Genomic DNA, 70,833 nt, shown 5'->3' with positions numbered 1-70,833 from the left:
CGAACTTTACATCACACCAGCTGATGCTTGGCATTGCGCATGGTGATCTTAGGTTTGTGTGCATCTGCTCAGCCATGGAAACCCATTTCATGAAGCTCCCGACGAACAGTTTTTGTGCTGACGTTGCTTCCAGAGGTAGTAATGTCAGCCACACTCAGTAGTGAGTATTGCAACCGAGGACAGACGATTTTTACGAGCTACACGCTTCAGCGCTCGGTGGGCTTGTTCTGTGAGCGTGTGTGGTCTACCACCTCACGGCTGAGTCGTTGTTGCTCCTAGACATTTCCACTTCCCAATACAGCACTGACCGGGGCAGCTCTAGCAAGGCAGACATTTGATGAACTGACTTGTTGAGAAAGGTGTTGTCCTAGGATGGTGCCACGTTGAAAGTCACTGAGCTCTTCAGTAAGGCTGCTAATGTTTGTCTATGGAGATTGCATGGCTGTGTGCTCAATTTTATACACGTCGGCAACGGGCGTGGCTGAATCAGCCGAATCCACTAATTTGAAGGGGTGTTCACATACTTTTGCATTATAGTGTATATCAATTGTTTTTGCCAAATATGCTCAAGCTCAATCAATTTTTGTTGGGGATCATTGATGGACAGCAAAGATCAAGTCTTAGCTCTGATTTTTCAAACAGATTTATGTCAGCATCGAGACTGGACCTCTCAACACCCCTTGGGAAGCCTTTTATGTGTGTTTTTAGTCTTAAAATGCATGTAATTGTCCCACTGAAAAATAAAAGTATCCCAGTGTTAGAGCTTCAAAATATTTAGTTAGGTTTACAATAAGTTTTTCCTGGGGGTTGCCAATTTCATACTTATTTTGGTCTTGACAAAACTCCCCAGTCCCTGCCAGTGACAAACATTCCTATAACATGATGCTGCCACAATTCTTGAAAATGTAGAGGGTTTCACTCTGTGATGTGTTGGATTTGCTATGTTGTTTTCAACCTTTTGAACCTCTCTGGATGAACTATATAATTTTACATAAATGTAGTGATTAATAAATTGGTTAAAATAAATCAATAAAATGAACAATTCTGTGAACTGTCATGTGCAAGTTTTAAATTGACCCGATACCTGTTAGCAAAGATGTCAGCTAGAGATGACGTACAGGGATTTGTAGTTTTGCATGTCTACCGTGATACTAATTTGACATTTTGAATCGGAGAGTAACTAGAGCCGACTATATTGATTTTAGAAAGTTAATCCATTTGCCTCGGTTTGGCAGTCTCATCCAGATTTTCATGGCAATTGTAGTTCACATTATCAGCTAATTAGCATTTCATTTTTTTTTTGGGGGGTAAATACAGGCAAATATATTGATACAAGTCACATTGTCCTAGAGATATTTACATGGTTATCAAAAGCCTACATGAAACAGCCTTTATTTTAAGTGTTTCTAAAATAACCTATGGGAAAAATGAATGGTGGAAAAACAATTGGAACCATTTCCCTGTTTGACCACTACGTTTTATAGGTATGATTACACTTCTTCTTTGATGAAGTTTGCATCCAATGTTGATAGTGCATTACCACACCAGCTAGACTGGGTATGGAATAACAAAAAAAAACATTTTGGGAATGGGGAAAACAACGACATACAATATAAAACACGTCAACTAAGAAAATCCATCACACTTCTTCAATCACAGTCCACTCCAAAATGCATCCCTACACAGGCTCAGGGTCCTATGATGGGGGTACATTCACCAACAGCATTTATTTTACGGCCTCGGCTGTGAAATCACAAAGACCCAGAAAACGTTAAGTGGTATTCACAATGATTCCAATGATTCCAGAGTTCTCAGCTTGTGCTGTACAGTTTATGACTATTGCAATAAATAATACTAAATCCACCTTTTTAACATGTAGCATTTCATTATCCCTCGGTTGATGAGAAACCTTTACTGGTCGTGGTGGCTCTACTACAATTGCTTCTTCCCCGCAACTAATTTCTTCCAATCCTCCCACCGTCTCCATGTAGGAGACACGCTGGACACTCCTTAGCCACTCCAAGAATTCAGACGCATGTTCACCTCCACAGTTGCAGCATTTCCCCTAATCTGGCATACGATATTCTTCTCATCTGCACCCACTTGGCACATTACAAAATAGTTTACATTCCAACCCAACCTCACATTCAATTTGCGCATATATGTACAAATTGTATTTCAGAAGATTTCGTGCGTTTTTGTGCATTTTTGTGTGGTTCAATTCGTTTGAAAATACACGAATTTAACCAGTAGGTGACACACAAGCCTTTGCAACAACCATAGCCGCATAGCCTGTATTTCATTATTTATTTATTTATTTAACGTTATGAATATATATTTTTATTTATTTAATCCCTATTAAAACATTGATTGTGTGCCTATATGTACTGTTTTCGATTTTTCTGAACAGACTTTTCAGTAAAGAATGAATGTAAGCAATGCATGATGGCTAATGGTGTTTTATTCGGTTGTAGTTCAATGTATTTCTTACAAAAAACAAACGTGTAAACCATCTATTGACCAGAATGTACTGAAAATACAATAGCAGCCTTAACATTGTCCATCAATACAAAAAAATACAAAAATAAATCGTCGAACATTTTGGGAAACGTATGCAGTCATTGTCATCTTACATTTTGTTGGCCAACCAAAAATATTGTAATGACCTGACTAAATCATAACGGAACAATTGTCCAGACAGAGGGTTGAGTTTACGAATTGACGGTTTATTAACCCAACTTTACACAGGCTACTGTTTGGCCGTAGCCCACGCCAAATAAACGAAAGATACCCCACAAGGCAACCGTGCCCTTCTCTTGTGAAGGCCAGACGTAAGAGAGAGAACAAAGGCTAAACCTAGTCTTAACTTCCGATGCTCCATCCCCTTGCCCAACCCCCCTCCACGCCACTCCGCCAGGATGCCCGGCATCAGAACATTCCAGGCATTCCCATGATCAAACTGCAGATAGCAGGTTGATTGGCATGTCGGACCCCGCGAACACTGGGTACTGGTAAGTACAACACAACCACCTACTAGCCTAACACATAACACACAGTTTTCGGATCGCTACAATACCAAAACGTTAACCCGTAATAAGACTAGGGTGGAATTGTACTATGAGCTGGCTGAGTGTAAATACATGGCTCTGCGTGTAAGCACTTTTTCACTGGAAACTTTCTTCTGTTCAAATTACCGACAGTGCGAAATAGAGTTGTCTGAGGGCATCCGGTTTACCAAGAGCTTTGGTCTGCTAGTAACGCTTTATATTAGATTATTTATATAACACTAGACATCTTTCGTATTTCAACTTGGCTGCACCTACGGTTATGTGAACGTTAAATCAAGTGCAATACCTGCGTCGACCTGTGGCGAGCAGCAAAACACCGGAAAGATTCTAGCCTACCGGAAAGTTACAAGAAGAACAAGAATGGTTACATCATCCGGTCATGTGACATTTGTTGTTTATAGATTTTTCGCCCACGCCAGATGCCTAGACCCCGGACAGATAACAGGTAGGTCGCCAGTTCGTCCCTTGTTGTCAGAAATACAGCATGCGTACACATTTGTTTTGTGTTTGTTAAAGTGTTTTGTTTAAAAAACGTGTAAACCAGTGAGGAACGCTAGGTAACTAAGGTGAATAAAGAAAGTTGCATACACAACAGAATGTGTGGATGTTTTTGGATATCATTCTCACTTATTATTTTTGCCACCTATACATTAGGCTATATATTTCCCCTTTTCCTCTTTGCATCTTCAAAGAAATATACATTGCCACTCAATCTGTATTCATCTTGTGACTTCTCCTTGGAAGAAGGAGAGAGGGACCCTAGGAGGGATGTAAAGGAGTTGATGAAATCCTGTTAGGACCTCCTCTCGCCTGATTGTCTGTCTTAACTAGTCAATGATCTAAGTTGATCGAAACCTGTAGACACTGTAGCCTTTAAGGACTGGAGTTGCACACATGTCATAGAACAACATAAAAAAGAAAGTGACAGACTAATAATGCGTTGTTGGTAAATGGTGACAAACTGACTGATCTGCAAGTATTAATAGATATGTATTTGTTATGCAAATTGATTTGTAGATCAGTCAGTCTGCGTGTGGAGGAGGATGAAGACCTTTAGTTACGTGCAGGACATATTAAAACACTGACATGCAGCTTTTCTCAGATGAGAGGTTACTATGTGAAGGAATGTGTTAGGATTGGAAGTTGTCTCTATGTTTCTTTTGAGATGGTATGGCCTCTGAGGACCCCCAAGACCAACTGGATGAGGCTATTAAAAAGGCAGAACGCCTTGCTGAGGAGCTCAACCAAGAGAAGGACCCACAAGCCCAACTGGACGAGGCCATTAACGAGGCAAAAAGGCTGGCTGAGGAGCTCAACCCAGAGCGGGTAATGTAACAAGTCGTACATTACCGGTAATGTAACCCCCATAGCTCCCAGGCGTGCACAAATATTCTCAACACAACCCCAGCACCACAGCGTTATGATTTATCATTGCCTTTTGTTTGTCAAAGAAGACCCCACATGGCACAAATGTGAATTTAAACGTAGACTCCGTGATATGACCTGAACACGGGCATCAATGATATTGCCCATTGAGTATGAGGCACAAGGGTGCATTTGTTAACATCCTTGTGAACTTCTATACATGTTAGCTGTGTGAGTGAGCCAGAACGTGGGTCTACTGCAGGTGCCTTTCCTCAGCTGACAAATCACTTCACCTTATGTGAAAATAGAATTATTGCTTGTGCTCCATATGTGCACAAGCTTTTATTAGTGGGCCAGCCATGATAATTGAAATGCACTTTTTAGGAAAATAAGAAGAAAAAGACCAACAAGCCTCCAGGGATTAGGTTCAGATGGAGACAAAGGGATGAGAGAGGACAGATTGTTCCTCAAAACAGGAAGGCAACTACATCCACTTCTCTTGGTAAGTTTCATCCCGTCTAGGTGTTTCATTTTATTGGTCCCTGATCTGACCTTTTCCTTTCAAACATACTGTATCATAGCACATCAAACGTTTGTTGCCGTGCCATAGGCCGGTCTAGTACCATCTACCCAAAGCACCTAATACATTACATGCAGGTCTGATCCCACCTTTCCCTGTCTCTAACTGTTGTCTGTTTCTGATGAAAATACATATTTAATGGAAGGAGTGTCAGAACTCCAGAAAATCTTTTGAATTAAAATCCTTTTTATTACAATTTTTTTCAGCTCCAAGGGCCAGTATGTCAAGAGCCAGACTAGTGCAACATTTTGTGCCAGTCACTGAGGAGGAAGATTAATCTATACAATTCCTTGTTATTCAGTGGCCTTGTAATTAATTTATTGTATTTTTATTAAAGCTGTAATCGGTAGTTGAAACAATAACAAAGCACACTCCCCTCCCCTGTTTTGGTTAAAAGCTGAGTGATGGGGTTGGCCAAATGTAACCACTTTCAATTTATAGACAGAGCTATGGATGCAATAACTTACCATCAATGTTATTAAAATAATAGTTTTAACCATGTTTTAAGGCTATACAGTGTTTTTTTAAACATTTACTGTGTTTGCAAACATTGACTAAAACAAGCTTATAGTTTGGGTTACGACAGTTGGAATTAAACTCATGAGGCATTAACAAGTTATAATCTTCTAGAATCAATGGGTATATATCATTAATATAAGTCCAAAAATGGCTTTAGCAACTTCTGAATTCCCCTTTAAGTCTAATCCCTTTTTGCATATCTTATTTTAGAGACAAGGACCAGTGGATTGGAATCCACTCCAGTTTTAAACATTGAAGAAATAGGTATGTTTAAATTGTTTTACTTTCAAAATTGGGGTCATCTTGGTGTTACTGAATTATACTGCATCTTTATTTTGACAGTGATGCAACATTTTTAAATGTGGTTCTAGTCTCCAGAATTTCAGATTTGAGATCAAATGTTTGATATGAGGGTACAGTACAGAATGCCACCTTTTGTTTCAGGGTATTTTCAGACTTTTCTGATTTATCGTTTTGAAATGAAAGCACTTAGTTTTATTAGTCGTATGTTCAGGATACTGATGGTAACACCATCCAACGAAATGATTACTTGCAGGTAGCTTCTCGACAATGCAATTCAAAATGCTGGAGTTTTGAGACAAATTCAACATTTTAGCGTCACTGTCCAAATACTTCTGTAGGGGAGTGTAACAACATCCTGGCAGAGATTTTTCCTGCACATTTCCTTTAATATGAAGCAATCTGCCATTCCACATTATGGAATTAGTCTTAGTTGAATTCATTCAAATCCACTATTGGAATGTTTATGTTCCTTTTGCAACCACTGTCTGTAATTGTGAAAGCTGGAAGCATTTGCCTTTGAGGAGAGTTTACTCTGTAGTCAAAATGCACTGAGTCTACAAAATATTCCTAATATTGAGTTGCACTCCCTTTTGCCCTCAGAACAGCTTCAATTCGTCACGGTATGGACTCCAGAAGGTGTTGAAAGCATTCCACAGGGATGCTGGCCCATGTTGACTCAAATGCTTCCCACAGTTGTGTCAATTTGTCTGGATGTCCTTTGGGTTGTGGACCATTCTTGATATACAAAGGAAAATGTTGATCATGAAAAACCCAGCAGCGTTGCAGTTCTTGACACAAACCGTTGCACCTGGTACCTACTACCATACCCCCTTCAAAGGCACGTAAATATTTTGTCTTGCCCAGTCAACCTCTGAATGGCACACATACACAATCCATGTCTCAATTGTCTCAAGGCTTAAACATCCTCCTTTAATCTGTCTCCTTCCCTTTATCTACACTGAAGTGGATTTAACAGGTGACATCAATAAGGGATCATAGCTTTCACCTGGTCAGTTTGTCAGGGAAAGAGAATGTTTTGTACACTCAGTGTGTTTTTGCTGTTTTAAGAACATTCAGAATTTCTATTCAACGATAGGATCAAGTTCTATTGTTTGATATTCCAATTTAAACTTTAGTCAATATTTTGGTCTGCCCTGTAATTGAATTTACTGTGGAATCAAAGCTGGGATTTTTGGCTTGTCACACCATAGATTGTGCAGAGATATATTTGCTGTCACCTACTCACCTACTATGTGTGTTTTAATAGATTAATTATATCATATTCTTCATTTAATCCTTTCCCATTTTGTGTTTTCAAAAAAGCAATACTTCGTCAAGAGATTAACATCCTCCTAGCTGATTTAGAAGACCCTGAGTGTGCAAATCCTGCTGTGCCTGGTGCATGACACAGTTGGAGTGTGAGGAAGGAACTCTCACAGGATAGGTGGAGGGAGTCCAGGCCTGAGATTTTATATTCTCTGCTGGCTACAGAGCATGCTTCTTAAAAGATCTGTCAGTCATGCAATGTGAAAAGGGCTATTCTGCGATGTAGAGACTGTCTGCCGAAACAGCTTTACTGCGAAGACTGCGATGCCTCTAAACATGCAAAGTTCCCCCTGCACATCAGACAGTCCATGATCGAGGGATTATACACGCCCCTTCCTCCGACTACAGCCATATTGCTCCACAGTGATGGCAAATATGCACTTCATGAACAGGGTGTGTTTTATTTTATTTTTGCGGCTGAATGTATTATATCAAAGTTGAAATGTATTCTTGTTTATTGTTGTATATAAATATTGTCCCTAGATTGTTTCTTACCATTGGACGTACCAGAGGTGATATGTGGTTGCCTGACAAGCACCATCCATGTTGGCCTTGGGAAACATATAAACCTTTTAGGAATAAATGGCATGTGCAATATCTACAAGAACCAAACAGTGATTTAGCAATGCAATGTAAAACAACATTAATTCAGACTACATTTTTCCCTCAAGGTCGTTACAATGTCACAGTGCCTGTGCTGACCTGCACAACCTGTCTTAGCACCTGGACAGCAAACTTGGCAGATCTGATAAAGAATGGGCGCTGGCCTGCCACTGTCAACTGTGACACCATATACCAGGTAGATCTGTTCAGCTCTTTTGAGGAGCTGAAAGTGTCAGCCCCAGGAATGTCCCGTCTGGCGTTTATGCGGATTTTGGAGCAGCGAACTGACTTCTTTGGCAGGGTAACAATAAATTATACTCAGCTTTAACAATGTATGACATCAGGTTAACAATATGTTAAAGTTATGTTACACAAAGCGTTGTAACAAAATGTATTTCCTGTACTACAACTAGGTTAAAACTGCATGTCTCTTGCTACAGTATGTGTTAGCCTCCTGCACCACTGTCCTGCCATGCACCTTATCTGTGCCCCTCTTGCATCCAATATTTCCTGCTCTTTACAACATAAGTACTCATCCTACTTTGCATTGGCTTTCACCTGCTTTGCTGTCAACACTATGTACTGTCCCTGCTTTAACTCAAATCCAGTCAGCCATAGTGAATTATAGTATGTTTTGTTTATACTATTGTTGTAAGTTATTTCATATTTTCTATATGTATTTTTCCCTTACCAGAACGGAATGACCTTTGGGGACACTTTTCAAAAAAGCTTCTTTGAGTGGATGTACTGCCGCTCTGAAATTGATCAGGTCTGTGATATACAGTACTTTGACTGCCCAGCCTGTTCCCCCGGCATGCTTGCAGTGTCAGTGGACGGGAACAAGAAGCTGTATCGATTCAAAAAAGGGTATGTAAAACTATTCATAATTTATCAAATAACACCGTACTCTTATATCATTTTAACAATCCAAACAAGGTTTGCCTAATCTTTGTCCAGTGTGAACATTTTCAAATGCAGTTGAGTTAATTTTTTGCTTAAATGTTTTGAGTTTGTAATGAAATGAATTATCAACATTGTCAAATGTCCCACAATCAGTTACTGAGGTTGATTGCTATTTCATATGTCATATATTTAATGTATTTCACGTATCCTTTTAAGGACTGATGAGAAAGGATTCTTTGGCGTATTTTTCTGCAAGGATGAGGATGTGTCTGACTTTGAACTATGTCTATGAAAGACTAAACATGTACGATTCCTATGTATCCTCTAATCTGAGAAATAGGACTGGCCTCGGGCCATCTGACTCAAAGGCAGACTCATTATACACTATTCCAATAAAACATATCATTTTGGAGAGATGATAATCCTCTCTACAAGTCCAGGGTCGTTACACCACTCCCTTTGTTCAGAAATGCAACACATTTTGCAAGTGCTTGTTTTTTACAGTCAATCTCCAACTCCTGATCTCCATTTTAGCGAACACAGGGGGTAGGTCAGCGCCCTCAGCTAGATTTTAAAAACCTAACCATTGTCCTGTTAACACCCCCCGCCAAAAAAAAAAAAAGATATTTATACTCTTCTACTTCCTTGTCGAGGGTTATGGAAAAGGGCTATGTTGAGCATCCCAGTGGACAGCAGCTAAAGAGTCGTCAAGGATGACAACAAAATTGATGAAGAGGGACTCGGAAGTTGCCGTCTGCCGCCACGGAATACTTCTAAGGAGCATCAACATGATGCGTGGAGAGATATTTGCTGTTCTTGCAGAAGGAATTGTCTGGCAGCAGGAACATACAATTCATGTGTACGGATGTGATCTGCAAATTTTGGCCATCCTGTCCAAAGTTGCCCTTCATTGTCTAGAGCTCGCCACTCTTCTAGACATGAAACCACTTCTTTCCGTCAAGCATGCAAAGGCACATTGTTTGAAATGCGAGTTAAGTTTTTCTTTATTAAACTGTTCAAAGAGATTTTCCAGCTTCAGTCCTTTACAAGGCTTTCCATTTAGATGTTTGTTATTCACATAATTGCAATAGGAAGTCAATAATGTAAATTAAGATGAAGTAGTGAGGACGGAATCAGGAAGGAGCTTGCACAACTCTGGGGGAGGTAGTGGAACAAGAGAACAGCTTCAATCTGTTCCAAGCAAATGTCCAAAGGAGGTAAACAATTTGTTTAAGGTTGTTCTATTCAGCTATTCTATTTGGCTTTTCTAGCAAGAACAGACATGCTAACCATCCAGGCCGTGGGGTGGAACAGAAGGAAGAAAAACAACCTGCAGAGTATTGTCCAGAAGATACTTTAAGGTGTATTGTGTGGATGAATACATTTATTTTAGAAGTATTAGGCCCCCTTGAACTTTGCGACCTTTTGCCACATTTCAGGCTTCAAACATAAAGATATAAAACTGTATTTTTTGTGAAGAATCAACAACAAGTGGGACACAATCATGAAGTGGAACGACATTTATTGGATATTTCAAACTTTTTTAACAAATCAAAAACTTGAAAAATTGGGTGTGCAAAATTATTCAGCCCCCTTAAGTTAATACTTTGTTTCACCACCTTTTGCTGCGATTACAGCTGTAAGTCGCTTGGGGTATGTCTCTATCAGTTTTGCACATCGAGAGACTGAATTTTTTCCCCATTCCTCCTTGCAAAACAGCTCGAGCTCAGTGAGGTTGGATGGAGAGCATTTGTGAACAGCAGTTTTCAGTTCTTTCCACAGATTCTCGATTGGATTCAGGTCTGGACTTTGACTTGGCCATTCTAACACCTGGATATGTTTATTTTTGAACCATTCCATTGTAGATTTTGCTTTATGTTTTGGATCATTGTCTTGTTGGAAGACAAATCTCCGTCCCAGTCTCAGGTCTTTTGCAGACTCCATCAGGTTTTCTTCCAGAATGGTCCTGTATTTGGCTCCATCCATCTTCCCATCAATTTTAACCATCTTCCCTGTCCCTGCTGAAGAAAAGCAGGCCCAAACCATGATGCTGCCATCACCATGTTTGACAGTGGGGATGGTGTGTTCAGGGTGATGAGCTGTGTTGCTTTTACGCCAAACATGATGTTTTGCATTGTTGCCAAAAAGTTACATTTTGGTTTCATCTGACCAGAGCACCTTCTTCCACATGTTTGGTGTGTCTCCCAGGTGGCTTGTGGCAAACTTTAAATGACACTTTTTATGGATATCTTTAAGAAATGGCTTTCTTCTTGCCACTCTTCCATAAAGGCCAGATTTGTGCAATATACGACTGATTGTTGTCCTATGGACAGAGTCTCCCACCTCAGCTGTAGATCTCTGCAGTTCATCCAGAGTGATCATGGGCCTCTTGGCTGCATCTCTGATCAGTCTTCTCCTTGTATGAGCTGAAAGTTTAGAGGGATGGCCAGGTCTTGGTAGATTTGCAGTGGTCTGATACTCCTTCCATTTCAATATTATCACTTGCACAGTGCTCCTTGGGATGTTTAAAGCTTGGGAAATCTTTTTGTATCCAAATCCGGCTTTAACCTTCTTCACAACAGTATCTCGGACCTGCCTGGTGTGTTCCTTGTTCTTCATGATGCTTTTAACGGACCTCTGAGACTATCACAGTGCAGGTGCATTTATACGGAGACTTGATTACACACAGGTGGATTGTATTTATCATCATTAGTCATTTAGGTCAACATTGGATCATTCAGAGATCCTCACTGAACTTCTGGAGAGAGTTTGCTGCACTGAAAGTAAAGGGGCTGAACAATTTTGCACGCCCAATTTTTCAGTTTTTGATTTGTTAAAAAAGTTTGAAATATCCAATAAATGTCGTTCCACTTCATGATTGTGTCCCACTTGTTGATTCTTCACAAAAAAATACAGTTTTATATCTTTATGTTTGAAACCTGAAATGTGGCAAACGGTCGCAAAGTTCAAGGGGGCCGAATACTTTTGCAAGGCACTGTATATCTATGCATCTAATTCATTTAAAAAAAAATAATTATTCTGTTTTGTTTTTGTCATAATTCTCAGACAACAGCAAAAATCCAGGAGGAGACCCAGACTCTCAAACTTTAAGAGTGATTTGGGTGTAGGTGATGAGACTCTGTACAACTGGACAATGGAAGTTCAGCAATGGGCTAATACAGGTAAATGAATACAACAACAAAAAACAACCTAAATGTAACTCTCCTGGGCTGTCACCTTGACGTAGTGGAGAGGCCTGCGTACTCCAATGACCCTGAGAGCTAACCCTTGGAGGGTGTATTCAACCGGCAGGTGCAATCAAGCCGGACAGGTGGAAGGGTAGGAGGCAGACAAAACATTCCCTGGTCCTCCAGGTTGGGGCTCACTCACCCCCCACATAACAAATAATTTGTTACCGAAACCTTCACAGGCCCTATGTTCCTCCAAGAAGTGAGTGCAACTACTCACCATTGGAGATACGTTGTTCATTTATAGATTTATTGTTTCAGAGGAAACAAATGAGAACATGGATGGTCCTCAGGTACTACAGAATTGAAGTTCTGTTTCTTAGCATCAAACAAAGGAAACAGAACCTCTACCGTCAGACAGGTTTGTTACATTTCATGAATATTGAATTGCACTCACTTCACTTCTCTTTCATTTCAAAGCCAAGCAATGTAACAAATAATTCCATTCTCCTTTTTTTTGATAACAGGTAGATGCAAGAAAAGACACCTTCTGCACAGAAAGCTATTGGAAGAAAAAGCCAAATTGACAGCTGCCATAGGAGTACAACACCCCTGTACCAGATTCAGCAATACCATCTGCATCTGAGATCCTTTCCGCAGACCTTCATGCATGGCCTTGGGAGCTGCATGGACAAAGTAAGTAGTAAGTTATTGTGACACACAAACAATGTTTCTGTTTTGCTATCTGTGTTTGTTCAGTTGCTCAAACACAGACAGCACTGCCATTAAAGTTACAAATCCACATTGCATTCTTATGAATTTACAGCTGACCTACTCAAAGACAATAGCCTTTGACTGGGTGATGCTCCTGAGACTGCTGAAAGAGGAGGAGTTAACTATCCTAAAGGGAGTCAAGCAGCACTGGGAAAGCCTAAAGAGGGAATCGGAGAATGTGCTTTGCTTCAGACGTGACAGTTGACCTAAGCAGGAAAAGTAGGGGAACTTTCATTAATATGTACAATTGATGTTGGCACCCTGTAATTGCTATTGTATTTAAGGAATACTTAATTGTATTTACCCTACACATTACGATTGTTGGTGTTCGGCTGGCAATTGAATCAGGCGGAAGCTGGGAGCAGAGGTCTCTTCTCCATGCTTCAGAGGAGAAACCGCAGCCTCAGAAGACACCAGGACTGTGTCAAACTGATATACAGCAAAACTATGGGCCAAGACACCTCCCTCCTAGAAAATAACTTCATAGATGACCTCCTGGTAGAGGACCTAGATGACATCTATGACAGCATCCTCTGATGACGAGTAATCTATGACAGACTGAAGGTGTTTGTTTGGGTGGTTGCAGTTTGCACTGGGTGAAAAGTGATTCCATTTGTTTTGCATATGTGCTTTATCTGCCATCCTAAGGAAAAATAGAGGTGTATAAAGGTTCATGGCAGAAAACAAGTATGTATAGAAATGCTTATATAAACTGTTACATCGATGTTGACGCTTCTAGAAGTTCAAAAATAGACACTCAACAGTCTCTATGTGGCCTTTCAACCCCTATACCCATGACCCACATGGCCTTATAACCACACCTCTATTGCCATGGTCCTCGGCACATCATATTCCTGATAAGCAACAATGATGAAAATTAATTCTCATTGCATATTCAAAAAAAGCAGTTGTGGAATGATTTGGCATTCACTTTCACTAAATATTTTCCACTGACAACTAGCCTAGAGACCAAGCAGATAGACGTTCTGCCTCTATGCGCTAAACATGCTGCATGCCAATATGACTCAGAGGTAGGCCTATATCCAACATAAAAAATGCAGGTAAAGTAATATATTTAATAGCATTATATATACTGTATATATAATCCATATATATGTAAGCTATGTAGATATACACGCAGTCCTATGTATTATAATATATAGCCTAGCTGTGCCTAGCCTATAGGCCTATAGTAAACATGGATATGAATTGTCAAGGTAAGTCGGCCAAAATGCTACATTCTCATCACTTTTGATGATTCTTTTCTCATTACTGAGACATTCACTAAGTACTAAAGTTGATCAGCCCAATCCACTGCTCATAACTAATATATCAACATTGTACTATGTGCCTAGGCCTCTGGTCAAAAGTAGTGCACTTTCAAGGGAATAGGGTGGCATTTGGAAAGAAATAATCCAGTATCTTTATCCATTGAACTAACATTCTTCCAGTAGAAAGACAGAAGGAAACAAGTGACCTTTAAGTCTCAGATTTGCATTAATTTGTTCCAACCAGAATGTTGTAGCTTCACTATATTGGAAAAGGCCCTCGTAAAATAAAAACACGTATATGTTAACCTGTGCGCCTTTTCTAATAGTGCGCTGGCATTTTATTTCAGGACCACGGACAGCTACTGTTAGCTAGTGCGGCAGAAATGCAGGGTTTGCCGTGGCGAGTTCAGAATCACGGAAGTGGAGACTGGAGTGTGTCACTAACAACAAAAACGAAGACCACAAGATGATTTTTGCCTACTGTAAACATTGGCGTTTCAAATCTAATCTGAATCTGATTTTCAACCATCTGACCTACTACTGTCTGATTCATATAGCCTGAAATTAAACATATATATTTAATAACATAGTAAAATGAATCAATGCGAACATAAAATACAAAAATACTCAAACTTCTGACTACTTTAATACACATAAGTGAATTTATCACAATACTTTTGGTCCCCTGGCGGAGCTATGTACAAAACGTACTGGTTTTTCTAGATATGGATGAAAATACACTCAAATTAAAGCTGATAGTCTGCACTTTTACCTCATAGTCATTGTATAATTTCAAATACAAAGTTCTGGAGTACAGATCCAAAACAACAAAAAAATGTGTCACTGTTGCAATACTTTTGTAGCTCACTTTATATAAAGAATATCTAAATGCATATCCTCATGAAACTGATTGAGATCAAATGGTTGGCATGCTGATGCTCCATGAATGTTTCAATTGTAAACCATGGTGAATTTGGCCAACCATTTATGATTGACAGTGATACATGTGAAGGGAGAGTAAGGAATACATTTGTGCATAAAGTAGGTTAAACTGGAGAAATGCGGTCCTCGGCCTTGATCCAGTCATCGTCCCATTTCTTGCCACTGTAAGACAAGAAAGAAAACATGAGGAATGTCATGTTTTTAAGCAGAAATAGAAAATAAATAATTCAATATGTAATCGTGAGCAAGGGTTGCACCTATTACTTTCAAAGGGTTTTATGATTTTTGGTTAAACCTAGTGCTGCCTTCTCCTCTCAAATAATATTTCAACTACATAAAGTACCTTGCAGAAGTCTTCATAACCCTTGGATTTCGCCACATTTTGTGTTACAACATTGGATTGAAATTGATTTAATTTATCTTTTTTTGTCACCAAGCAAATCAAAATGGTGTACTCTAATGTCAAAGTGGAAGAACATTTAGATTTTTTTATAAAGGCATGCCTAAATTAGTTCACAAGTTAAATTTGGCTTAACAAATCACATAATGTTATATGGACTCAATAGGGGTTAACATTATTTTTGAATAACTACCCATACCACTGTACTCCATACATAGAAAATCTGTAAGGTCCCTCAGTCAGGTATTGAATTTCAAGCAGCAAGGACCAGGGAGTTTTTTGAAAGCCTCATAAAGAAGGGCAGTGATTGGTAGATGGGTAACAATAACAAATCAGACATTGCATATCTCTTTAAGCATGATCAAGTTAATAATTATGGTGTGGATTATGTATTAAATCACCCAGACACAAAGATAGTCATCCTTCTGAACTGAGCTGCAGGACATGAATGCAACTGCTCAGGGGTGTTACCATGATGCCATTGGTGATTTTACAGTTAGAAGCTGTCATGGTAGAAAAACTGAGGATGGATCAACATCATTGTAGTAACGCCACAATAGTGACTTTAATTACAGTGAAAGGAAGACTACAACTATACAGAAGAGAAAAAACATCTAATCATGCATCTTGTATGCAATAAGGCACTTGAGTTAGTACTGAAAAAAACTGCAAAGGAATATACTTTTTGGCCTAAATGCAAAGCCTGTTTTCCACCAGACATTGGGAGAGGAAACAACCTTTCAGCAGGATAATAACCTACAACACAATGACAAATATACACTGGAGTTGCTTACCAAGAAGACAGTGAATGTTCCTGAGTTTCCAAGTTCAAGTTTGGACTTAAATCTGATTGGAAATCTATTGCAAGACTTTGAAATGGTTGTCTAGACATAATCCCCAACATATTGACAGAGCTTGAAGAATTATAAAATAATAATGGCCTAATTTTGCACAATCCTGGTGTGTTAAGCTCTAAAAATACTTACCCAAGAAGACGCACAGCTGTAATCACTGTCAAAGGCGTTTCCAAGGGGTCTGACTACTTTTGCAAGGCACCGTAACATCCAATACCAAGGTACAGCCAAAATCATATGTATTTGGAGGGTGAAGCTAAAATGTGAAATTTGGATCTATACTCCAGAATTTTGTATTTTAAATACAAGGTTTCATGTACTATAACTTTAATACACATTAAGTGAATTTGTCCAAATACTTATGGCTTCCTCAAATTGGGGGGACTATATACATAGTGATTTCCTTTCTAAATTGTGAAAAGGTGACTTGTACAATCGCCTCATATGAAACATTTGATCTCAAATCCAAAATGCTCTAGTTTAGAGTCAAAGTGTACATTTTAGCATCACTGTCTAAATACATATGGTGTTGGTTGTACAGTACATCCTCAATTCATGCTAGATTAGTTGAAGTAACATACCATCCAGAGCATGGCTTCCACCTCACTTTCTGCTCCTGACCCTTTATTATGAAACAAATAGAAATGTCTGTTTTGTTTTAAAGCTGCACTATGCAGAAATGGCTCCACAATGTCATGGTAGCTAATATCAGCTGTTTGAAGCTGTTGTACAAAACCAAAGTAACAAAACTTAAGTACAGGAAGCATAGAAATAACGCAAACTGTAGAACAGATCTACTGCTTCTTAGACTTGCTTTCAAGTAAAATGATGATCTGTAACTAACATTTCTATGTGAATTTGGTCGGGCCACCCAGAAAGTTACATATTGCCACTAACTACAAGGTCTATGCACTGCAAGTTAACTACAATTGGTGTTGCACTAGGATTAGCCTGTAAATACAGTCACAGGAATTTCAATGTTCTGCCGATTTACCTCCTTTGAAGTTCTATTGGCAAGAATCTTGAAAATCGGTTGCCCCGGATGCACTGGACACTCAAACAATAAATGCATTTATTTATTTAATTACCACCCACCAGAACATGAATAAAGTTAACGGGACAATCTTTTGCATTATTCATTTTCCATCTATGCTTAGCCTTATACTACACTCTTAAAAATGGTTATTTGGCTGTCACCATAGGAGAACCCTTTTTGGTTCCAGGTAGAACCCTTTTGGTTCCATGTAAAACCCAATAGATTTCTACCTAGAACCAAAAAGGGTTCTCCTTTGGGGACAGCTAAAGAACACTTTTGGCACCCTTCTTTCTAAGAGTGTACTGTATGCCTGCCTCTTGAAAAGTAGGGGACCATCAATCACAAATTGTTTTATACATTTATTAAAAACATAATTTAAATTGACATCATTAACATTTATGAATAAATCCAAAATGCTCTAACATTAACATTTATGAACATTTATGATACTAATTTACCCTTTTGCATGTAGTCATATTTCCTCTTCCTTGGTCGGGGTAGGCTGGGATTGGATGGGGTTGACGGTGTCATGCTCAGCAAGTTTGAGGGTTTTTTGAGGGTGACAGGACTTTCTCCCCGTCTTCTTTGGTTTGGGTGTAGCTGGTCTCCTGTGCGGTGGGGGTTATTTGGGGTTTAACCTGGTTGGGGATCCGGGTGGAGCTGGTCTCCTGGGTGGTGGGGGATATTGGGGTTCAACCTGGTTGAGGATGGGGGTGTGGTCTCCTGGGTGGTGGGGGATATCGGGGTTCAGCCTGGTTGAGGATGGGGGTGTAGCTGGTCTCCTGGGTGGTGGGGGATAGCGGGGCTTCAACCTGCATGAGGATGAGGGTGTAGCTGGTCTCCTGGGGGGCAACTGTATCAGACAGCTATTTGGGCAGCAACAGGAGGAGAGTTGCAGGGTTGTAGTGTGGGGGCATGGGTGTTGATTGCCACTTTGAAATAGAACATATTAAGGAAATGGGACAGACAAGTGGGCAACAGTTTCCAATTGGCAGAGGTGAGCATGTATATTTAAGCAAAAGGCCGGAGGAGGTGTGGTATATGGCATATATGGCAATATACCACGGCTAAGGGCTGTTCTTATGCATGATGCAATGTGGAGTGCCTGGATACAGCCCTTAGTCGTGGAATATTGGACATATACCACAAACCCCCGAGGTGACTTATTGCTATTATAAACTGGTTACCAATATAATTAGAGCAGTAAAAATAAATGTTTTGTCATACGGTCTAATATACCAAGGCTTTCAGACAATCAGCATTCAGGGCTGGAACCACCCAGTTTATAAATAAACTTCTACACAGGATATGTGAAAAGAATGTGTTGAAATGTTGCTTGCCTGAACTAACTCCTCTACTTTAATAATAACAATAATTATACATGAAACATACATAGCTTTACAATTGTAGAAACTAACAAACAATCAATAATCTAACTAAACAACAGCAGACTAAACAAAAGGAAGAAAAATATTCAACAAAATACTTTGGCGCAAATTCTTTGTGTGAGTATGTGAGTGAGACAGCAGGTGAGTGAGCGAGCAGGTGTTGCGCATGTGTGCGAGTGTGTGAAACAGAAGAGGTGTGTGTGGGAATGGTGGAGGGGGAGGTAAGGGTAGGCCATGGTGAAGAGGTGGGTTTTTAGACATTCTGAAAGATGATGATGGACACAGAGTCATGGATGGCTGGGGGGAGGGAGTTCCAGAGTCTAGGAGCAACCCTGGAGAAGGCCCTGTCACTAAAACTCTGGAGCTTGGACCTGGGCATGACAAGGTGGCCGACTGTGGTTGAGCAGAGAGTTCATGAGGGCTGGTAGGTGAGAAGAAGGTCAGAGGTCAGGGGTAGCAAGGTGGGGGAGAGCTTTTTAGGTCTGGAGGATCTTGTAATTAATGCGGTGGGAGCCAGCGGAGTTCACAGACAATGGGGGTGATATGCTGACAGGATGATTTAGTGTGGGTTATAAGATGGGCTGCTGAGTTTTGAACCATTTTGAGCTTATCGAGGGAGTTTGTGTTAGTGCCGGGGAGTAGTGAGTTGCAATAGTCTATTCGGGAGAAGAAGAAAGCATGGATGAGAGTTTCGGGCCGGCAGGACAGGAGAGGGAGGGGCTGATTTTGGCGAATTTGCCTAAGTGGAATCATTTGTTTTTTACAGTCTGACAGATGTGGTGGTTGAGGGATAGACAAAAATACATATGTCTGTCCAAATACCTTTCACAATTGCCTCATACAACCTTTGGATTGCTTCTGATTCATCATACCACTGTGAGGACACAGTGCAGTTGACGAGAAAATGTTATCCTTCCTTCTTCCTCTTGCTGAGGAGTAGCAGGGGGTACCTTGTGGAACCTATGTACCTGGAATCATTAATGACAAGATAACTTCCAGAAACAGTAGCCTAGTGGTTAGAGCGTTGGACTAGTTACCGGAAGGTTGCAAGTTCAAATCCCCGAGCTGACAAGGTACAAATCTGTCGTTCTGCCCCTGAACAGGCAGTTAACCCACTGTTCCTAGGCAGTCATTGAAAATAATAATTTTTCATAACTGACTTGCCTAGTTAAATAAAGGTAAAATAAAATTAAAAAGGCAGAAATCTTTTTAGAGGAAAACATAATAAAGCTTCCCAGCTTGTTTGCTACATTAACCAAGATTGCATATCTTCCATGTTTCATTGTCTTATTTGCCCATTCATCTGTTGCCTTCATTTTTGGGGGCTCTAACTTGACCTTTAGCCTTTGATGCTACTCCTATTGATGTGTTACAACTAGGACACAGCTTAAGGTTGGAGCCATTCTGCATGAAAGGTGGATATGAAAGTGTCAGAAAGAATAGCCCTATACACATAACTTCGACTGATGGAATGCACCAGGGAGGTCCACTCTGGCATGAGGCTTGAATTGACAAGGAGAACAAGAGATAAAAAACTATACTAACAATAGCAATTAATAAAGAGAGTTTGGACAACTAAGGAGCTGACGTTGAATTCGCATTAAACATCAAGCCCTGACCCTTCTCAAACCCACTAAAGAAGTGCTGTGTGTGTTTGAAGGTGACATGGGTTTCAATGACTCAATCATATGGGTCAGATCTGATAATGGACCTCGCCTAGTAATAAAACTAAGCCTGAGGCTTTAACATGCCACACTGTAACGTAATGTCTCATACTAACTGTTGACTACTATTGTAACCTAGATGTAGGCTACCTGCCATAGCCTCAGGTGCATAGGGCAATGAGTGTCGTTAGTTGACAGATGAAACAATACCTGGGTCAGTGGGATTTGGTTACTTATTTTAAGATGCTATTTTTGAATAGTCTCCTCCAATTGGTTTGCATTTTTAAACTACAACCTGGTTTGTTTTTGAAAACACAAGAAATTGGAAGAAAGCTGAATTAAAAGAGAAGGTTTCCACTTAATTAAAATGCAGGATACTTAATTTAAAACATGTAACTGAGCATTAAAATGTACTTCATTTGTAAGTGGATTACATCCCAAAAATTACAGGTGGTGTACAAAAATGTAAAGAATGTGAATGATGGATAACAAGATGACCATTAGATAGATAGATAGATACACATTCATTGTGGATGGGAGTATTTCTGTCTGGTGGTCCCAATTCATCCATTGTTTGGAATTGTTTTCTCCACAAGATCTAAAACTGTCATTAGAAAGGCTTTGCAAAGGCAAATTGAACTAGCTCTATTTAGTTAGGGGTGTCAAACTCATTCCACAGCGGGCCGAGTGTCTGCGGGTTTTGTTTTTTCCATTTCAATGAACACCTGGACAACCTAACCAGGTGAGGGGAGTTCCTTAGTCATTTATGACCTCCATTTATCAATCAAGGGTGGAGCAAAAACCTGCAGACACTCGGACGTCCTATGGTAGGAGTTTGACACGTGGATTAAAGTAATTAACCACTCAAACTAGTTTAATCAGGTATTCAGATGTTGCCCAGAACAAAACCCTGCGCCCACCATGAAACTCCATAGACTGTAACCTAGCTCGCTAGCTGAAACAGTTCGAGTAGGCCTATAGCTAAGATTTTGATTGAAAACATTGACAGATCAGTGAAAATGCATAGTGGTTTGAGAAATGTCGTAAAAAGCAATAAATCAATCTCAATAACATTACATACTAGCGATTACAACCACATTGTTTAATTGCATACTCCACTTACCGGGAAAGAGAATGGTCGCATGGGAGGACCGGGTGTACGTTCCATGTTGCCTTCTTTGTTGAAGTCATGATGCGCATGTGTGTTGTAGGTCAAATTACACCGATTCGGCACAGAATAAGAATATACATTCAAACTGCCTGCAAAAGCGTTTCTTAGATTAATTTGATATTATTATATAAACGGAACACAAAGTAATCTCCCCTGCAGCCGATTGTGTTGACGAGCTGGAACGTGCTCCGCATTACATTGGATTGAAGTTGCCTATGTACAGTACTGATCTTGGGTCAGTTTTCCGTTATTTTCTCGTACGACTTGGGGAGAGAAAGCAACATCACCCACAAGGGCCAACATGTGGTTTCTGACTGCAATGAGCGCAACACCCACACATATTAAGTGAAATCAAGCATATAAAACAGTATTTGCCATTGATAATGTATTTAAATGTTCCCTGGTAAAGATCCCAAAGAGTGCCATTACTTGGAGTAATCTCTGAACGGTTTCAAAATACCTACCTGTTGAATATCATCTTGTCTGCAGCAAATAAATGTATCGGAATAGCGGAGTGGAAGATTAAATACATTTCTTTCAATGGAACAATCACCCATAAAATCAATCTAAAGACAGATGTAGGCTAAACATTGGAACCGCTCCAATATTATTGTGTAGACATGACTTATTAGTCTTAAAGCAATCAAACATTTAATGTTATATTTAATTTTTTGCATTTATTTCCTTATTTCCTTATTACTTTAGTTTCTTAATTCTATAGTTATATTGTTTGTTGTATAGCCTGTATCTCAGACGACCAGAACCTTAATAATAATCCCCATGCTTACGTCAAAAACAATAATTATACTAGTTGACTGCACGGACACATAGTAGGATACTGACACTCACTCCGCGGTGGTTGTGAATGGGTATGAGGGCTGGACACGCCGCGACCCAGACCCTACTGTTGTCTATTACGCAATTACACATACTAATGCCTCGTTCAGGGGCTATCGGAGTTCTCGGAAATCCCTAGTTCCAACTGGGAGGTTTCACTTGAAAGACCCTCCAAATAGGAATTACAAGTGGGAAGTGAGAAAATGATGTGGCCTATCTTATTGGTTTAAGAATTGTTCCGACTTCAAAAGCACTTGAACACAATCATGTCGGAGTTACAACTTCCCATTTTCCACGAGAATGTGACGCCAGCATAATACTGCATTCCAGTGCTAATACTAGGAAACTGACATTTCTGACTTGCTAACTGGTTGAACGCGTTACAGTACCCTAAGTATATAACATGACCGTAATAATCATAATGGAAAGGCCTTGGAAGTGCCATAAGTGTAAGCCAACATAATTAATTATTTTACATTAACCTGTTTAACATGTAATAAATGCATTGTGAAGAAAATTGTGTAATTTAGGCTCCACGAAATATGAAATGGGTTATTTATAAAATCGTGTACTGTTGCCTACATGACAAAAAGGCCTTCTGATTACAAGTGCACCAGTATCCCAAGGTATTACGCGAATTCAAGAATAGAAAACAGCATTGGCATTAATAAAACAATTTTCCCCACGAATTAAGTCGCACGTAAATGTGCGTCTTTTCTCAATAATTCTGTTCAGCAAGTCTAAAACAGTACATATAGGCATACAACGACACATTTTAAAACATGGTTAAACAAAGACAACCTTTCTGTATATTCTTAACGTTGAATTAGCCATTAAGAAGAACAAAAATGAAATATAAACTATCGCGTCTATATGGTTGTTGCTAAGGCTTGTGCTAAGGTGTGTGGCCTACTTGTTAAATGTGTCTTTTCGCATGATTTAAGAAGCACATAAATTCGTGTTTTTTTTTCATTAATTAAGCCACACAAAAACGCACGAAATTTGCTGAAATGCATTATGTACATATATGCACGAATTTAATGTGACACTGAAGGGGCTTGTGCACAAAAGCGCATGAATCCTAACGTTACATGCGAAGGGAGAGACTCTTCATCAAAGAACAGTAGCATGGATGAAGTGAATGGATGGATGAATCTTCGTCCACCTTACAGGTCAGTCAACATGCACCACGCACTCCATCGATGTCTTCAGTTATATCTCTGCCTTTATTTCTTGCGCCATTCTATAAAAAAAAAACCTTGATTAGGCGCCCTGCTACGAAAATCCATGCAGGAAACATTCCACTCCGACATCTTTTTGAGTCTTAAAACACACTTCAACTCCACAGACACACCAACAATCTAAATAAGACCACTTCTTGTGAATCTCACCGACTCCACACTTTCTTCCAACACATTCCAGATGTTCTTGGTGACGTTAAAACAGATTTCCCAAGTAGCATTGATCCAAAACCCTGACTCCAACTAAAAACGACTGTAGTGGTTTCCTATTTTCCAACATAGCTTTACTTCTCGGTTCCCTTTTTCTTCGCCACTCATTCTCACTTTCTGTACTATTAGCATCACCCGACTCACTAACAGTTTCAAACAAAACCTCAGTTTCCGCCATATTCCGTCACATTCCAATCAGACCACGCTCCCCCTTGATCAGCACTTCACCTTCTCCAACTGGTATGATGACAACCAGTGTTGCCAACTAATTTTCAGGGTAAATTGCTAGAAGTAGGTTGATTTGTTGCTAAAAGCTGCTAAATTACGTTGTGACGTGATTGCGTGATAACGTCAAACTGCGTCGTTACGTAGAATACACAATAACGTTACTCAAATTGACTGGCCATCTCGGCGATACATATGATTTGACATTTGTTCAGGTACAGACTCCCACTCTTTTCTGAGCAATTTTGATTGAGACATGTTGATTGATGTTGTAAGTTCTGTTCAAGATCAAACATTCGTGACCAACTATATTCATTGGGTTTGGCTCGTGGAAGCCATATTTCTGCTGTTGCAGTCCGCCAACAATGATTAGCAATTTGCTGATATTGCTGCTGGGCCTGCTGCCTGTGCACGAGCTGAGCGCCTGCTGCTGACGTCACTCACAATGTACTTTTGCAGCCAGGCACTTGTGTGTGAAAGAGAATTTTATTTTTGTGTCAGTTATAGGGAAAATGTGTGCATTTTAGCATTTGAGTCACTTTTCAAAAGTTGCTAAAAGTTCCAAATACATTTTTAAAGGTAGCTAAATTTGTTGCTAGGTGCTGTTTGACAAAAAAGTTACCAGGGTAGTCTGAAAAGTTGCTAAATCTAGCAACAAAATTGGTATCACTGGTCCCAGGATTGCCCAGAATGCACCGCGTGGCTCTTTGATTTAGCATTGGCAACATACACAATGGCCGTTAATACGATTTCAATGGGGTTTCCCTATCTTCTCAAAGGTATCTCCGCCATTGCAAATGTCAGATTCCTCTCTGAGGCACATCAATCTGCATGTAGAGTGAGATTATAGACTCCTAAATTAATTGTGCAGTTTTGGGCGATTAAACAATTAACTAGCTACATGCTGATATTATCTTTGGTATTATTGTGTGTAGCTGTGTTTGCTAGCCAGCCAGCCCATAAAGAGCATTGGGATGTGTTATGGGATTTATATGAATAATGACTAAATTATGTATACATTTAACGTAGAACTATAACTAAACAGAATACTACCCTGTCACTGTATGAATGTATGAATCTTATTATAATCAAAACACTGAATATAATGTGTGTAGTTTTAGTCAAGAATTAGAATAAGACCGGCTGGAATTCTGTGTTCCTTACAAGACATTCTTTCCCCACCCAGGGAGGGGAGAGACCTTGGGCTTGTAGTAGATTGTTTAACAGGTGGCAGACAATGTGAGAAGGCTTGTGAACTATATTGCCATTGTATCTGATACGAGGGACATTTATGACAAAATGTGAGGTATATAAACCAATGTACATGGTATTATGACCAGAGGTCTCAAGAATAAACGCTATTGGTTAATGTTGATGACTGGTCTCTTGTCTATTTTATGTAGATAAGAACCTTACAAATTATTTTAAATGGACAGTGTTTTAATTGAATTGGTTAATTAATGAACACATAGGAACTAAATTCCTCTAACAGGATGGCAGTTAGCCTAGTGGTTAGAGCATTGAACTAGTAACTGAAAGGTTGCAAGATTGAATCCCCGAGCTGACAAGGTTGAAATCTGTCGTTCTGCCCCTGAACAAGGCAGTAACCCACTGTTCCTAGGCTGTAATTGAGAACAATAATTAGTTCTTAACTTACTTGCCTAGTTAAAATAAAGGGAAAAAAAATGTATTTATAGTCTACATTAGATGCAAAATATTTCTACCAACCTTATTATAATGGCAAAATGCAACATTTGTTCACAAAACACTATAAGAATGAGTGGTCTTGGGTGGATTTTTCCTTTAAGTCAAAACTAGCCACTCAGGAATATTCAATGTCGTCCTGGTAAGCAACTCCAGTGTATATTTGGCCTTGTGTCTAAGGTTATTCTCCTGCTGACAGGTGAATTTGTCTCCTAGTGTCTGTTGGAAAGCAGACTGAACCATGTTTTCCTCTAGGAGTTTCCATGAGCTTAGCTATAATTCTGTTTATGTTTATCCTACAAGCATACCTATAACATGATGCAGCCACCACCATGCTTGAAAATTTGACGAGTGGTACTCTGTGATATGTTGTGTTGGATTTGCCCCAAACATAAGGCTTTGTATTATTTGCCACATGTTTTGCAGTATTACTTTAGTGCCTTATTGAAAACAGGATGCATGTTTTGAAATATTTGTATTCTGTATAAGCTTTCTTCTTTTCATTGTCATTTACAGTGCGTTTGGAAAGTATACAGACCCCTTGATGTTACCTGATTAAATGAATCATGTAACAATTAACTCATTAGGATTTGGCGCACCACGGAATAAGTTGTTTAGAGAGTTACCATCTCCCGAATTAAACTCTATATGTCTTTGCCTATTTCATTGATAAACAGTCATCTTATTAATCATTACCTCATATCAAATCATCATCATTCTGACCAGTTGTAACCTTGGATCTAACCAGCCTTGCTTTTTATTCAGTACTACACAAATTGGTTTAATTATTTATTTACTAGCGAACCAAGTAATAACACAGAATACACACACACACTTACATGAGACAAAGGTCCCTAGTGGACTGACAAAATATGGCAGTTTATACACAACGAATGAAGAGGGGTGGGGAAAAGAGAGAGAGAGAGAGAAAAAGGGACACTTATTGTGGATACATTCTATAACTATTCTCCCATTTGGAGTAAGAAATCATTTACGTGTGAAATGCCTTCATTCGTCGTTATCTCATCTCTTTCGGAACCAAGCCTTCTTGGAAAGGGTTTTGTTGGGGTCTCCTGTGGATGTAAGGCTCTGATTGTCCACAAGGTCACAATGTCCTTCTTAGTTATCTGGTCTCCATGGGTGTTCATTCCTCAGTGATTGTCTGAGATGAGCTTCTCCTCTCTCCACCTCGGGTAGATATTCAAAGTTCCAAATCACTTTACACGTGCAGCTGCAGACTGGCGGTGTCCTGGTCTGGTAGGTGAGTTCATTTTCTTCACCTCATGTTGAGGTTGAAAGTTTCAACCATTTCAAACGTGTAGCTCTCTGCTTCATGCTTACTGGTCTAAAGGTTGATTTCTCTTTCAAACCTCTTGGTCAAAAGGGATGTTCCGTCATGCTGTCAAGCTCTCTGACCTCACTCGGGTTCGTGGCTACTTAATGTGCAAAGGATATCAAAAACTATCTCATTAGAAAGCTAAAATCACATTCCAATCTTAGCACAAATACCTTCATCTATTTTCATAATATATACAGTGCCTTGCGAAAGTATTCGGCCCCCTTGAACTTTGCGACCTTTTGCCACATTTCAGGCTTCAAACATAAAGATATAAAACTGTATTTTTTTGTGAAGAATCAACAAGTGGGACACAATCATGAAGTGGAATGACATTTATTGGATATTTCAAACTTTTTTAACAAATCAAAAACTGAAAAATTGGGCGTGCAAAATTATTACTATACACATTCATCATTGCACACAGAGTGAGTTAGCTATATCAACAATTCTATTTTTAGTAAGTGTTTTCCAGACAAGGGTGGAATAGATGGCTAGATACTCTTTATTTGGTAACATGAGCTAGCTTACATTAGCTAACGTCAGTCAAAGATAAAACGAACAAACAAATGTTTACTCTGCTGAAGGTAGCTACCAGTCTAGTTGTGACACAGCCTCAACCCCCATCACCAGGGGATTTGTATCCTCCACTGGCCAACCTAAAATTGCAATGTCCCTCAGATGTTCCTCTGCCTCCTCCTCTAGTTCATCGAAGTATTGCATGGAAGCTATTAAAAATAAATCCACCAAAACTGACAGTCGCTTACAGGCAGCTCAGCTACAGTTTTACACAGCAGGTGCTTTTCAAACTGGGGGCCATGGTCGCAGTCGTGGCAGGGGTGGTGACAGCAGAGCAGCTAGGGGGGATAGTGATGGAGTTGGAATGGAGATGGAGGCTGCTTCTATTATCACAACCCCGGCCACTGGAGAAATTAGTGTCCAAAGAGGTTGGAACCACAGAGGAGAGGAGATGGCTCAGAATACGGACACCCCTCAGGGGAAACAACATCTTTAATTCAGCAATGCCCACAAGTAAAAGTAGACCAATCTGGCCCAAACCTTATGGTAAAAATACTACATACTACATCCACTTTTGGTAAAGGAACTGGATTTGGCCTAACCCTAACCAATAAAACTATAAACGCATTCCTCCACCCCAGTAGTACAATTTGAAACAAAACACATGCCCAGTAAACGTTGAAGATTATTTTGTATATAAATATTCTTCAAAGTAGCCACCCTTTACCTTGATGACAGCTTTGCACACTCTTAGCATTCTCTACCAGCTTCACCTGGAATGCTTTTACAACAGTCTTGAAGAAGTTGATAAGCACTTGTTGGCTGCTTTTTCTTCACTCTGTGGTCCAACTCATCCCAAACCATCTCAGTTGGGTTGAGGTTGGGTGATTGTGGAGGCAAGGTCATCTGATGCAGCACTCCATCACTCTCCTTCTTGGTCAAATAGCCTTTACACAGCCTGGAGGTTTGTCGGGTCATTGTCCTGTAGAAAAACAAATTATTGTCCTACTAAGTGCAAACCAGATGGGATGGCATATCGCTGCAGAATGCTGTGGTAGCCATGCTGGTTAAGTGTGCCTTGAATTCTAAATAAATCACAGACAGTGTCACCAGCAAAGCACCCTCACACCCTCACACCTCCTCCTCCATGCTTCACAGTGGGAACCACACATGTGGAGATCATCCGTTCACCTACTCTGCGTCTCACAAAGACAGCGGTTGGAACCAAACATCTCAAATTTGGACTCATCAGACCAAAGGACAGATTTCTACCAGTCTAATGTCCATTGCTCGTGTTTCTTGGCCCAAGCAAGTCTATTCTTCTTATTGGTGTCCTTAAGTAGTGTTTTCTTTGCAGCAATTCGACCATGAAGGCCTGTTTCATACAGTCTCCTCTGAACAGTTGATGCTGAGGTATGTCTGTTACTTGAAGTCTGTGAAGCATTTATTCAGGCTGCAATTTCTGAGGCTGGTAACTCTAATGAACGTATCCTCTGCAGCAGAGGTAACTCTGGGTCTTCCTTTCCTGTGGCCATCCTCATGAGAGCCAGTTTCATCATAGCACTTGATGGTTTTTGCGACTGCACTTGAAATTCAGATTTCTTGAAATTAACTGACCTTCATGTCTTAAAGTAATTATGGACTGTCATTTCTTTGCCTATTTGAGCTGTTCTTTCCATAATATGGACTTGGTCTTTTACCAAATAGGGCTACCTTCTGTATACCCCCTACCTTGTCAAAACACAACTGATAGGCTCAAATGCATTAAGAAGGAAAGAAACACACCTGTTAATTGAAATGCATTCCAGATGACTTTGACTGGTACTGTATGTATTTCACCCACCCAACCATTTCATTTACTGGGAAGAGACTTGCTAACGACACTACGATTTATTGTACTCATGAGTGGGCAAATTGAACCACTCCTCGAGACGGAGTGGGAAACTGACTCTGTCTCAGTATATTCTGTCTCAAGTTCCAGACTCATTATGAACAGAGCACTCTAATAATGCAATATTTTAGTAATCTGAAGCTAATCTACCTTTTATTGTTTGCGTTTCCTATGGGAACAGAGGCATCAAGCTTGGGACTGATATTACATTTGAGGTCTCCATTCCCCGACACATCTGGAGTTTCGGTCAAAGATAAGATGTGTCCTTGGTGTTGTGAACTCAAATAGGCTGTAAGGGACTGAGGACAATTTGGAACGGTGGTATGAATAATTGAAAAGGATACAGATTTTGTCAACCTGACATGATGATTTCCAAATACTATTTAGATAGCGTTTGAATAACACTGGTGATTTAAGTAAGAAGGTCATTTTAAAAGAAAGAAGAAAAAAAGATGTTTCCATTAAGTGTGACACTGTCCAAAATTAAAGTAAGTAGATCCAAGACTAAACCAGCACCAATTCTTTGCAGGCCCTAGCAGATTTGTTAAATAACAGGTTTCATAATTTATTGATGTCCCAAGGGACAGAAAGTACAGAACGCAAGCCATACATCAATGCAACTGGTCTAGACTATGATATTGCAAGTGAAAAGAGCTCTGGGATTGTTTACTTTAATAGGTGCCCATTTCGCTTAATGGTACCCTGTATTATCTGATGAGTCTCCAGTATGATTATGTATACGCATGGTTTTATCAAGGATTCCTGCCCAAAATGCAGTAAGCTCGATTGAAAAAGAAAGGGAGGGAAATAGCATAGGCCTAGTAGTACCGAATATTGCATTTTTACGACTGATTAATATATAGCATAGTGAATACTAATTAAATGTTTGTTTTCTCTTCCAGGACTGATGGAATGTCCAATACCCAATATTCTGATGAGTTTAAAAAGGATTCTGTATCTCTCCCTTTGAAATGCTTCCTGAGGCAGGTGCTTTGGAAGAGCAGTTAGTGAAACTCTGCAGTACTATAAAGTATAAGGGTACCCAGATCGGGCTGTTAAGGGAACTCCCAAATTAAGTATATCCTGGTCATTTGTTTGATTTTTCCCTACGTTTTACCACACACACACCAGCATACACACGCAGCCCACCTGTTATGAATATTTGTAGTGGTTAATACCATTTCTGATTTATTTTATGTGTGATTTTTCTATGAATTTAGTAGGTTCTTCATGGGTTAACAAAGATGCACCTTAAAGGGCCACAAAATAAATTTTCTGAAGTATGCTTCTCTGCTTCCCAAAACTCCCCCAGATGGCCGTCCCCATCACTATCTCCAGCCTGGGTAATAGTCAAGTGGCACAATAGAAGTAAAGAACCTTTTAAAACCCAGGTGGAAATGGACCACATCAGATCGCCCTCACCACCCCCACAGTGGTAAAGTGCTTGGGAAAAGACACATGGATATTGATGTGGACAAAAGGAGGTAACCTTACAGACCGAGATCTTGATTGGGTGGGGGATGAGGTGTTTAGTATGAGAAGATTTGATTTTAATAATGCTACCTCTCTGCCCAAGCAACCCATCACCCTGGCCTACTTTCCCCCAGGATATGGATATTTGTGTTATATAGCTAACGGAACCGGTCCCCAGTTGGGAGAAAGTCATTGAAAGTATAACCTTTCTGTCTACAATAACCTTACCGTTACTGTTGAGAAATGGAACATTCTACCCTAACATGGTCATTGAGAATACGTTATAAACTTAAGAATGTCAGTGTGTGGCAGGGTAGACTTAGTGGTTAGAGTGTTGGACTAGTAACCGGAAGGTTGCAAGTTCAAATCCCAGAGCTGACAAGAATGCTGTACTTACATTCCAAACCCCTCTATTGGCGTTGCTGAGTCAGTTGCCACTATCAGAAAGGTTGTTGCTACTGTGGCAATGTGAGATAACGAGTGGAGTTGGGATCTGTTTGCATGGGTGAAAACTAGCCTGGGGAACATTGGAACTCTTGTGTTGCAATGTCTCCTGGTACTGGTCGGATTCCTATCCTTCTGTCTGTTATTATGCCTGACGATTTTGATGAGGAGATTAAGTGAAACAGCAGTATCTCCTCACCACCAGATGGTCATGACCACAAAGTGAACCTCAATGACCTGACGGATCTAGCCAATGACGCCCCCTTTATTTGGGATCCAGATTTCCCTATTGGAGACAATAGTGCCTACTGTTATCAAAATGACCCCGATCCCTATGAACTGCCCTTTTCCCCAGATCATTATTATTATTATTAAGTTACCTTTCAGGAGTTCCATTGATATCACCCCTTTTTGTGTAAAATGCCAATTTCCTTGAAACCAGAAGGTTTTAAGTTCTGTCTGACAACATCTCAGATATATAATTTGGGGTGAGCTGTTATAAGGTTTATGCTCTGTTCTGTGATAAACTGCATTTCATAGACTCCTGTTACGTATGCACCCTAACACAGGGGCATAGTGTTCTGGAACTGTTGATTTGAATAAAAAAATTATAGTGCATTTAGAAAGTATCCAGACCCCTGGGCTTTTCTACATTTTTTTACAAACTTATTCTACACTGCTCAAAAAAATAAAGGGAACACTAAAATAACACATCCTAGATCTGAATGAATGAAATATTCTTATTAAATGCTTTTTTCTTTACATAGTTGAATGTGCTGACAACAAAATCACACAAAAATGATCAATGGAAATCAAATTTATCAACCTATGGAGGTCTGGATTTGGAGTCACACTCAAAATTAAAGTGTAAAACCACACTACAGGCTGATCCAACTTTGATGTAATGTCCTTAAAACAAGTCAAAATGAGGCTCAGTTGTGTGTGTGGCCTCCATGTGCCTGTATGACCTCGCCTGGGCATGCTCCTGATGAGGTGGCGGATGGTCTCCTGAGGGATCTCCTCCCAGAGCTGGACTAAAGCATCCGCCAACTCCTGGACAGTCTATGGTGCAACGTGGCGTTGGTGGATGGAGCGAGACATGATGTCCCAGATGTGCTCAATTGGATTCAGGTCTGGGGAACGTGCGGGCCAGTCCATAGCATCAATGCATTCCTCTTGCAGGAACTGCTGACACACTCCAGCCACATGAGGTCTAGCATTGTCTTGCATTAGGAGGAACCCAGGGCCAACCGCACCAGCATATGGTCTCACAAGGGGTCTGAGGATCTCATCTCGGTACCTAATGGCAGTCAGGCTACCTCTGGTGAGCACATGGAGGGCTGTGCGGCCCCCCAAAGAAATGCCACCCCACACCATGACTGACCCACCGCCAAACCGGTCATGCTGGAGGATGTTGCAGGCAGCAGAACGTTCTCCACGGCATCTCCAGACTCTGTCACGTCTGTCACATGTGCTCAGTGTGAACCTGCTTTCACCTGTGAAGAGCACAGGGCGCCAGTGGCGAATTTGCCAATGTTGGTGTTCTCTGGCAAATGCCAAACGTCCTGCACGGTGTTGGGCTGTAAGCACAACCCCCACCTGAGGACGTCGGGCCCTCATACCACCCTCATGGAGTCTGTTTCTGACCGTTTGAGCAGACACATGTACATTTGTGGCCTGCTGGAGGTAATTTTGCAGGGCTCTGGCAGTGCTCCTCCTGCTCCTCCTTGCACAAAGGCGGAGGTAGCGGTCCTGCTGCTGGGTTGTTGCCCTCCTACGGCCTCCTCCACGTCTCCTGATGTACTGGCCTGTCTCCTGGTAGCGCCTCCATGCTCTGGACACTATGCTGACAGACACATCAAACCTTCTTGCCACAGCTCACATTGATGTGCCATCCTGGATGAGCTGCACTACCTGAGCCACTTGTGTGGGGTGTAGACTCCGTCTCATGCTACCACTAGAGTGAAAGCACCGCCAGCATTCAAAAGTGACCAAAACATCAGCCAGGAAGCATAGGAACTGAGAGGTGGTCTGTGGTCACCACCTGCAGAACCACTCCTTTATTGAGGGTGTCTTGCTAATTGCCTATAATTTCCACCTGTTGCCTATTCCATTTGCACAACAGCATGTGAAATGTATTGTCAATCAGTGTTGCTTCCTAAGTGGACAGTTTGATTTCACAGAAGTGTGATTGACTTGGAGTTACATTGTGTTGTTTAAGTGTTCCCTTTATTTTTTTGAGCTGTGTAAGATGGATAAAAAAAAAATAATCCTCATCAATCTGCACACAATGCCCCATAATGACAAGCCAAAAACAGGTTTAGGCATTTTTGCAAATGTATTAAAAATAAACTAATTAAATATGACATTTACATAAGTATTCAGAACATTTACTCACTACTTTGTTGAAGCACCTTTGGCATCGATTACAGCCTTGAGTCTTCTTGGGTATGACGCTACAAGCTTGGCACACCTGTATTTGGGGAGTTTCTCCCATTCTTCTCTGCAGATTCTCTCAAGCTCTCTCAGGTTGGATTGGGAGCGTCGCTGCACAGCTATTTTCAGGTCTCTCCAGAGATGTTCGATCGGGTTCAAGTCCGGGGCTCTGGTTGTGCCACTCAAGGACATTAAGACACTTGTCCCGAAGCCACTCCTGTATTTTCTTGGCTGTGTGCTTAGGGTCGTTGTTCTGTTGGAAGGTGAGCCTTTGCCCCAATCTGAGGTCCTGAACGCTCTGGAGCAGGTTTTCATCAAGGATCCCGCTGTACTTTTCTTTGTTCATCTTTCTCTCAAAACTGACTAGTCTCCCAATCCCTGCTACTGAAAAACATCCCCACAGCATACTGCCACCATCATGCTTCACCGTAGGGATTGTGTCAGGTTTCCTCCAGACGTGATGCTTGGCATTCAGGCCAAAGAGTTCAGTCTTGGTTTCATCAGACCAGAGAATCTTGTTTCTCATGGTCTGAGAGTCCTTTAGGAGCCTTTTGGCAAACACCAAGCGGGCTGGCGTGCCATTTAACTGATTAGTGGTTTCCGTCTGGCCACTCAACCATAAAGGTCTGATAAGTGGAGTGCTGCAGAGATGGTTGTCCTTCTGGAAGGTTCTCCCATCACAGAGGTACTCTGACCAAGGCCCTTCTCCCCCGATTGCTCAGTTTGGCCAGGTGGCCAGCTCTAGGAAGAGTCTTGGTGGTTCCAAACTTCTTTCAATAGGAATGATGGAGGCCACTGTGTTCTTGGGGACCTTCAATGCTGCAGAAATGTGTTGGTACCCTTCTCCAGATCTGAGCCTCGACACAATCCTGTCTCGGAGCTCTACGGACAATTCCTTCGACCTCATAGTTTGGTTTTTGTGCTGACATGCACTGTTAACTGTGGGACAGACAGATGTGTGCCTTTCCAAATCATGTCGAATCAATTGAATTGACCACAGGCGGATTCCAATCAAGTTGGAAACATCTTAAGGATGATCAATGGAAACAGCATGCAGCTGAGCTCAATTTTGAATACTAATAATTCTGAATACTTATGTAAATAAGGTATATCTGTGTTTAAATTTGCAAACATTTCTAAAAACCTGTTTTCGCTTTGTCATTATGGGGTATTGTGTGTAGATTGATGACACAGACAGCATCGTGAAGAAGGCGCAGCAGCGCCTCTTCAACATCAGGAGGCTGAAGAAATTCGGCTTGTCACCAAAAGCACTCACAAACTTCTACAGATGCACAATCGAGAGCATCCTGGCGGGCTGTATCACCGCCTGGTACGGCAAGTGCTCCGCCCTCAACCGTAAGGCTCTCCAGAGGGTAGTGAGGTCTGCACAACGCATCACCGGGGGCAAACTACCTACCCTCCAGGACACCTACACCACCCGATGTTACAGGAAGGCCATAAAGATCATCAAGGACATCAACCACCCGAGCCACTGCCTGTTCACCCCGCTATCATCCCAGAAGGCGAGGTCAGTACAGGTGCATCAAAGCTGGGACCGAGAGACTGAAAAACAGCTTCTATCTCAAGGCCATCAGACTGTTAAACAGCCACCACTAACATTGAGTGGCTGCTGCCAACACACTGACAATGACACTGACTCAACTCCAGCAACTTTAATAATGGGAATTGATGGGAAATTATGTAAATATATAAACAATGCTACCTTATATAATGTTACTTACCCTACATTATTCATCTCATATGCATACGTACAGTGCCTTGCGAAAGTATTCGGCCCCCTTGAACTTTGCGACCTTTTGCCACATTTCAGGCTTCAAACATAAAGATATAAAACTGTATTTTTTTGTGAGGAATCAACAACAAGTGGGACACAATCATGAAGTGGAACGACATTTATTGGATATTTCAAACTTTTTTAACAAATCAAAAACTGAAAAATTGGGCGTGCAAAATTATTCAGCCCCCTTAAGTTAATACATTGTAGCGCCACCTTTTGCTGCGATTACAGCTGTAAGTTGCTTGGGGTATGTCTCTATCAGTTTTGCACGTCGAGAGACTGAAATTGTTTCCCATTCCTCCTTGCAAAACAGCTCGAGCTCAGTGAGGTTGGATGGAGAGCATTTGTGAACAGTAGTTTTCAGTTTTTTCCACAGATTCTCGATTGGATTCAGGTCTGGACTTTGACTTGGCCATTCTAGTACCTGGATATGTTTATTTTTGAACCATTCCATTATAGATTTTGCTTTATGTTTTGGATCATTGTCTTGTTGGAAGACAAATCTCCATCCCAGTCTCAGGTCTTTTGCAGACTCCATCAGGTTTTCTTCCAGAATGGTCCTGTATTTGGCTCCATCCATCTTCCCATCAATTTTAACCATCTTCCCTGTCCCTGCTGAAGAAAAGCAGGCCCAAATCATGATGCTGCCACCACCATGTTTGACAGTGGGGATGGTGTGTTCAGGGTGATGCGCTGTGTTGCTTTTATGCCAAACATAACGTTTTGCATTGTTGCCAAAAAGTTCAATTTTGGTTTCATCTGACCAGAGCACCTTCTTCCACATGTTTGGTGTGTCTCCCAGGTGGCTTGTGGCAAACTTTAAACGACACTTTTTATGGATATCTTTAAGAAATGGCTTTCTTCTTGCCACTCTTCCATAAAGGCCAGATTTGTGCAATATACGACTGATTGTTGTCCTATGGACAGAGTCTCCCACCTCAGCTGTAGATCTCTGCAGTTCATCCAGAGTGATCATGGGCCTCTTGGCTGCATCTCTGATCAGTCTTCTCCTTGTATGAGCTGAAAGTTTAGAGGGACGGCCAGGTCTTGGTAGATTTGCAGTGGTCTGATACTCCTTCCATTTCAATATTATTGCTTGCACAGTGCTCCTTGGGATGTTTAAAGCTTGGGAAATCTTTTTGTATCCAAATCCGGCTTTAAACTTCTTCACAACAGTATCTCGGACCTGCCTGGTGTGTTCCTTGTTCTTCATGATGCTCTCTGCGCTTTTAACGGACCTCTGAGACTATCACAGTGCAGGTGGATTTATACGGAGACTTGATTACACACAGGTGGATTGTATTTATCATCATTAGTCATTTAGGTCAACATTGGATCATTCAGAGATCCTCACTGAACTTCTGGAGAGAGTTTGCTGCACTGAAAGTAAAGGGGCTGAATAATTTTGCACGCCCAATTTTTCAGTTTTTGATTTGTTAAAAAAGTTTGAAATATCCAATAAATGCCGTTCCACTTCATTATTGTGTCCCACTTGTTGTTGATTCTTCACAAAAAAATACAGTTTTATATCTTTATGTTTGAAGCCTGAAATGTGGCAAAAGGTCGCAAAGTTCAAGGGGGCCGAATACTTTCGCAAGGCACTGTATATACTGTACTCTATATCATCGACTGCATCCTTATGTAATACATGTATCACTAGCCACTTTAACTATGCCACTTTGTTTACATACTCATCTCATATGTATATACTGTACTCGATATCAGCTACTGTATCTTGCCTGTATCTTGCTGCTCTGTACCATCACTCATTCATATATCCTTATGTACATATTATTTATCCCCTTACACTGTGTATAAGACAGTAGTTTTGGAATTGTTAGTTAGATTACTTGTTGGTTATTACTGCATTGTCGGAACTAGAAGCACAAGCATTTCGCTACACTCGCATTAACATCTGCTAACCATGTGTATGTGACAAATAAATTTGATTTTTAATTTAACTGACTCGCTACAAATGAAGAGCCAGTGATAATTGAAGACTCTTCAGAATTGGACTACTTGATAACCAACCACAACTATAAAAGCTTCAGAGCAGGTCGCCACCTGTACTGTGAAATCTCCAGCTCTCCGACGGTTGTGTGGCGTCTAGCTTTATCTGAAGCTTCAATAGACATCAGTGCACATGCACACTATCTAGTCCTTGGAAAGAGAGCTTTGTACAACAGACGAGTCATATAATCAATTCTCAAAGCTGTACCAGCCCATTCTATTAATTTACACACTTGATCTCACGTAAATAATTTTATTTGGGGCTTTCCAATCTGAAAAGCCATTTCCTTGAGTCAAGTCATTCATTGTTATGACCGAACAAAATCAGTAATGGTTTATTTAAGTGATAATATTTCATTTGAGTTTTTCTGCCTGTTCCGTGTTATATACGTTGTTCCATTCCTAATAACAATTTGGTATAATGTCAGTAATAATCACATACCTCCACAACAAAAACTGAAAGTGAAGTTTCAGTACACTCATTCAATCATTAAAGAATTCAGACCAGGATTGTTTTGTCATCATGTTTAATACTTAATTTCAGTCATCATTGACTGAAATGAAATATATGTTAGGCCAGAAAGTCAACATTGTGTGAGCAAGTGTTGCTTATTTACACATAATAAGTTGTCAAGTAAATATGGTCAGTGTGTGTCTTCATCACTGTGCTTTCTGTTTCTCCCACTGTTCTGGTGTCAGCGTCTTCTGTTCAAAGGCATGGATCTCTTTTAGCTCTTCAGCCAAGCAGGTGTTCACCATCCTGAAAAACCAAAAATCAGAAACAAGAGTCAACTACAGTCTACTCCACATATCCATTCAAAGTTAGCTCATAACACATATCAGCTCTACCTGCCCACTGTGCCTACCTGTGTCTCGCCAGCAGTGGTTTCCCCTCAAACTGGGGAGACACTATTAGAACTTTGAAGCTGGCAGCACATCTGTTAGAGGATGTGTCTTCAACTTCCTGTGAAAATAAAGCCGGTAGAACAGGTCATTGGTGGGGTGTGTCACACCATAGCTCAGGAGTGGCAACGCACCTCCCGGGTGTGAATGGTTTTGCTCCAGTCCTGTACTAACACACAAGACTCAACTAAGGTTCTGATCATGAGCAATTGATTAGTAGAATTGGGTAAGAGCAGAGCTAGAACAAAAGCCTGTACACCCAGTAGCTCTCCAGTAGGAGTGTAAATGTACAAATACAAAATGACCAAAATCAGCCCAATTCTGTATCACTAATTGTTTTTTCACCAATCAATCACAGCATAGGGCAATTTTAGAATTTTTTTAACACCTTTTTTCTCCCCAATTGATAGTTACAGTCTTGTCCCATCGCTGCAATTCCCTTACGGACCTGGGAGAGGCGAAGGTCGAGAGCCGTGCGTCCTGCAAAACACGACCCAACCAAGCCGCACAGCTTCTTGACACAATGCCTGCTTAACCCGGAAACCGCACCAATGTGTCAGAGGAAACATCGTACATCTGGCGACCACGTCAGCGTGCCAAACCCTCTCCTAACCCAGACGACGCCTCATGGGTCTCCCAGTTACGGCCAGCTGTGAGACAGCCTGGGATCGAACCTGGGTCTGTAGTGACGCCTTAGACCACTGTGCCACTCAGGAGGCCCACGCACATTGAATTTAACAAACAATTGGTCCCCCAAAACATGCACACCTCCGTTGAATTTCAAAATCCCGATGTGGCCCGAGCTTAAAATAAGTTTGCCCACCCGTGGCATAGGGGTATACTACAAAGCAGGATCAATGAGTTAGCCTGCTAACTTGCCAAAATATTCTAAAATAACTTTTTATTCTTGGAAATATAAGCTTGAAAAGTGCATGTTCTAATGGTCCAACAATTAAAACCACATGTCTAAGTTTCTTAATTAAAGCAGAAAATCTATATTTATTTCTGGTTGTTTATCAAAGTTGTTTATCAAAGTATAACACCCAGATCTTTTCACATCAGATTTTCAGAGGTGATCTGATTAGTCCAAAAAAATATCAGAATTGAACTCCCTGTGTAAACGCAGCCTATGATGCGCAGCATCCATGTTCATTCATTGCGGAATAGGGATACATACCACATGCACCGCTCCGATCTCCTTGATTAGTTTGTCACGGATGTGATCTGTTGTAACAGACATACTTTTGGTGTCGCTTTATGATCCAAAACGTTACGGTAGGTTATTTTGTTAAACAAGATGACGACGCGAAAGGGAAGGTCCACTACCATGTATGTATTGAGAGGCGGAATTAGATACTCAGGAAATGTGAAAGTATCCAATCGCAACTATGGAGTCAGAACTTCTAACCAAACAGCTACCAAACAGGGCGGGAATAATATTTTTACACCAATGAGCGCTAGAATTGGACCATCTCGGAGTGACCAATCAATTGGGGCATGTGGGGGTCCTTATTTTACGATCTTGTTTCATTTCTTGCATGAATAAATAGTTTGTAAATATACCTTCTCATGTGACCAAATATACAAAATTGTGGGATTTTTCTCGTAAATTCACATTTTGAAATGTATAAAATGTTAGTATAATGTGTGCTTTGAACTATGTTGTGTCAGGCATGAGCTTGAACCTCTATTAATTTGAAAACAGAAAATCTTTGTTTTAACAAAACGTTATCTATTATACTGAGAAGATAGTCGAGTGACCGCTCTAACAGTGAAAATACATGTCCTCCAAGATGGAAGGCAGCGAGATCAGGTGGGACCATTCTAGCCAATGAGAGGGCAGATACGCCTGACACACCAATACGTCGTTTTTCTCAAAGTTGCAGGAATGCCACGTGCATCCACTTATAGTAGTACGTGTGTAACAGCATGAACATTAAACGTTATTAGTCAAATAAGCCTAAAGTAATTCGACACTATCATAGATCTAAATACAAAATGGGTTTACCTCACACGGACAGATTTTGGGTGGAGTAAATGCTCTCGCTTCGCTTCTTCCTCTCTTGTTTACCGTACATTTTTCTCACGTAGTATCGGTTAGGGGGAAATTCATGTGCATATGTATTTCATAATGCTGGAGTAAAACTATAACCATACTACTCACATCAGGTTTAAGTTCCTTTTGTAACCAGGTAGAAGTCAGACTAGCTAGCTAACTGTTAGCTGACACTAACTTGCTTATTATTGACACACTCGACATATGGATTTTATTTTGGTGACTTGATCATTTCATGTACATCTACTATGGTCTTGGAGGTAGAGAGTTTATTCGGGGTGTACATGCTGTATTGCACCAATCCCAAATTCAAGGGTCGTATCTACATTGGTTTCACTGTGAATCCGGAGCGTCGTATAGGACAGCACAACGCCGGGCGACACCGAGGTGGAGCCAAGAGGACCAGTGGAAGGGGACCTTGGTAACTAACAGAACTAATGTAAAATAATATGTTGCCATTTCTACAGTCTTTGAGAGACCTTGTGCATCATGTGGATTTTGTCTTTGTGCCGTCTCCAGGGAGATGGTTCTCATCATTCATGGCTTCCCCTCTGACATAGCTGCTTTGAGGGTAAGTCAGTAGGAACTGCTTATCTTTAGCCTAATAGGCTGATCACACCGCTCGCGTCGCGAAATTTAGAAATCGATGTTATTCAATTAATGCCAACGAGCATCTGCGTTGCCAAGGGCTAAAATAGAAGTCATTCCTATTTCTGACGCAGATCGCGCTGCAAGTCCTGCCTCTCCCATCTCCTCATTGGTTTACGCTTCGAACACACCGACTGTGTCTTTGCGTTTCGATACACCAGAAGTACATTCATTTCCACTGGAACTCTGCGCTTGCCTTGCAGCATTGTGTTGCAGTGCGTTCTGTGTGATGCATATTGGATTTTTCGAACATATGCATCAAATTGTATGCATTGAATTGACAGAAAGTAGCAAAATGTGAATGTTGAATTTTTATTGCACACATATCGAGTAAAAAAAAAGTGGGATAACATAATTAAAACAGTTTGGCTGTAGAATTTCTTTACATTTTTTTTATAAATGTATTTGCCAAGTATATTATTTATTCGATGACATCCACAAATTAATTGTGAGAGAGAGCCTATCTTATAATTTCCCTCAAATGCAGTTTGGAGCGAAATGCAATAATAAATAGTCAAGATAGCAGAGTAGGCTCTTTCAACAATGAGACCAACATTGAGGAAGGTGGTCTTGATCGTGCTGTTGGACCGGGACCAGCCCCGCTGAAAGCACCGTTCTGTGTGGGTCCAGAGATGGTTAAAGTCCCGAAAGCAAGTAGGGGAGTACCACCGTCTCATTCAAGAGCTTCGACTGTTTGGAAGAGGAATTCCGAAGTTACTTTCGTCTGGACCGAAGCCAGTTCAGTGCCTTCTGCTCTGATGAAGGTAGGCTAGTCTTCTCCAGGACCCATCGTTGTTCAAGACAGTTAGTCATTCATTATGTTCTTATTGGACTCGCATTCACCCTTAGAGAAAAAGGTTCTAAAAGTGTCCTTCTGCTTTCCCCATAGGTTAACACTTTTTGGTTCCTGGTATAACCCTTTGGGGAAAAGGTTATACATGGAACCAAAAAGGGTTCTCCTATGGGGACACCCGGAGAACCCTTTTAAGTAGATTGTACCATTCTTTCTAAGAGTAGAGTTGGCCTGGGCTACAGTTTATTGATATAGTCATAGACTGAATTGTACTCTTTCAAGGCATTGTTAATGATGGTTGATGAGTATTACAATATAATTAGTAGAGCATAATAAACAGTAATGAGTAACAGTAACAGTACTCAATATGAGTAGATAAAATATGTGGGTGGAATTCAAGTTACACACACTGTTGATAATTATTTTGAATTATATTTTAGATTCTTGGCGACAGGACTCCTAAAGGACCATCAGATTCAGCTTCCGAGTTGGACGGTCCACGGTGGCAGGCATTGTCCCCTCTGTGGCACAAGCCATTTGGGACTGTCTGGTTGGTGAATGCATCTCTCCCCAAGGAGGAAGATTTGAGGGGTATCGCTGCCAAGTTCCTGGAGAGGTGCTATTTCCCCAACTGTCTTGGCTCCATTGCCGGGAAACATGTAGTAATCCAGGCTCCACCGTGCTCAGGTTCACAATTCTACAACTGCAAGGGTACATATTCAGTTGTACTCTTGGCTGTAGTAGATGCCATCTGCGGTTTCCGTGTTGTCAATGTTGGTGCTTACGGCAAGGGAAGTGATGGCGGAACCCTCTGGGACTCTGCCTTCGGCCAGGCATTTCAGGATGGCACCCTGGAGTTTCCACCACCTGCATCACTCCCTGGGGCAGAAGACCTGGGACCTGTTCCCCACGTCTTCGTCGGCAACGAAGCCTTCCCTTTGCGACCCAACCTCATGAGGCCCTACGCTGGATGCCAGCTGCCATTGCCAAAGCCTGTAAGGATCTTTAACAAACAACTGTCCAGGGCAAGGTTAGTTGTTGAATGCGCCTTTGTGATTCTGGCAGCCCGGTGGAGAATGTATCGGAGAGTGCTTGGTCTCAGTCTCTCAAATGTTGATGCCTGTGTGAAGGCCACATGTGTTCTCCACAACTACCTGCGGAGGTCTTTTCCAGGAGGCGCTCTGGATGAAGATGTGCATGCCAAATGGTTACCTACCTGATGTCACCAGGGCAGGTGCCAACAACACCCCCAGACAGGCACTCCAGGTGAGGGAGAAACTGACCACCTACTTCTCATCGCCAGCAGGTGAAGTTCCATGGCAGTATGCCGTGGAGTGAAACAGCTCTTTTAAGAGCCCCCTAACACAAAGGTTATTTTAAGAACCATCCACCGTTGTCCATAAAATTGCATTTTTTCCCCATATTACTTTATGTATCATTTCCTCTCTTCATTTGGAAGTTATATTTAAGTGAAATTTGGAAGTAAAGATCACACCTTAACCCCTTCCCTCTCTCATTAACGGCAGTATTATACACACCTGGCATGGTACATCAGGTGAGCGGGAGCACTAATTAAGGTTATATGACATGATAACAAAGGGAAAGGGTAACCTAGGGTCCATACAAATAGTACAGTTTACAACCATGTTCTCTGGTCTGACAAAATACAGGTGGGAAAAAAACAAATTAGGAAGAGAATGTGTTTTTACTTTCATGTCTTAGATCTGCAAATGTGTAGGGAAGAAATAAGCAGATTAAGTCTAAATGAGATATTAATAAACAACTTGACTATGAAAACATAATTTAATAAGTATTCAAGTACAGGAAAGAACATGACAGGTATGCATGTTATTGTTTTTTAACTATTGAAAGAGGTGTGTATGTGCTTGTAAAAATGAAAAATAAATGAATGTATAGCCTGTAATCTGTAAGAGAACAACAAGAGCATGTATTTTTGGCACAACTGCAGACAGATACAGGCACTACTCATAAAGCCTAGACATAGTAGGGGAACTTCAGACATGGCCATGAAGAGAGAGAGGGCAGGGCACTGGAGATCTGAGGTACAGAGAGGACTGGAGGAGAGGTGTGTGTGTGTGTGTCTGTCTCTGAAAAAAAGAAAATAATATTTAGCTATAACACAGCTAAACAAACCAATGGCCCCTGGATGTCATGGACCAGTCGATGGAACTTAACTTCACAAAAAGTTTCAACACCCTGGTTTTCAAGTGGTTTTAAATGAAATAAATATCTTCACCTTTAGTCTTTTAAGAGACCAACAAGAGCATCTGTGAATTCTCCAGTGTATGAGTTTCAATTATGTCAATTCAGAAATCTAATAATAGATAATAATAACTAATAATGAATGCTATCCTAAGACTTTATAAACAAATTACTTTATGAATTGACTGAATTTAAACGGAACTGCCATGTGTGAAAAGAAAGATACAATGAGGGAGGTCAAAACAACAACCAGACAACTCTTCCTGTCCTTCCTGTGAGCTGGTCGGCTAAATTGACTCCATTTATGGAAGGGAAGAGAAAAACAACACATACAAGCTTAACATAATATAACACCATAAAAGGTGAGATTTATGTTAACTAAATACTGCTTGTATAGTGTAGTTAGTGGTGTAAATATTGGAACAGTGTGGTAAAGTTGGTAATACTTGCTGTTTACTCATGGAATTTGTATTTCAGATCAAAAGATGAATATGACAGGCAAATATTTAGACAGCAAACTGTTGTTTCAGGATATTTTCTAACCCAGAAACAACAGCTATACATTTGCCTCATATTAATATTAATACTTTGATCTGAAATACCAATTAGCCTACATGAGTATACTGTAAAAATGACCTACTTTACTTCACTGTCGCAACACTTATGACACTACTTGTGATGTGGAGGAAAAAGAAACGGATCATTGAACTCGACTTCGAAAAGCAGCTGATACATTTTAACCTTGACTGCTGCTTTTCTTTGCTGGCAGCCTCTTTGGTGTTGGCACCAGGCTCATGGCAAAGAGGGTCTCTTCATCCTCCTTCCTGTGAGCATCAGGTTGGGCTGCATCCCTCTCGACGGCTTGGAGGAGCCTCTGCTGAAATTAGTTGAGTGGATCTGGCGATGGTCGCCCTTGTAGATGACATTGAGGGTCTTGATGCACCGGTGGCAACAACACTTGTGGATGATGTATTAGAGGGTCTGGCTGTAAAATTGTCACTCGTTGCCCTAGGCACAATAAATGGATCCAGAAAAGAAAGAATGTGGCAGAAGCGCCAAGGCTGCTGGCCTGAAGCTGCTGACCCAGACCTCTTCTTCTCTTTCTCTGCCCTTCTCTCTCTCTGATACCTGTCCCTGAGTCCTCTCCACTTCCTCCTACAGTCTTCTTAAGATAGACATGAACATGATAAGCCAAACCATTACCTAGCATAATTATAGTTATTAGATAGCTATCATGGACATGTCACCTACTGTACACACAGACACACACATGGTTATCTGACCAAATTATTAGTGGTACAGTACTATCTACCATTTCTATTACTATTTATCTGACGTTCAAACTCATTCAAACATGATTATTTGGGAAAGTTATCAGGGATAGTAACTAGCATAATTTATGACTTTCACACACACACACCTCATTGGCTAGGTTAGCAAGCTAGCTAATGTTAAAAATCTGTTGTTATGCCCCTGAACAAGGCAGTTAACCCACTGTTCCTAGGCCATCATTGAAAATAAGAATATGTTCTTAACTGACTTGCCTAGTTAAATAAAGGTTAAAAAAAATAGCCACATCTAACACTTTGCTCACTACTAAACTGACCTGCCAATACTCTCGTGGACACTTGTCTCCAAGCAGCGTTCTTTGTGTTTATGTCCCTGTAGCTGTCAGCAGTTGTGTCAAAAAGACACTGTTTTGAGGAAACTGTGAAAATGATTCTCCTCCATGTGTCCAACCGCATGCGACCATCTGCAAAAGATACCTGCATCAGTATAGTTACTTAGCTGCACAAAATGTTATGCTGTAGTTATGCAATTACGCAGTCGGTGTGTTCGAAGCGTTACAGAATCAGGTACCCATGTGCCATCTCCTCATTGGTTATACCCACGTGGGTGACTGAAAGACAAACGAGGTCAGTGGCGGTAATGAACCTAATTTATGAAAGTTGCAAATCATAGTGTAAAGTCAAGAGAAGAAAAGGCCTGGAAGGAAGAGAGATGACTAGAAATGATTCGGTTTACCGTTTTATGTGTGGATTAATGGGGCGGCAGGGTAGCCTAGTGGTTAGAGTGTTGGACTAGTAACCGGAAGGTTGCAAGTTCAAATCCCCGAGCTGACAAGGTACAAATCTGTCGTTCTTCCCCTGAACAGGCAGTTAACCCACTGTTCCTAGGCCGTCATTGAAAATAAGAATTTGTTCTTAACTGACTTGCCTAGTTAAATAAAGGTAAAATATATATATATTTTTTTAAATTGGCGAAGTAGAGGATCTTGTGCATTTCAGGTAAAATAACAACTCAATGTTTATATCCCAGGACAAATTAGTTAGCAAGTGCAAGCTACTAGCTAAATTGCCATAAATGTTTAATGCTTTTCGACCTGTCCCCAAATTAATATAATTGGTTCAGAGTTTGTTTTGATATTTTAACCTGCGTGTCGTGATCACGTTTGGTGTGGGGTGACAAAATAAATTTATGCACGATGGCGCACGCGCGCAGCCGGTTTGGGTTCTGTGTAACTTTCAATTCAACAACCTTAGTTACACCCCGCTCCATACGTGTCACTTCCCCACCAGATTACATTTCAAGACCTAACCTCTTGTCTTCTCCTTCCTTCCATCAATAGTTTGAATGGGCATGGCAGAACCCCCACTCCTCCCGACGCCTGTCCCACGTCACCCGGCGTTCAAAGAAGGAATCCAGCCTGCAGTTCCACTGGCGTGTGGTGTCCAACATGTTGCGGGTGATGCCGTGGAGCCGCCTGCCCCTCACCACCCGCTGGCTCAAGCAGGAGTACAGGATGGACTTTGAGCCTGGCCTTCAGCCGCCGCTGCACGTCCCTTTGGCCTTCGGCAGCATCAGGGCCAGGAAACAGAAACCGAAGGATGTGGAAGAGGAACAAGAGGAGAAGGGTGCAGATATATGCCTCCTTTGTCAGGGCACTGTTAAGGTAAAGCTCATGGCGCTTTATAGTAAAGCTGTACAGTGGCCACCAATCCTGGTCCTAGAGAGCATTGAAGATGCAGGGTTTTGTTCCAAACTAATTTAGCTAGTTGACTGCTCATGTGGACCTTGATTAATTTAATCCTTTCAGTCTGCAGATAAGATGACCTGCTTCCATCCCTTATGTCACATGACCAGCCATGTGATTTGCTTAGCCAAACACTTTCTGACGGGTGAGGCCGCACATCTCCTTCCTGTGGAGGGGGAGTGTCCCGGTTGCCATCACTCAGTACTGTGGGGGAGTCTGATTCGCCACAAGAATGGCTGTTACGGAGACCTGGAGAAGAACACATCCTCATCCCAAGTAAGTGGCGATTCAAATGTAGGAATAATGATTGTCAGTGTTTTGTATTTTACTTATTAATTGCCTCAATAACTAACAGTAAAAATATTAGGATGAAGGCCCAAGGCATCTGTGATACTTCTGTTAAATGACTTGTAATAATGCATCTGTGCTGTTCCACAGAACCATTGGACAGATGAACTGCAGTTATAATCTGAATGTGATCAGTCATAACCTTCCTAATATGAACTTTGAACTGCTACCGAGTCACCATGACTGTACAGAGAAAAGACTGTGAAGATAGGATGAAATACAGTAGATCAATGACTAGCAAGTTACTCTTTAATGGACTTCCTGCAACAGCAAAGGGTTGATCAATTGATTGATCCATCAGAAGATTTAATGAATGCACAAAAATCATGCTGATCTGGTGTGAAAAATGTTTTTAATGCAGCATCTGAACCCTTTTTAGATTGTATCTGTTAACTAAAAAACAATCATGAATAAGGCAGTTTTAAATGTGTGTGTAAAACCTATATGTATTGTATGTACAACCAATAAAACATAGATGCTTTGTTTTGGAGCCAAGGAAAGCACACGTTTTTGACCCTGAGGAAGTGTTTATTTCAATATGATGTACCCACAAAGTTTCACTCCTTAAACCCATCACTTAAAATAGCACCTGAGACCATATAGATCTAAACAGACATACTCTATCATCAGAACACACAACAAAATAACCTAACTATATCATAAAAAAAGGCAACCATATAACATATCAACATCAAGTGTTTGTGCAAGACAGAAAACATAGTGACAAATAGATTTGAAAAAAGTGCATGGCTAGATAGACCCATCAGTGTCTCTTCATGATGGCTTTAGGTTCCTTTCTATGTACTTCATCTCTTGTCACTGAGCAGGGCTAGTATATGCAGTGACCACAGGCTTTAAGAAAGAAAACATGATTAAACAACAATGAAAGCATTCTCAGATTAAGCATAGCAGCTAAACTGTAAATACATTGTGTATGTGATCAAATAGCTTCAGTGAAGTGTTCAAGAGCATGTGAGTATGGAACATGCATCTGGTCAAACCATTTGGCATGTGTTCAAATTCTCATGCTCTTGAAATGAACTCTTACCATGCTGGTTGCTGCAGGGGAGCAGAAGCGGAGCAGCTTGCAGCTGTAGATAGTCAGGGTGACAGAAATGCCGAGGAGAGTTGCGTGCACGAGGAACCACTCGACATAGAATGGATACACTGAATTCTGGGTAGGTGTGGGCGATAGCAGACACAGAAACAGAGTTTGAGGTATGAGTGAATGACGCTACCATACTGTTGCTACGTTTACTTTTTAACCATCTTCAGCACTATTTGTATTGTGTTTTAATATTCATGTATTCCATCAACAACCTTTGATTGACACATACATATGTTCTGATTGCCACCAACTACTACGTCTCTGAGCTGTACAAGACAATAGTTTCCCCAGAACTTCCCCAAATCTTTTCACTGTGAGATTCAGCTGAAGTAGTTGATCTCGGGACATATACATTATATAGGCCTTATATACAGTATACTGTATAGTCTGTGTTCTAACTATTTCTATGCGACTCACCATCAGCTTGTCGCAGGTGATGTGATGATGTGTGTTGTTGTAATCAGTGAAAAGCCAGCAGTCTGGCACTAAGTGGGTGTCAGACAGCTTTCCTCCTACGACGACCACATTGAACATGGCCATAAGGCAGGTAGCCAGCTGTGTCCCCAGACACGCCTTCAGCTGAAAGGACGAGGAAAATAAGACAATAGATGTTTTTGTCTTCCAGATATAAATGAACTCTCAGTTAGAAAAACCAGGTAATCTCAGTTAGAAAATGTGATCATTTAGCCTGGTCACAGATCTGTTTGTGCTCTCTTGCCAACTGACTGTAGGAGTAGGCAAAACAGCACAAACCGATCTGGGTTCCGACTATGATGACTCACTGTGGGAACATGAAGACTCTGTGCTGCTATGGCCACACTTCCCGCCACTATCGCCTACAGAGAGCACAGCACAGTTAGCTGAAAATCCCCCATTTCATGGCAAGATACAGCAAGGAAAAACAAGAACAAATCATAGCTTTCTTCACTTGTTCAATAATAGCATGCATTTATTTACCATAGTAATAAACCTAATAAGCGGCCAAGGACATGCATAAGAGGGGTATCCTACTCACAGACAGGGAGCCTATCGCCCTGGTTACTTCTTCATTTCTCTGATCCAATCGGTTGGCTACACTGACATAAACTGAGTTGAGCACAAACACACCCAAAGTGATCTGAGAGACCTATGATGAGAGGAAATATCCACAAAGTTAAGATTCCTACAGAATAAATGCAGTAGGAAGAACAGTTTTATGGTTGCATTTTAACGTTATTAAATCAAGTTAGGTAATTGAGAACCAATTAACAATGGAATACAATATCAGTAGTTTAGAAAAATAGCCTTATTCTGTCGGGAATTGATGAGGATTTAGTTGTTTCTTAGATTTCGCCTTCCGCAAAAATAGACTCACACACCCCCAGTGCTTTGGGCTGGAACTCCTGGTAGGTCTTGCGGGTCGGGGTCTCAGTCTCAGCACCTGGAAAGTCGTGGTCCAGAAATGTAACATCGAAGAGGGAACCTCTCTCTTCATTCACGTCGCCGGCAGGTTGTGAATTGGCGGGTGAGTCCGCAATAACCCCAGGTTCAGTAACAACTTCGGCGGGATAGAGGATGGAAAACCATATGCCAATGTGGAAAACAGACCCCTAACTGTTTTAGCCTATACATAACCATAACTGTTCTAGGCAATAGGCAAAGGTAGGCATGCAGAGTTGGACAAAAATAAACCAATTTATTTCTTAGGGTTAGTTTTCGTTTGTTTGGAAATTACATTTGTTGACCACATTATCCGGACATTTTGAAGGAATTATGCAGCCTAGTAGGATAAATTAAAATAAACAAATGCAATACGAAAAGAATTTACCTTCCATTTCCACAGAGTTGCTGCAAAGATATCCTACAGCCTATTTAATAAACAGCCTACGTTTTGTATTTGAACCTAGCACATAAAATGAGACGAGTAAACGCCCAGTAAAGTTTTATTTTCCATAATGTCTGCCCTCTAGTGAGAGAAATTTGATCCTACATTCCGAAGTTGTGGCATAGGCACATAGGCAAACCATTTTTCAGAAATTGTATTCCATAATCATACATCTTATTACTAGAATCCCAGTGTTTTGAGTCGCACATGAATCAATCAATCAAATTGATTTATAACGCCCTTTTTACATCAGCCGATGTAAACAAGTGCTATACAGAAACCCAGCCTAAAACTCCAAACACCAAGCAATTCAGATGTAGAAACACCGTGACTAATTTGGACATTTGGAAATATAACAGAACATAAAAGTTAACTCAATACAATTTATTTTAAAAATAACACTTTTAAATTACAAAAAGAAACACAATATTACTCTTAGCAATCAGAAATGACATATACTGTACAACCATATACAATATTTCAGTCAATGGGAAAAAAATACATGTTTCTGCTGGTTGATTAGTTAATATAAACTCAGCTAAAAAAGAAACTTCCTCTCACAGTCAACTGTGTTTATTTTTAGCAAACTTAACATGTGTAAATATTTGTATGAACATAACAAGATTCAACAACTGAGACATAAACTGAGCAAGTTCCACAGACATGTGACTAACAAAAATGTAATAATGTGTCCCTGAACAAAGGGGGTCAAAATCAAAAGTAACAGTCAGTATCTGGTGTGGCCACCAGCTGCCAGTATCTGGTGTGGCAACCAGCTGCATTAAGTACTGTCCAGTGACGGTGGGTTTGTGCCCATAGGTGACGTTGTTGCCAGTGATGTCTGGTGAGGACCTGCCTTACAACAGGCCTACAAGCCCTAAGTCCAGCCTCTCTCAGCCTATTGCGGACAGTCTGAGCACTGCTGGAGGGATTGTGCGTTCCTGGTGTAACTCAGGCAGTTGTTGTTGCCATCCTGGTATCTGGTAAAATAGTTGATTTTAAACTATTAGAATATAGGCCAGTCAGCTCAGACACACCATAGGCCTAGTATTTGTGGGCCTGCAGTCGAAACTAAAACTTCGACCTGGTCGAGTCTGTTGTTTAAACTCCAACCAAGAGTTTATTTTCCATGAATGCTAGTGTCTATTCTTTATGTTATATTTCTGTTGACACGGACCATTCTGGCAGCTTGGCAGCAACAGTAGACCACCTTGCAGCAGCCAGTGTGACAGAGATAGCAACGTGACTAGCCTGTATCAGGACCTGTGAGAAGCCCCTGACTGCAGTGTGCAGTTCGGGGCCGGGCTCAATGTGGGCGGAATCAAACATCGGGGTTGGGCTCAATGTGGGTGGAGTCAAATGCGTTTAACCCGAACCCTTCCCGTCTCCTTCAAGGTCACCCAAGTTGAGGTAAACGTCAAAGGTATCAACGTCAACGAAAGCAAATCTTAATCGAACCTACATGGATAAAAATATAAACCATGGAAGTAAGTGAGACTGTCATTATGCATAATGTACTTTGTAATATTAATGTTATACCAGTGCAGTGGTATATTTTTATATGACCAACTACCGCACAGATGTTAGCATAGCGTTAATTAGCACCCATTTGCACATGAGCTAGCTAATTGCTCACAATAAGGGAATCTTATTTGGACAAATTTGCCTACTTGAGCAGTAAGCCTAGGTTTAAATGTACAGTTTATGCAATCGATTTGATTGTTGATTTTCTGTGTTTCTTCAATGTATGCCTTGTTGTGTTTGGCTGACTCTAAATGTGTATCGTTGATGCCATTCCCTTAGTTACACATAGCGAGTCTACACAGCCTACACATAGTATATACAATAATGAAATCACCTGGTTCCAACATACATGGCAAGTCAAGAAAATACATTACAACTTGTCTATATTGCAAACTGAAGTTAAATAAGAAAAACTTCCAAACACATTTCCGAAGAAAGCATACACATTGCTTTGAAAGATTTTTTGCATGTGACTGCATTGATGTGAGAAATGGTGTGTTTGCAGTCAAAAAATACATTTTCTGGTCCAGCAACACCCATACATGTTGTGAAAATTACTTGGGCTAATTCAGTTCCAATACATACACATTGCTTTGAAAGATTTATTTGCATGTGAGTGCATTGATGTGAGAAATGGCGTTTTTGCAGTCAAAAATACATTTTCTGGTCCAGCAACACCCATACATGTTGTGAAAAATACTTGGGCTAATTCAGTTCCAACTGTGTTCAAACCTGTTATGCAAGCTGGAGTATAAAAAGCTGTTGAATTGTACTTTTTCTTTACTTTCACATACACTGTGTTCACAGAAACATTGCTCGGATCTTGTCCCCTGGACCTTGGAGGACTTTTGGTGTGGATGATGTTCAGGTTAGATATTCATTTAAATTATTCCACTGAACTGTACCATTTGATATTCATTCCTTTATTGAAAATGGCACCTTGTTCACACCACAGGGCCTACAAAGCAAGGTTTCTCAAACAACTGGGAAGAGTTTGTTTTGAAGGTAAGATGCTGGCTATTCAGTATATTATATTTTTTCTGTTATAACATTTGAAAAGCTATTACTATTTCTGTGCTTGCAGCATGCAAAGCACACTATTGTTATTGCTCATACTTTTACTTGTCTATTATTCTTGACACTTTTGGGGACCTATTTCCTACCATTTTTACACTACATACACAATTCATACATCAAACTCCTGCAAAGCTGGATGCTGATGTGACATGCTGTGACTTCTTGGTGTCTTCTACATCCTGAAATATATTCCTAGAGGGGGGGTGGTATTATTATTATGATTTACTATTATCATTATTGTTATCATAACTATCTAACTGAACAACCTACTCTTTCTTAACTTACAGTACGCTCTGATAATCAGACGCCTCACAAGTCCTCAACTGGCAGCTTCATGAAATAGTAACCGCAAAACACCAGTCTCAACATCAACAGTAAAGATGCGACTCCGGGATGCTGGCCTTCTAGGCAGAGTTGCAAAGAAAAAGCCATATCTCAGACTTGAGTTGCCTCTTCACTGTTGACGTTGAGACTGGTGTTTTGCGGGTACTATTTAATTAAGCTTCCAGTTGAGGACTTGTGAGGCGTCTGTTTCTCAAACTAGACACTCTAATGTACTTGTCCTCTTGCTCAGCTGTGCACCGGGGCCTCCCACTCCTCTTTCTATTATGGTTGGAACCAGTTTGCGCTGTTCTGTGAAGGGAGTAGTACACAGCGTTGTACGATATCTTCAGTTTCTTAGCAATTTCTCACATGGAATAGCCATTTCTCAGAATAAGAATAGACTGACAAGTTTCAGAAAAAAGTCCTTTGTTTCTGGCCATTTTGAGCCTGTAATCGAACCAACAAATGCTGACTCTCCAGATACTCAACTAGTCTAAAGAAGGCCAGTTTTGTTGCTTCTTTAATCAGGACAACAGTTTTCTGTGCTAATATAATTGCAAATGGGTTTTCTAATGATCAATTAGCCTTTTAAAATTATAAACTTGGATTAGCTAACACAACTTTCCATTGGAACACAGGAGTGATGGTTGCTGATAATGGGCCTCTATACGACTATGTAGATATTCCTTTAAAAATCAACCGTTTCCAGCTACAATAGTCATTTACAACATTAACAATGTCTACACTGTATTTCTGATCAATTTTATGTTATTTTAATGGACAAAAAATATGCTTTTCTTTCAAAAACAAGGACATTTCTAAGTGACCCCAAACTTTTGAATGGTAGTGCACGTATGGTTCAAGCAAACCACCATAGTCCCTGTGCCTAAGAACACCAATGCAACCTGTCTAAATGCCTACTTTCCTGTAGCAATCATATCTGTAGCCATGAAATGCTTTGAAAGGCTGGTCATGGCTCACATCAACACCATCATCCCAGAAACCCTGGATCCACTCCAATTCACATACTGCCCCAACAGATCCACAGATGACAAAATCTCAATTGCACTCCACACTGCACTTTCCCACCTGTACAAAAGGAACACCTACTTGAGAGTGCTGTTCATTGACTACATCTCAGCGTTCAACACCATTGTGCCTTCCAAGCTCATCACTAAGCTAAGGACCCTGGGACTGAAGATCTGCCTCTGTAACTGGAACCTGGACTTCCTGACGGGCCACCCCAGGTGGTGAGGGTAGGCAACAACACATCTGCCACACTGACATTAAACAGGGGGCCCCTCAGGGGTGTGTGCTCAGTCACCCCTTGTACTTCCTCATCACTCACGATTGCGTGGACGCGCACAACTCCAACATCATCATTAAGTTTGCTGATGGCATGACGTGGTAGAACTGATTAAAGACAACCTATAGGGAGGAGGTCAGAGACCTGGCAGTGTGGTGCCAGGACAATAACCTCTCCCTCAATGTGAGCAAGACAAAGGAACTTATCATGGACTACTGGAAACGGAGGGCTGAACACGCCCCCTTCACATTGACGGGTCTGTAGTAGAGCGGCACTAAGGACCTATCCTGTTCCATACACAGTCGTGAAGAGGGCATGACAACACCTCTTCCCCTCAGGATGCTGAGAATATTTGCCATGGACCCTCAAATCCTGAAAAAGTTATTCAGTTGAACCATTGAGAGCATCTTGACTACCTACATCATCCTTGGTATGGCAACTGCTCGGCATTTGACTGCAAGGTGCTACAGAGGGTAGTGCGCATGGCCCAGTACATCACTGGGTTTGAACTCCCTGCCATCCAGGACCTCTAATCCAGGTGATGTCAGAGGAAGGCCCTGTCACATGAGTTGACGCTGGAGAGACGAAGCAGGCACGGGGAGTAAAACATTTCATATATAATGGACATGGAACGAGACAGGAACAGGTCTGGGAGGAGATCCCTCAGGAGACCATCCGCCACCTCATCAGGAGCATGCCCAGGCGTTGTAGGGAGGTCATACAGGCACGTGGAGGCCACACACACTACTGAGCCTCATTTTGACTTGTTTTAAGGACATTACATCAAAGTTGGATCAGCCTGTAATGTGGTTTTCCACTTTAATTTTGAGTGTGACTCCATGGGTTGATAAATTTGATTTACATGGATGATTTTTGCGTGACTTTGTTGTTCAGCACATTCAACTATGTAAAGAAAAAAGTATTTAATAAGAATATTTCATTCATTCAGATCTAGGATGTGTTATTTTAGTGTTCGCTTTATTTTTTTGAGCAGTGTATATAACGGACATGGAACGAGACAGGAACAGCGTCAGCAAACTAATACAAAGACAAAAAACAATTAATGCAGCAACGGGGAACAGAGCAAGGGAACTGACAAATATAGGGGAGGAAATAATCATGTGATGAATGAGTTCAGGTGAGTCCAATATCACTGATGCGCGTGACAAGGGAAGGCAGGTGTGCTTGATGCAGGGCTCCCTGGAGTCCTCAAGCGCCAGGGGGAGGGAAAAGCGGGAGCAGACGTGACAGGCCCTAGAACATGGGTCTCCAACCTTGTTGCTGGAAAGCTACCCCCTGTAGTTCTCACTCCAACTGTAACTAACCTGATTCAGCTTGTCAACCAGTTAACTGATAGAATCAGGTGCGCTCGATTAGGGTTGGAGTGAAATTCTACAGGAGAGTAGCTCTCCAGGAACAGGGTTGAAGAGCCCTGCCCTAGAAATTTTCAAAGACTCTATCCACCCAAATCATAGAGTGTTTTCTCTGCTACCACACTGCAAGAGGTACCGGAGTGCCAAGTCTGTGAAGAAAAGGCACCTGAACAGCTTCTACCCCCAAGCCATAAGACTGCTGAACAGTTGGCTACCCGGACAATTTATATTGACCCGATTTGATATTTATTTATCTTAATTGTTTTGTACGAACTCCCTTGCACTGGCTCTATGCACACTCAATAGACTCTACCCACACACTCACGCATACTACAATGACACTACATACGCTCACACACACATATTGACGCCACACACATTCACATACACTGCTGCCACTCTGTTTATTATATATCCTGATTGCTTAGTCACTTTTACCCCTACCCACATGATTATACTGTATTACCTCAATTACCTCGTACCCCTGCACATTGACTCGGTACTGGTACTCATTGTATATAGTCTCGTTGTTTTTGTGTTACTATTTCCTTTTTTTATTTAGAAAATATTTGTCTTACTTTTTAAATCTGCACTGTTGGTAATGGGCTCATAACTACGCATTTCACGGTAAAGTCTACACCTGCTGTTTGGCGCATGTGACCAATACAATTTTATTTGATTTTAATATGATTGCTTTTGGGGTTTCCTGCCAGACATTGAATATCTTGTTTTGAAAGATGTACTTTGTACTTTGTTGAAGCACCTTTGGTGATTACAGCCTCAAATCTTCCTGGGTATGACGCTACAAGCTTGGCACACCTTTATTTGGGGAGTTTCTCCCATTCTTCTCTGCAGATCCTCTCAAGCTGTCAGGTTGGATGGGGAGCATCGCTGCACAGCTATTTTCAGGTCTCTCCAGAGATGTTCGATCAGGTTCAAGTCCGTGCTCTGGCTGCGCCACTCAAGGACATTCAGAGACTTGTCCCGAAGCCATTCCTGCATTGTCTTGGCTGTGTGCTTAGGGTCGTTGTCCTGTTGGAAGGTGAACCACCCCAGTCTGAGGTGCTGAGCGCTCAGGAGCAGGTTTTCATCAAGGATCCCTCTGTACTTTGCTCCATTCATCTTGTCTAGTCTCCCAGTCCCTGCCACTGAAAAACATCTCCACAGCATGATGATGCCACCACCATGCTTTACCGTAGGGATGGTGCCAGGTTTCCGGTCGACCAAAATAGTAGTACTTAATGGTTTACTTTCCCGGGAAAAGTTCGTAAAAATAAAGGTGGCCTTTATTTTATTCATAGCCAATCCAAACGCTGGAAATAAAAATGGCCAATCCCCCTGTCAAGTAAAATGCGAAAACGCTGTGCATTGCCATAAAAGGAATACACCGTGCTCATGCGCACTGTGTGCAGTTCTGTTTGAAGTGAACTGACCAGTGAATATAGTATGCAACAATACTGGCGCAAGAAAACCATTAGAAACCATACTAAATGCATTATCTCAAATCTATTTACACGTTTTCTTGATTGTCTCAATGCATCGGTGGAACAATGTTAGGTCATCACTATCCAAACGTGGAAAAGTCACAACTGGTCAGCTATGTGGAGGATTATTTGGAATGTGTTGAGTCCATGCCTTTGGATATACAAAGAAACGTCTCTCTGCTGCGAGAAATTGACTCAAAGTATCAAGGTATTGTTTTTCCTCGTTGTTTTAGTGCTTATATTTGCGAGTTTGACGATAAAATTACAAAACAGGGTGTGCTGGATTGACAAATTCCCGACCACTTTAGCTAACGTTAATGTTCCACATACTAGCTAGCATTGAAAGCAAGTGTTTGTGTGCTGAAATATAGATCGTTTAGTCTTTCGAGTACGATGTATGCCTTCAATTTGTTATCCTCAACATGTCCCGGTGTCAGGTCCGAGTTGGCTTGATATAGCTACAGAGGATCAGCCATTTTGACGAGGTGTTGTGGCGTTTAACGGCTTTCTTTCGAGTTGGTAAACCTGTTATCTGCATTCGTGTTATGTTTATTTTACAAGGGGTGTTTACTTATTGTTGATAGTGTTGCCTACTAGCAAATATACAATTCGTAGTATAACAGTAACAGAAAGAAAAAAACGAAATGGTCGTTGTTGCAATCCGCTCTAACGCTGGTGATAAAAATGTGCCATGTACGATAATTTAGGTAGTATTTGTGCCGCGTTCACAACAACTAGGACTCGGTGATTTCCGAAACCGGTGCGTTCACGACAACTGGGAATTTTTTATCGGACTGGGATTTTTCTTGAAGCATCGCCCATCTCGCATCGGTCCACTTTCTAGAACTCAGACGGGCTAAACCTGGCTATTTGTAGTATTTCGCTCTAAAAATCGGATTAAAAACTTAACTACACTGCAGACCTTTTTATGCCCATGGTAATCCCTGCCCACTAGTGCCATTACTTAGGTTGGGTTGGCAACAATAGCTAGCTACTTCCCTCGCTGTAATGTTAACAAAACTGTGGGAAAGCAGTGCTCGGCAGGTGGGTGTGGAGGACACTACGGTTGTCCCCAAGCAAACTAGCAGCATCCTTCTTTGGTGGTGTTTTTTCGGCAGTTGGCATCCAATGTTGGTGCATTACTACCACCCACTGTGCTGGATTGTGGGCCAGAGACAGCGCTGGCAGCCTCAATGGCAGTGGGCGCGGCATGTAAGTAACCGCAGTGTGCAGATAGACGTTATTGCCTGTTCAGGCGGAAAGTTTTTGTCACTTCTTGAATCGGGTATTAGAACAACCTGTGGTAATCTAGTTTACCCAATTGTCTAGCAGCAAAAACGTTACCCTTTTCAAACCTACTTTTCTTGTCTGCTTGTTTTAGTCAATGACAACTAGATTTCAGTATATGTTTTAAGATTCATTTTCAACATTGCTTGCTCCTGAGTGTTCTCACTACTTAGAAAAACATATATTTTAGGGCTTCCCTCATCCCCCTTTTCACGTGAGTGCTAGCTAGCTTCTGACGTAACATTAAGCTAGCCAAGACAAGCAACAACACAAATGGATTATACAGCGACAAGTAGTGAGTGGCGTTAAACGGACTATACCAAACAAGTTAAATGTATTGCCTGTGATTTAAATGTGATCCACACACATGGCTACATGTAGCCTCCTTGGATTCCCTACATTTCCCACTCTCCCATGCCGAATAGTCTGAAGCCACAGGACTCTTCTCGCTGGCTCTGTTTCCTTATGTGGGAGCATTATGAATTGTAGGTCGGGATTTTTGCTATTGCACAACAAACACAGCAGCTTTTCGGCATGTTTTGTTATTTCTGTATAACTAAACATCGACAAAAGTTGTCTCTCTTACAGCAGGAGTCATTGTCAAATAATGTTGGTTTCCCCCAATTTGTGTGTGTGGTCGAGGCGATTTCCTTATTACGTGTGTCGGTCGTTCAATAAAACGTCTCAATACAGTGCCGAGCAATCGATTTGGCTGCTGTGGGGCAAGGAGATCCCCAGCTCCACTAAAACCATTGACAACTACGTGCCGTTTTCAAGGGATTGTTAAATCAGTAGTAGAAACAATAAAAAAAAATCTGCCTCCCCACACCTTGTTTGTTAAAAAATCCAATCAAATCAAATGTTATTTGTCACATACACATGGTTAGCAGATGTTAATGCGAGTGTAGCGAAATGCTTGTGCTTCTAGTTCCGACAATGCAGTAATAACCAACGAGTAATCTAACTATTCCAAAACTACTACCTTATACACACAAGTGTAAAGGAATGACGAATATGTACATAAGGATATATGAATGAGTGATGGTACAGAGTGGCATCGGTAAGATGCAGTAGATGGTATCGAGTACAGTATATACATATGAGATGAGTATGTAAACAAAGTGGCATAGTTTAAAGTGGCTAGTGATACATGTATTACAAAGATGCAGTAGATGATATAGAGTACAGTATATACGTATACATATGAGATTAATGTAGGGTATGTAAACATTATATTAAGTAGCATTGTTTAAAGTGGCTAGTGATATATTTTACATCAATTCCCATTATTAAAGTGGCTGGATTTGAGTCAGTGTGTTGGCAGCAGCCACTCAATGTTAGTGGTGGCTGTTTAACAGTCTGATGGCCTTGAGATAGAAGCTGTTTTTCAGTCTCTCGGTCCCTGCTTTGATGCACCTGTACAGACCTCGCCTTCTGGATGATAGCGGGGTGAACAGGCAGTGGCTCGGGTGGTTGTTGTCCTTGATGATCTTTATGGCCTTCCTGTGACATCGGGTGGTGTAGGTGTCCTGGAGGGCAGGTAGTTTGCCCCCGGTGATGCGTAGTGCAGACCTCACTACCCTCTGGAGAGCCTTACGGTTGTGGGCGGAGCAGTTGCCATACCAGACGGTGATACGGCCCGCCAGGATGCTCTCGATTGTGCATCTATAGAAGTTTGAGTGCTTTTGGTGACAAGCTGAATTTCTTCAGCCTCCTGAGGTTGAAGAGGCGCTGCTGCGCCTTCTTCACGATGCTGTCTGTGTGGGTGGAACAATTCAGTTTGTCTGTGATGTGTACGCCGAGGAACTTAACTTACCACCCTCTCCACTACTGTCCCATCGATGTGGATAGGGGGTGTTCCCTCTGCTGTTTCCTGAAGTCCACAATCATCTCCTTAGTTTTGTTGACGTTGAGTGTGAGGTTATTTTCCTGACGCCACACTCCGAGGGCCCTCACCTCCTCACTGTAGGCCGTCTCGTCGTTGTTGGTAATCAAGCCTACCACTGTGTCGTCCGCAAACTTGATGATTGAGTTGGAGGCGTGCGTGGCCACGCAGTCGTGGGTGAACAGGGAGTACAGGAGAGGGCTCAGAACACACCCTTGTGGGGCCCCAGTGTTGAGGATCAGCGGGGTGGAGATGTTGTTACCTACCCTCACCACCTGGGGGCGGCCCGTCAGGAAGTCCAGTACCCAGTTGCACAGGACGGGGTCGAGACCCAGGGTCTCGAGCTTGATGATTAGCTTGGAGGGTACTATGGTGTTGAATGCTGAGCTGTAGTCGATGAACAGCATTCTCACATAGGTATTCCTCTTGTCCAGATGGGTTAGGGCAGTGTGGTGGAGATTGCATCGTCTGTGGACCTATTTGGGCGGTAAGCAAATTGCAGTGGGTCTAGGGTGTCAGGTAGGGTGGAGGTGATATGGTCCTTGACTAGTCTCTCAAAGCACTTCATGATGACGGAAGTGAGTCGTTTAGCTCAGTTACCTTAGCTTTCTTGGGAACAGGAACAATGGTGGCCCTCTTGAAGCATGTGGGAACAGCAGACTGGGATAGGGATTGATTGAATATGTCCGTAAACACACCAGCCAGCTGGTCTGCGCGTGCTCTGAGGGCGCGGCTGGGGATGCCGTCTGGGCCTGCAGCCTTGCGAGGGTTAACACGTTTAAATGTTTTACTCACCTCGGCTGCAGTGAAGGAGGGTCCGCATGTTTTGGTTGCGGGCCGTGTCATTGGCACTCTATTGTCCTCAAAGCGGGCAAAAAAAGTTATTTAGTCTGCCTGGGAGCAAGACATCCTGGTCCGTGACTGGGCTGGTTTTCTTTTTGTAATCCGTTATTGACTGGGATGGGGCTGGAGAAATGTAATCACTATCAAATTCATAGACGCTATGAATGCATGGATTGACCATCCCTGATATCACAATTATAGTTTTAACCATGTTTTTGAGGCTACAAGTATTTGTTTACATTTTATTTTGTTTACACACATTGGAGTAAAATAAGTTTATTTGTTGTGTTCTGATGAGCTTAGTTCAACTGTCGTTCCCCATGATTCATTTTTAAGTTAGGGACTGTGTTATTTGTGATGAGGGATACCTGGAGAAAATCGGACTTCTGAAATAAAAATAGATGGCCTTCCCTAGAGTAAAATACATTTTTACCCGACCCTCCCTGAACGCATGTAAAAAAGACAAGTGACCCTCCCATATACCCAAAATAATAACGTAAAAATAGCAGAGAACATGCCTACCGTTTATCCTCACTCCTAGGACAGACCAGCTTTGGCAAAGGTTGCAGTCGCTGACCACCGCGGACAATGGTAGGGGAGAAAAGATATTCATGTAGTGTTTTTATTATAATGACCATCTTATTTGTGTTCCAAGATTTAGCCTTTTTATAAACGCATTTCATGCAATTCTACGTCGTTTTACGTGACTGGAGACGAGCAGAATATTTGAATACCACAACAGAGCATGACACTGAATGTGCACATGCTGCAGCCACAGAGACGTTTTGATTTCCATACATACTATTGTTAACAAGAGGTTAGAAAACTTTAGGACTGTCCCAAACTTAGACTATTAGCTGTAAAAGTTGAGCTCAACAGAACCAGTCACATCTGAAGTATCTGATCATCAATGAAATCGAGAAAGCTATTTCCTTAACTGCTTGATGCTACCCATCCCTGTCGCGCGATCATTTGTCAGCAACCGCTGAATAGCATAGCACAACAGTCAAATAATATTACTAAAAAAATATTCATATTCATGAAATCACAAGTGCAATATTGCAAAACACAGCTTAGCCTTTTAATCCACCAGTCGTCTCAGATTTTGAAATTATGCTTTTACAGCAAACGCTTGGATTGCTTATCGATAGCCTAGCATAGCATTATGTACACTTAGCATCAGGAAGCTTGGTCACGAAAATCAGAAAAGCAATCAAATTAACCGGTTACCTTTTGATCTTCGGATGTTTTCACTCACGAGACTCCCAGTTACACAGCAAATGTTCCTTTTGTTCCATAAAGATAATTTTTATACCCAAAATACCGACGTTTGTTTGTCGCGTTATGTTCAGAAATCCACAGGAAAGAGCAGTCACGACAACGCAGACAGAAATTTCAAATAGTCTCCATAATGTCCACTGAAACATGTCAAACGTTTAAAAAAAAAAAAATATTTGATAATATATCAACCGAGTGTGTAGGTTTTTCAATAACAGCGGGAGGAACAATGGCGGCTTTACTCAGTTGCGCAAAAACTCACTCTGAGAGCCCCCACCTATCCACTTACGCAATATGATCTTTCACACTCATTTTTCAAAATAAAAGCCTGAAACTATGTCTAAAGACTGACACCTTAGGGAAGCCAGAGAAATAAATCTGGTTGATATCCCTTTTAATTGGAGGATAGGCATGCATAGGAACAGGAGGGTTTCAAAATAAGAGGCACTTCCTGATTGGATTTTCCTCAGGGTTTCGCCTGCAATATCAGTTCTGTTATACGCACAGACAATATTTTGACAGTTTTGGAAACTTTAGAGTTTTCTATCGTAATCTGTCAATTATATGCATATTCTAGCATCTGGTACTGAGAAATAGGCTGTTTACTTTGGGAATGTTATTTTTCCAAACATAAAAATAGTGCCCCCTAGCTTCAAGAGGTTAACCTCTTACAGCCCCCCCCTACTTTGTGCAATTTCCACCTGAAGACATACCCAAATCTAACAGCCTGTAGCTCAGGCACAGTACCAAGGATATGCATATTCTTGGTACCATTTGAAAGAAAACAGTTTGTGTACATGTGACTTGAATGTAGGTGAATATAACGCAATAGTTTAGATGTGAAACAATTACAAAAAAAAAATGTTTCTTTTAAATGAACAAGATAAAACAAACATTCAGATAGGATGATGGGGACAATTTCAGTGAAAAATATAAGAGGGCAACAGTACTTGTGCAAAGTTTCAGAATGATAACTTCCGAAATGAGTGCGCTACAGGACATTTATCATGAAGTCACCCAGGTGTCCCACACAAGTAGCCCAAATGTACCCAAGTGGCCAAATTGGGGAAGGTATACATTTTGAAACGAATAACTATATACAAAATAGCAAAAATAGTATTCTAACCCCCCCCAAAAAAAAAAAAAAAAAAAAAAAAGTGAGGGGAAATATATATGTGTGTGTGTATATATATATATATATATATATACACCAATATAAAGTGAGGGGAAAGGAAATATATATATCTCAGGCCCAGAAGCTAGGATATGCATATAATTGGTAGATTTGGATAGATTATTATTTTTCTTTTCTAACACATAAATCACTACTCCTAATTTCCTTCCATATTTTGATACATACTTAAACATTCTCAAATCATTTTTAGTCAATTTATATCAGTCTCTCCTCAGGAACAATATACACACTTATTTTCCTCAAAACAAAAATAAATTGACCAAACAAGAAAAAATAGAAAAGTAAATTATAACTGCATATTTTCAATAAATTACCACTATTTGTAATGTAATTAAACCTGGGGAAAACATCCATCCGTTTCATTCTATGCCCATGTTATGTTGGTCTCCTTCATCCTTGGGTGTTATCGCACAACAATTCCAATTTATCATTACAATGACATTATAAAACAAAAGAAACAAACGTTTAATCTAATATTCTGTAAATTCTGTCACCCTGTCTCAGGATTAGTTTCCAGAGCTTCCCTAGGCCTAGTAAATTTAAACAGTCCTATATCCAAATCATAACTAAACGTTGTTTATAAATTGTCCAACCCAATATTCAGGATAACAGTCCTTAGTGCTTACTTTAACTCAAATTTGACCTTATCTATTCAATACACATCATCCCTTTACTAATGAACATTTATACTAAACTTTTAGTACCAGTAATATCTATTTTCCAATACACCCTTTTGTCTCTATTTTTCTGTCATGAGTTGCCTGGTAATAAAAGGTCAGTAACTCATTCCCCTTTAGTCTTTCTTCTCCCAGCACATATCATTCCCGCATGTCTATTTTAGATACAGTTCACAGGTCATCAGACACCGTTGTCCCTCACTATTCAGCCAGTAGGGTAGGTTTGAGTTTCACACACTTGTTGTGGTGATAATCTCTCCCATGCATTAAAGCATTCTGACGTCACCTTCCATGATAACTCCCTTATTCTACTGGCGATCTCTCAGACGAGTTACAGATTATGTAGTTATCAACACAACCCTCGCAGAGACCCCCACTCCAATAAACCATTTGGAGTAACTGTTATCCCGTGTTAACATATTTCCCTTTTATATGCAGAATGAACAAAGCATATTTGTGTATTTACCCAAAGACCATAACCCGAGGGAACTGATAATTTCTCCTATGAACCCATGTTAAATAAAAAAATAAGTGGTTTAGTCAATTTAATATTACAACTCTTCATCATTTTCCCAAGGAAATAATAGAATTTCAAAGTGATTGTACACTTATTCGGAACTCCATTTATAGCCCTATCCAGATACTTTGACTTTTAAAGTGGCCGATTATCTCTTAACTGCTTTCCCCAGTACCGCAGTCTCCAATTAAATTTTGACCAGAGAAAATTAAACCCCTTTTTTCTGGAAAATAAATGTACATTTCATTAACATTCACAATGTTACCTTTTAATCAGCAAGCCAATAGTATTACTTATATATTGATTTTTATTCTATAAGCGTCTTAGCAGTTTCAGAGAATAACGGTATTGAATGTCTAACACAATTAAAATCCCCTTTTACTTTTTGGTCATTCATAAAAGTTTTAGCCATGCCACAAAATGCATAGTTTCTTCCTGGTTGGTTATCTGTATCTTACCCGTAGAAATTGAAAACACCAATATGTTACATTTGGCTTTTCCTCCAACTAATTTTTACCAAGGTGGTGATTTCTCATGTTTATTTTCTGTCTTTTGACGCTAATAACAAATTATCCACGTATTTTATCACCACTGAAACTATTGTTTCAATGCAAAATGATACCACGTGGGACTATTAGTAAATCCCATCGGTACTTTACTAGAAGTCAGGTAAAATGTGATCTAATACGTCTTTCATCACATATAACTGTAATCTCTATGAACCACTCATTGATCGATCAGAGACCTGAGACAGTCGAGCCCGGCCAAACAAAATCAGACGGAACAACTCCCCCAATCAACCCAGACACATGGGTCCGTTCGAATGGTCCGACCAGAACGAGTGCAAGCCCCCTCCGCTAAATGCCTGACTCCAGCAAGTTTCACAGCCCCTATTCACTTAGTCCCGACACATGTGCACATACATTTAAAACAACCCCAAATTCACACATGCATGCAATTCATTGAATTCAAAAGTTACTTAGCTTTTACTGGATTTTTAGGAAATTTTTGAAGAGAAACCTACGTGACGCCCCCACTCGCTGGGACAGGATCTCTGAAGCAATCTATGCAAATATTTTAACTATGTAAGAACATGCTTACCTTTTTATAGTTAGGCGGCCGCCTTTGTTTGCAAGATTGTCTAAAGAAACCGTCATCAGCCCGGAACGTCACTCCGTGGTCCCTGTCTCTCCTGGAAAGCTCGCCAAGTTCTGTCGTGGAGAATCGTTACAAAATATAACACTTACAAAAACTTGTGAATTCAATATAGGCTTTTAATACAAACATATCAGAAGCCTAGATGGTCTGCGGAACACACACTTTTCCAGAGCACTGGCTCTGTATTTATACAACATATGAGTCCATCCCACATGCAAATTAACTTCCCTCAGTCCATCTGCCACCATTATATCCCAATCTGTGCATCCTCCTTGTTCACGCCCAATAACGCCCATATCTGCTTTCAGTTAAGTTATAATAGTGGCAGGACGTCTTCATGTCACAAAAATAATACATGCCCATCTTATGCTATGGGCCCCTTATGTTTAGCTTGGTGTGTTCTTTGGTATGTCTGTCCTTATTAGGACTCGTAGACTGTGTCTCTTCTCTTCCTGTCCTAAAAATATATGTCCTAGGTCTATAGTCCATCCGTTGGTCATTTGGCTGACCCCCCCCCTCCTTTGTGTGTGTCCCTCTGACCTTGGTATGTCCAGCTGTCCTATGCACTCATGGCCTTGCTTTGGTTTCCTGTCCTATACAATAGACTATGCATTTTACCCTAAACATTTATGCATTTTATGGCTTTGGCCATTATGTCTGTTATTTCTTGGTTTCCTGTTTTTACCAGAATGTCAAATACACTTAGAGTGTATCTTCCTCTTGTGGTCTAATGTATACCTGTCTTTGCTCAATAGTGTCAGATCTGTCTCTATATGTAACAATAACTACAACACTAGCTAGCTAGGACACTGGCACACATTTTCCAGCTCATTACTCGTTTGTCAGATTGCTATTAGGTGATTTCAGTGCTCCCAGAGTTTGCAGCAGCTATTTTAGACATGCATAAAATTGTGCTCACCAAATTTCTCATGCATTTTTTCCCCCTGTTCCTACCAGTGTCCTTAATGAGCACTTACATTTTCCCTGCCCTGACTGACAGTGTCAGATATTATTTAATCCCTCATGATTATTCTACTCAGTAACTAAAACAAATGCAGGAGACGCCCATCCTAACAACTCTTTTCTCATTCTGTGTGCTTTGCAGAGGTCCTGAAGGAGGTTGACGATGTCTATGAGCGTTACCAGGGCGAGCAGGATGCGGCACAGCGTAAGAGGCTTCAGATTCAGCTGCAGCGGGCCCTCATCAGTAGCCAGGAGCTCGGCGACGAGAAGATCCATGTGGTTACCCAGATGACCGAGCTGGTAGAGAACCGCTCCCGCCAGATGGACTCCCTCTGCCTCCAGGAGCCCAGCGAGACCAGTGAGCGGGTCGTCACCGAGCGGCGCTCCAGTTCTGTCCAGGAGGCAGCGGTGTCCACCCCTGCTGAGCGTTCCTCGGCCCGCCGGCCGAGACGCCAGCGCAACAGTGAGAGCCGGGACTCCAACCACGCCTCGGGGAATGGAGCGGTGATGGACGACCCGGCGGATGAGCTGCCCCTGCAGCCGCGGGAGAAAAGGTCCAAGTCGGCCAAGAAGAAGAAGCGCAAGGCCAAGCAGGAGCGCGACGCCTCGCCCGTGGAGTTCACCATCGACCCCAACGAGCCCACCTACTGCCTGTGCGAGCAGGTGTCATACGGTGAGATGATCGGCTGCGATAACGACGCGTGCCCCATCGAGTGGTTCCACTTTTCCTGCGTGGGGCTCACCTATAAGCCCAAGGGGAAGTGGTTCTGTCCCAAGTGCAGAGGGGACAACGAAAAGACTATGGACAAAAACTTGGACAAGAACAAAAAGGACCGGAGGTCCAGGTAGTAGTTACAAGTCCTCCGTCCTTTGTCCCTTTCCTCTCGAAACATTGTTGAACTGAGGGTGGAGTTCATTCATTCAAGGGATGATGAAAAGTCAAGTTCTGAGAGTAATCGGAACACTATTTCCATCAGCGCTTACTCTGAGTAAAAGACTTGACCAATACTGAACTGGTGCTGTTACCATACTGGCAACTCACACTGAAGCCTAAATGTTGTTTTGCGAAGTCCGATGTTGACTGTAAGGATCCTCAGCCTAATCTGCCATCTTCTGTCTAATGTGTGTTACCTAACTTCCGTTCTAACAAGTGTATTGAGTAACTCGAGAAGCAAATTTTGGCTTACTAGCCCATTTGGAAATGTTGATTTGATATAATGTATCTGTATGAATGATGTCCTTTTTGTAAAAATTAATACATTATGTTTGGCCCATTTTCTTAGTTGAGTAAGCTTTTACTTAATTATGTGTTTTTAAAATAAGTGTTCCAAATCGTGTCTCGATTCATGAATCACTGTACCAGACGGGGCTAAATAGATTGTGCAATGTTTTATTTTGTATGGCTGACAGAGGGGTAGTTTGCGCTGTTTCTGTGAGGTGTTCATCTGAGTTGGGATTTCAGGTCATTTTATGATTTCCCAACTGTCATTTCAATTGACCATCCACAGGTGCAGCACTCCAATTTGCTAAAAAGTGATGGTCTGTCTGGAATGGGATTTCATATTTGTGGAGACAGTCTACGTATTCTGTCAAATGTGTAATTCCCCCACCATTTCTGTATATCCATTAAAACAAAGTTATACTGGCGAGAGGGGAACCAATTTATTACTTTTATATCTGTTTCACTACACCCGCAATAACATCTGCTAAATAAGTGTATTCGACCAATAAAATTTGACTTGAAATGTATACATTTTACCTTCCATTCTTCTGCTTATCGGGTCATATTGTTAAACTGAAGGGTTTCAGTAAGTCAAGATATTTCCAAATACTCATAAATAACATGAGTATCACAGAGATAAAGTTCCCAAAAACAAACTACTCCTACATGCGTCTCTGACTGTCCTATTTGTGTTCATCGCTACTACTGGACCCTCTGAACAAGTAGTCCTTCCTGGTTACTGTGGTGATCCCCCGTGATTGATGTCAGCCTGAGGGCAGGGCTGAGGCCCAGCAGTAGGGTCAGACACTGGACGTGGGTATCAGGGAAGAGGACAGACAGGATGTTGCAGGCCTCTAGGTCCTATAGCAGGGGTACCCAACCAGTCGATCGTGATCTACTTGTCGATCGTGATCTACTTGTCGATCGTGATCTACTTGTCGATCGTGATCTACTTGTCGATCGTGATCTACTTGTCGATCGTGATCTACTTGTCGATCGTGATCTACTTGTCGATCGTGATCTACTTGTCGATCGTGATCTACTTGTCGATCGTGATCTACTTGTCGATCGTGATCTACTTGTCGATCGTGATCTACTTGTCGATCACGGCGTGCTTGCCAGTCGATTGAGATTATGCTTCTACTCAAATTTATCCACACAAATGACTATAATCTCTCTTTTAATGTTCAACAGTCTTCAATTAAAGCAATGTCTGAAGTCACATGATTTACATAAAATATGACCAGTCCCTGCCCAGTTATTGACATATGCCTAGTTAGCGCGGTCAAATGCTGCCCGCCAACTCAAAGTTGAGTTCACGGTGATGCCAGGCAGGTAGCTAGATTTGTTACGTTCGGTCAACAATAGCAATGAGTGAAGGGAAGGATACAAAAAAAAAGGAATGGGAGGATTATTTTTTTTCATGTCAAACTTAATGTGTATGCCTCATCTGCCATAATGGCATTGATATCCCAAAGAAAAGTAACATTTTAAAACCACACACAAAAGATTGTCCAGCATAGACTGAATTAAAGAAAAGTACAAGAACTAAAAAAATTAACTGGCAGCGCAGCAGTCAATTTTCACAAGGCCTGTGACCAAAGGGAAGGCGGCAACCATAGCATCTTATCTTGTGAGTCGCGTTCTTGCTAAGCATAAAAAGTCGTTCAAAGATTGAGAGAACCAAGGAAGCATTTGAGGCTGCAGACTCGCTGTTTGGGGATTTTAAGAATAAGACAAATTATGGCTGCCATCAATGACATTCAGTTGTCCAGAAATTCGGTGACATGAAGACGAGGGAATAGCAGAGAACCTCGAGGATCAACTGAAGAAGGATATTGACAACTGCGAGTGTTATGGGGTGGCAGGTAGCCTAGAGCGTTGGACTAGTAACCAAAAGGTTGCAAGATCAAATCCCTGAGCTGACAAGGTAAAAATCTGGTTCTGCCCCTGAACAAGGCAGTTAACCCACTGTTCCCAGGCTGTCATTGAAAATAAGAATTTGTTCTTAACTGACTTGCCTAGTTAAATAAAAGGTAAAATCAAATAAATTCCCTCCAGTTTGACGAGTCCACAGATATGGTAGATGTGGCACACTTATGCATTTTCATCAGAATGGTATTTGACATGAGTACAAAGGAGGAAGAACTCGCCATTTTTTCACTGAAAGGACATACAAGGGGCGAAGATATTTTTCCATCTTTTATGGAGTTTGCTAACAAATTCCATCTGCCCTTTTGTAAGCTTGTCTCCATTACTACCAA

The 70,833-nt window shown here is 41.1% G+C and overlaps 5 protein-coding genes and 1 long non-coding RNA gene across 18 annotated transcripts; 3 read left to right on the top strand and 3 right to left on the bottom strand.

Moving 5' to 3' along the window:
* Window positions 1-2,730: 2,730 nt before the first annotated feature.
* Window positions 2,731-17,221, top strand: LOC112260117. Of its 9 annotated transcripts, none has more exons than XR_006084294.1 (11): window positions 2,732-3,011; window positions 3,470-3,513; window positions 4,234-4,394; window positions 4,818-4,935; window positions 5,743-5,796; window positions 7,833-8,065; window positions 8,459-8,631; window positions 9,939-10,028; window positions 11,734-11,849; window positions 12,383-12,551; window positions 12,682-13,353. XR_006084294.1 is itself a non-coding variant. In XM_042328509.1 (9 exons), the coding sequence occupies exons 1-9, from the start codon at window positions 3,429-3,431 to the stop codon at window positions 12,221-12,223; spliced, it is 1,077 nt and encodes a 358-aa protein (XP_042184443.1). In that variant the 5' UTR covers window positions 3,070-3,428; the 3' UTR covers window positions 12,224-12,507. The 9 variants fall into 9 exon arrangements, 1 of the variants encoding a protein (XP_042184443.1); XR_006084291.1 differs by lacking the exon at window positions 2,732-3,011 and adding an exon at window positions 14,248-17,221 and having other exon boundaries at window positions 3,075-3,513; window positions 12,682-12,848; XR_006084290.1 differs by lacking the exon at window positions 2,732-3,011 and having other exon boundaries at window positions 3,075-3,513; window positions 12,682-12,848; window positions 12,978-13,353.
* A 5,512-nt stretch (window positions 17,222-22,733) lies between these two features.
* LOC112260116 lies at window positions 22,734-24,064 on the bottom strand. The gene is made up of 2 exons (XR_002954981.2): window positions 23,584-24,064; window positions 22,734-23,435 (listed from the first exon to the last, which is right to left on the bottom strand). It is a non-coding gene; the product is annotated as an uncharacterized LOC112260116 (long non-coding RNA).
* Window positions 24,065-37,989: 13,925 nt separating this feature from the next.
* On the bottom strand, window positions 37,990-39,739 carry zgc:112271 (uncharacterized protein LOC553698 homolog). The gene is made up of 3 exons (XM_024436411.2): window positions 39,560-39,739; window positions 38,346-38,443; window positions 37,990-38,239 (listed from the first exon to the last, which is right to left on the bottom strand). Exons 1-3 carry the CDS (start codon window positions 39,620-39,622, stop codon window positions 38,140-38,142), a joined length of 261 nt encoding a protein of 86 aa, XP_024292179.1. The 5' UTR covers window positions 39,623-39,739; the 3' UTR covers window positions 37,990-38,139.
* Window positions 39,740-40,249: 510 nt separating this feature from the next.
* Window positions 40,250-48,004, top strand: slx1b (SLX1 homolog B, structure-specific endonuclease subunit). Of its 3 annotated transcripts, XM_024434965.2 has the most exons (5): window positions 40,250-40,859; window positions 40,958-41,009; window positions 46,732-47,055; window positions 47,200-47,412; window positions 47,575-48,004. In XM_024434965.2, the coding sequence occupies exons 1-5, from the start codon at window positions 40,687-40,689 to the stop codon at window positions 47,602-47,604; spliced, it is 792 nt and encodes a 263-aa protein (XP_024290733.1). In that variant the 5' UTR covers window positions 40,250-40,686; the 3' UTR covers window positions 47,605-48,004. The 3 variants fall into 3 exon arrangements, with proteins under 3 accessions (XP_024290733.1, XP_024290732.1, XP_024290734.1); XM_024434966.2 differs by lacking the exons at window positions 40,250-40,859; window positions 40,958-41,009 and adding an exon at window positions 42,301-43,145; XM_024434964.2 differs by lacking the exons at window positions 40,250-40,859; window positions 40,958-41,009; window positions 47,200-47,412; window positions 47,575-48,004 and adding exons at window positions 41,017-41,850; window positions 42,320-43,145 and having other exon boundaries at window positions 46,732-46,862.
* Window positions 47,992-50,533, bottom strand: LOC112260114. Of its 2 annotated transcripts, none has more exons than XM_024434969.2 (7): window positions 50,400-50,533; window positions 49,951-50,129; window positions 49,608-49,718; window positions 49,375-49,428; window positions 49,010-49,171; window positions 48,533-48,658; window positions 47,992-48,336 (listed from the first exon to the last, which is right to left on the bottom strand). In XM_024434969.2, the coding sequence occupies exons 1-7, from the start codon at window positions 50,404-50,406 to the stop codon at window positions 48,301-48,303; spliced, it is 675 nt and encodes a 224-aa protein (XP_024290737.1). In that variant the 5' UTR covers window positions 50,407-50,533; the 3' UTR covers window positions 47,992-48,300. The 2 variants fall into 2 exon arrangements, with proteins under 2 accessions (XP_024290737.1, XP_024290738.1); XM_024434970.2 differs by having other exon boundaries at window positions 49,951-50,012; window positions 50,400-50,526.
* Window positions 50,534-51,840: 1,307 nt separating this feature from the next.
* LOC112260112 (inhibitor of growth protein 2) lies at window positions 51,841-69,096 on the top strand. Of its 2 annotated transcripts, XM_024434963.2 has the most exons (4): window positions 51,841-51,943; window positions 52,788-52,848; window positions 52,936-52,985; window positions 67,490-69,096. In XM_024434963.2, the coding sequence occupies exons 1-4, from the start codon at window positions 51,919-51,921 to the stop codon at window positions 68,194-68,196; spliced, it is 843 nt and encodes a 280-aa protein (XP_024290731.2). In that variant the 5' UTR covers window positions 51,841-51,918; the 3' UTR covers window positions 68,197-69,096. The 2 variants fall into 2 exon arrangements, with proteins under 2 accessions (XP_024290731.2, XP_024290730.2); XM_024434962.2 differs by lacking the exons at window positions 51,841-51,943; window positions 52,788-52,848; window positions 52,936-52,985 and adding an exon at window positions 57,453-57,752.
* Window positions 69,097-70,833: the final 1,737 nt, after the last annotated feature.

The sequence above is a fragment of the Oncorhynchus tshawytscha genome, linkage group LG10, assembly GCF_018296145.1.
Source record: "Oncorhynchus tshawytscha isolate Ot180627B linkage group LG10, Otsh_v2.0, whole genome shotgun sequence".
Classification (NCBI taxonomy): Eukaryota; Metazoa; Chordata; class Actinopteri; order Salmoniformes; family Salmonidae; genus Oncorhynchus; species Oncorhynchus tshawytscha.
The sequence above is the reverse complement of the archived record's forward strand: the minus strand, read 5'-3'. Positions and strand labels throughout refer to the sequence as shown.

Bases quoted from the DNA above. Each gene is read 5' to 3' on its own strand.
- LOC112260117 (XM_042328509.1), top strand. From the start codon at position 3,429: ATGGTTACATCATCCGGTCATGTGACATTTGTTGTTTATAGATTTTTC. The intron at 3,514-4,233 runs GTAGGTCGCCAG...GTTTCTTTTGAG, and splicing joins AGACCCCGGACAGATAACAG to ATGGTATGGCCTCTGAGGAC. The intron at 10,029-11,733 runs GTGTATTGTGTG...CATAATTCTCAG, and splicing joins TGTCCAGAAGATACTTTAAG to ACAACAGCAAAAATCCAGGA.
- zgc:112271 (XM_024436411.2), bottom strand. From the start codon at position 39,622: ATGTCTGTTACAACAGATCACATCCGTGACAAACTAATCAAGGAGATC. The intron at 38,444-39,559 runs GTATGTATCCCT...TTATTTTCACAG, and splicing joins AGATCGGAGCGGTGCATGTG to GAAGTTGAAGACACATCCTC. The intron at 38,240-38,345 runs GTAGGCACAGTG...TTGGTTTTTCAG, and splicing joins CCACTGCTGGCGAGACACAG to GATGGTGAACACCTGCTTGG.
- slx1b (XM_024434964.2), top strand. From the start codon at position 41,719: ATGGTTAAAGTCCCGAAAGCAAGTAGGGGAGTACCACCGTCTCATTCA. The intron at 41,851-42,319 runs GTAGGCTAGTCT...ATTATATTTTAG, and splicing joins TGCCTTCTGCTCTGATGAAG to ATTCTTGGCGACAGGACTCC.
- LOC112260114 (XM_024434969.2), bottom strand. The intron at 49,429-49,607 runs GTGAGTAGGATA...TGCTCTCTGTAG, and splicing joins GGGCGATAGGCTCCCTGTCT to GCGATAGTGGCGGGAAGTGT. The intron at 48,659-49,009 runs GTGAGTCGCATA...ACACCTACCCAG, and splicing joins TCACCTGCGACAAGCTGATG to AATTCAGTGTATCCATTCTA.
- LOC112260112 (XM_024434962.2), top strand. From the start codon at position 57,611: ATGTTAGGTCATCACTATCCAAACGTGGAAAAGTCACAACTGGTCAGC. The intron at 57,753-67,489 runs GTATTGTTTTTC...TGTGCTTTGCAG, and splicing joins AATTGACTCAAAGTATCAAG to AGGTCCTGAAGGAGGTTGAC.